The sequence below is a fragment of the Trichomycterus rosablanca genome, chromosome 13 (assembly GCF_030014385.1).
Source record: "Trichomycterus rosablanca isolate fTriRos1 chromosome 13, fTriRos1.hap1, whole genome shotgun sequence".
Taxonomy (NCBI): Eukaryota; Metazoa; Chordata; class Actinopteri; order Siluriformes; family Trichomycteridae; genus Trichomycterus; species Trichomycterus rosablanca.
The window spans coordinates 24,516,992-24,586,829 of record NC_086000.1 but is presented as its reverse complement, the minus strand read 5'-3'; the positions used below and the strand labels follow the sequence as shown (position 1 = coordinate 24,586,829).

The following is a 69,838-nucleotide window of genomic DNA, read 5'->3' as shown; positions in this document are numbered from 1 at the left end:
GCACAGACTTAGCTCTCTGTTTGGAAAGTAGGACATATCTGTATCTCTTTGCAATCAAACAGCAGCAATTAACACATAAAAAAATTATAAGAAGTACAAAACATTAAACACTGACGGATTTTGACAGATTGTCCAGCATTGCCCAAATGATATTAAATGACAAACTCCCCATCTAATAAAACTACATCGAAGTGATATACAGGCTAAAATTACAGCATAGCCGTTAATTATTATTACGTCCAAAGGCTATTCTAAAAAACAGTGTTTAGTGGTGAATAATTAGAATATTCTCTGACAGGTCTCAAAAAACAGACAGATGAGCACCTTGCTCTAGCGGTTCTTAATCACTGGGAGGACATTCCACGAGTGGGCTGCAAACTTGTTCCTGAACATGTAGAAACAAGACCTCTACTGAACCCTGATAAACCCGGCATTGAGCAGGTCAGTTGGCCAAAAATGTTTTTGCAGTTGAAGGTGTCTGATGGTCATGAGTTATGAGAATTATAAATTTCTTAATGATTTGCTTAATTGATTTTGTGTAGGGGAGAATTGAGATGTGGGTGGACATGTTTCCAAAAGATATGCCAGCACCAGGACCCGCCCTTGATATTTCACCACGGAAACCAAAGAAGTAGAATGCACACATTTGAATAATGTTTAAACAATATTTACATATAAATAATATATATTTACATATAATGAATCGCTTTTAAGTGCCATTTATTTTTTCGACAGATTTGAACTCAGGGTAATAGTCTGGAATACGGATGAAGTTGTTCTGGAGGACGATGATATATTCACAGGAGAAAAGTCCAGTGATATTTTTGTTAGAGGGTACAATACCTTTGCTATTAATCATGATAATTGTACAAACCCCATTTCCAGAAAAGTAATTGTACCTTCATACCTTCAATATGAGAAAATTCTACCTTGCATTTGTTTCAGATGGCTTAAAGGACAACAAGAAGACAAGCAGGACACAGATGTCCACTATCACTCACTAACAGGAGAGGGTAACTTCAACTGGCGATTTATTTACCCCTTCGATTACCTAATGGCTGAAGAGAAAATTGTCATCTCAAAGAAAGAGTCTATGTTTTCATGGGATGAGACAGAGTACAAGATCCCGGCTCGTCTTAATATTCAAGTCTGGGATGCAGATCATTTCTCTGCGGATGATTTCCTGGGTGAGATACTCCCTGTTCTCTTTTATATTGTGTCACTGATTGCACAGCATTTGCCACACAGACCACACTTTTTATTATAAATTATTTTTTTATGTGTTCCATATAGGTGCGATTGAACTAGACCTGAACAGATTTCCTCGTGGTGCAAAAACAGCGAAACAGTGCACACTCGACATGGTTCTCAATGAACAAGACATGCCAATGGTCAACATCTTCAAGCAGAAAAGAATTAAGGGCTGGTGGCCTTTTATAGCCAGGGATGAAAATGATGAGATGGAAATCACGGTATGTGAAGACTATATAAATTACAAACTACAAAAAAAGTTGAAAAAAACTGAAATTAATCTTTGGCTTATTAAAACTAGATTCTTTTCAAGCCTGGTTTAACACTTAGGTTTTGATTTTGTTTTAGGGGAAGGTAGAGGCAGAACTCCACCTCCTGACAGGTGAGGAAGCTGAAAAAAGTCCTGTTGGTGAAGGACGCAATGAGCCAGAGCCTCTGGAGAAACCCAAGTAAGAGTTTATAAAACATGTCAAAAACATTAAAAATGTTCCATTAAACATATCAGCTGAAACAGTAGACACCATTTCATAATTGTATTCAAAACATTTATGAGTTAATTATTTAAAAGATGATACACTTACAAACATAACATTGTACAACAGCTGTATTCTACAGACTTTTTTCAGGCATTTCAGACTAGAAGCTATGTAGGAAGGGTGAACCTAATTAAAACTTTATAAAGTAACACAGACTTTACATAAAACCACCTAAAAATATTAAATATGCATACAAACTGGTAAATGAAGATTCATTTCTCATAAAGTGAATTTATACAGCAGTTATTCTTAATGGGCCAGTCATTCTAACTAGGCTTAAAAGAATAAAAAAAATAATTGTGGGAAACATTAAAATGCTTCTCGAAGGACAATTTATTTCTGCATCCTGCATCTGGATTTTTTCATCATACTTTGTATGGTAAGTATTACTCTATATGTAATGGTTATATTGTAACTATATTAATAGCATAAACATTTGATATAAAATATTGTGATAATTTTACACTGATGTAATAAAATACTGCATTCAAAATAAAACATCTATATGTCTGATATATTTTGAACTAAACATTTCAAAACATTATAAGAAACAATAAGAAACTCTTATTAACTTTTTGTACAATATGCACTATAATTGTTGCTAAATGTGCAGATCCTTGCTGTAAAAATCAGCTATTAGAAAATGCACTTGGATTTGTTATTAAAAAATAATTACAGATTAACTGTTTGTTAAATAACAGCTACACTATATGGACAAAAGTATTAGGACACCCCCCAAAGTTAAATTCGTTTATGTGGACACAAAATTAAATGTATGTGTTTAAGTCACTAACAGGTGTAAAAATATGTCAAGGAAATTATATTATTCCAGCTTCACAGCAACAAGGGAAGACCCTTTTCTATTTCAGCATGACTGTGCCATTGTGCACATAGCAAAATCTATAAAGACATTAAGAAAAGCTGGGTGTTGGTAAAACACGCTAGCCCACCAGTGCTGAGATTTCAAAAACTCAAGCTCTCTCAGCTCTGCTATTAGTCAGCCTGGGATCTACACAGACACATGATGGCTGTGTGTCTGTAGGGGGAGGGACAATGGCTCTTGGCAACGGCCGTCCTCGGGGTGGAATGTCCAACAAGCTCATTGTCAGGTGTCCAAATACTTTTGGCCATAAAGTGTACATTAAAAGCTTATGCAGAGACAGCCATAACACTGAACAATGTCTATATAACAACTCAGCATTTTTATATTGCCACATTAAACTAAAATATACTAATTAATTAAACTAAATAATTAAAAACTGATCCATAATAACTGCATTCTAACTGACTTTTCTTTTTTTCTACAGCCGTCCTGATACAACATTCTTGTGGTTCATCAGTCCATTAAAAGCAATTCGATATCTCATCTGCAACAACTACAAGTGGCTGATCATCAAAATAGTGGTGGCTCTGCTGATTCTAGCAATGCTAGGCCTATTTATTTACAGCATGCCGGGGTACATGGTGAAAAAGCTACTCGGAGCTTAAATGGCACTTTAAACTGACTTTAACTTCTGTGATTTAGTAGAAGTAGTACAAATAGGATCTATCTCTGACATGGTAAAAATATGTTTTGCATATTGTTTGATACAAAACAGCTACTTGCCCCTTTTAAATAGTAACCAAATATTACAATGGGATTTTAGAGTTATACCTCTGATTTGTTTACTTACTTTCTACTTAAACATAGATGCTAATAGGTTTAGGAGGTAATGGTGGTTCTTATACAGCTAAATCTGAAAATTAGTGTTCATAGGTTTCTAATGCAATGTTTAGAATTTACTATTGTTCGACAGACTTTTCAAGGGTGTAACCCAATAAATAGACACATCTTGAAGAAAATGCTTAAAATAACACATAATTTGAAACAGCAGTGTCGACTCAACAATTAAGGTATTGAACTATAATCAATTGATGGTTTAAGCCCCACCAACACCAAGCTATATCTGTTGGGTCCTTGTGCAAGACCCTTAATTCATGCCTGGATTGTAACCTGTAGTCATTTGCACTTTGTGTTATTTCCCCGGCCATTTCTTAATAATTACTGTTATAGTAAGGCAGCGTTTCTCAAAGTGTGGCGCAGAGGCATGACAGGGGGGGCGCGCCCGACTGAAATTAAGTGCGGAACCAATGTTCTAACGTCGGAATATTTTTTACGGTGGACTATAAACAAACCGTGTTTTCAGGTGTGTCAGTCAGTATTCATTCCAACAGAGAGTCTAGATCAGGAGCGCTCGATCACACTCAGTACATGCTGGTACAGTACAGCGCTCCTCATACACACAGCTCAGCGGGACTGACATGAAATGTGGCCACTGTTTCTTTTATTTGCGGTTTGTTACCATGACTACGCCTCAGCCCACCTAAAGCACCGCTAATCTACAGGGTGGGTCATACGTTTCCATACATAAGAAAAAAATATATATATATATTTATAAAAAACATTTTTATTTATATAATATGCTCTACATGACTTTGAAAACACATTTTAATTCGTTGCTCTTTATTCAAACGCATTTTTTAGGGTATCTGAAATATAAAAAATAAAATGTTTAAAAAAAGCATATGTATGGAAACTTATGGCCCACCCTGTATTTCAGATACCCTAAAAATGAGTTTAAATAAAGAGCAACGAATTGAAATGTGTTTTCAAAACAATGGCAGTCATGTAGAGCATATTATATAAATGAAAATGGTTTTTTTTATATATAAAAAAAAATGTTTCTTTTTTCTGTGTATGGAAACTTATGGCCCACCCTGTTCAACGTTTTCTGATGGAGAAATTTTAACCTTTATTTATATGAAGTCAAGGGTCTCTGCTGGACAATTTGGAACTTCCACATATTTGACTGCCACATACAGGTCCTTCTCAAAAAATTAGCATATTGTGATAAAGTTCATTATTTTCCATAATGTAATGATAAAAATTAAACTTTCATATATTTTAGATTCATTGCACACCAACTGAAATATTTCAGGTCTTTTATTGTTTTAATACTGATGATTTTGGCATACAGCTCATGAAAACCCAAAATTCCTATCTCAAAAAATTAGCATATTTCATCCGACCAATAAAAGAAAAGTGTTTTTAATACAAAAAAAGTCAACCTTCAAATAATTATGTTCAGTTATGCACTCAATACTTGGTCGGGAATCCTTTTGCAGAAATGACTGCTTCAATGCGGCGTGGCATGGAGGCAATCAGCCTGTGGCACTGCTGAGGTGTTATGGAGGCCCAGGATGCTTCGATAGCGGCCTTAAGCTCATCCAGAGTGTTGGGTCTTGTGTCTCTCAACTTTCTCTTCACAATATCCCACAGATTCTCTATGGGGTTCAGGTCAGGAGAGTTGGCAGGCCAATTGAGCACAGTAATACCATGGTCAGTAAACCATTCACCAGTGGTTTTGGCACTGTGAGCAGGTGCCAGGTCGTGCTGAAAAATGAAATCTTCATCTCCATAAAGCTTTTCAGCAGATGGAAGCATGAAGTGCTCCAAAATCTCCTGATAGCTAGCTGCATTGACCCTGCCCTTGATAAAACACAGTGGACCAACACCAGCAGCTGACATGGCACCCCAGACCATCACTGACTGTGGGTACTTGACACTGGACTTCAGGCATTTTGGCATTTTCTTCTCCCCAGTCTTCCTCCAGACTCTGGCACCTTGATTTCCGAATGACATGCAAAATTTGCTTTCATCCGAAAACAGTACTTTGGACCACTGAGCAACAGTCCAGTGCTGCTGTTTCTGGTTCAAAAGTGGCTTGACCTGGGGAATGTGGCACCTGTAGCCCATTTCCTGCACACGCCTGTGCACGGTGGCTCTGGATGTTTCTACTCCAGACTCAGTCCACTGCTTCCGCAGGTCCCCCAAGGTCTGGAATCGGCCCTTCTCCACAATCTTCCTCAGGGTCCGGTCACCTCTTCTCGTCGTGCAGCGTTTTCTGCCACACTTTTTCCTTCCCACAGACTTCCCACTGAGGTGCCTTGATACAGCACTCTGGGAACAGCCTATTCGTTCAGAAATTTCTTTCTGTGTCTTACCCTCTTGCTTGAGGGTGTCAATGATGGCCTTCTGGACAGCAGTCAGGTCGGCAGTCTTACCCATGATTGCAGTTTTGAGTAATGAACCAGGCTGGGAGTTTTTAAAAGCCTCAGGAATCTTTTGCAGGTGTTTAGAGTTAATTCGTTGATTTAGATGATTAGGTTAATAGCTCGTTTAGAGAACCTTTTCATGATATGCTAATTTTTTGAGATAGGAATTTTGGGTTTTCATGAGCTGTATGCCAAAATCATCAGTATTAAAACAATAAAAGACCTGAAATATTTCAGTTGGTGTGCAATGAATCTAAAATATATGAAAGTTAAATTTTTATCATTACATTATGGAAAATAATGAACTTTATCACAATATGCTAATTTTTTGAGAAGGACCTGTATTTGACAGCTTTTTCGCATCAACCTACTTCCCACATGAAAATAATGAAGTCTAAATATGGGTCCATCCTTACTGATGATCACCTGAAAAACTGCTTGAGCATCAGCGGCTCCTGAGCAAATCCTCAGAATAAGGTCAGTGTGATTCAGTCACTTGCTCTGTAAAGCTGAATATCAATACAGGAACTGAACGCATTTAAAAAGCTTCAAAGCTTTTTTTTTTTTTGTGTGAAAAATAATGAGTCCGACCTTAAAAAGTAGATGGTGATGACCTGTAGACTGAAACAGTAGATCTCAAGCCATGAAAGTGTGTAAACCCCTGGTCTAGATTTACAGAACAGAGAGGTATTTCACAGGGATAAAAAGAAAAACAGCCACTAATACACTGATAAGACGTAAACTCTCACAAATTAGTTTTTTGGCACATATTCAACTTTATCTTTTTTTGTAAAGCGTTTGCAAATTTTATTTAATTTTTGAAATAGCAGACTGATTGAAGGAGCAGTTCAGTGATATGTCAAAAGTTATTTAAACACAGTTAAAATCGGCCTATTTTGTCAGGTTTTTTTTTTTTTTCGTTTTTTTTTGGGGGGGGGGGGGGGGGTGACAGATTTTCATCTTCCAAAGGGGGGCGTGACAGAAAAAGTTTGAGAACCACTGTAGTAAGGTATGTGACTATAAAATACCAACACCTAGTCAATCATGTAATCATCATTTACTGATAATAATGGATTAGCTTTAACTGGTTTCAGCTTACATGTGTTTTGTATTTATTCTGAGTTAGCACTGTATTTTGATTGTTTATAGTTGAATTAAATTTGTATTTCTTCACTAAAAGGTCATAAACTTGTGCTTTGTGTGATGAACAAGAAACAATAAAAACTGCCTATATACACTTGCTTCTGGATTATTTTTTACAGTCGTACTGTTAAAGCCACTTTACTTTCACATGCATTTGTCTTTCAGAAACAGGCACTTATCTGCAAATAATTTAAATTAATTACAAACAACATTAGTTTTACAAGATTAAAATGGCACAACAATAATTTATAATCCTACATTCTGGTTTTATACTGTTTGATAATTTCAAAATGTAAAAAAAATTTTTTTAGCTGAAACTACACTGAAACTACACTGAAACTACACTGTTTTGAAACATACCACAATAAGTAGGTAAACTGGTAACATATGAGGGTTTCATGATTGGAAAAAAGAAGGATCCACCAAAGGCTCAGGCTTTGCAAGCAAAGGTGGATCATGGCTCACTAATTTAGGTTTTTCATCCAGGAGCTACTGATGGGAGATAATGTTAAGGTTATGGACACTAACATGACATCATAGTGATATGGTAGTGTGTGTTCTGGTATGGGTGCTTCGGGTGCAGCAGTGTTATTGGGATTTTGAAATAACATTTAAACTTATGGCCTCTTTGTTAGGAATACATGCCCAGTTAGCACTACTTGTAAGTGTAAAGTTAGAGACTTGTGCTATTTTCATGCCATACACTTTCGAAAAGCATATTTCACTAAAATTAATACTGAAACAATTTTACATTATATAATTATATATTAATAAGGTGTGAGATGTTACAAGTAAGTATGCAGCTATGAAAGGGCTATGATTAAAAAGTGTTAAAATAAACCACTCACTATTTAAAAATTGTTGCAATTCACATTAAATTATAGTTTTTGTTAGCCTGTTAATAAAACTCTTCTCAACCAGTAGTACAATTGTAGCCTCTGCTGCCTGGTGCACTAGGACTGTATGATTTGGGGAGCTTAACGTGCTCTGTATTTGAAAACAAACATTTTAAGTAAAATGACTGAAACATTAACTAAATCCTGTGTAACTCTTTTGTCCCAACAGCCGTCCAGACACTACATTCCTGTGGTTCATCACCCCACTAAAAGCAATCCGCTATTTTATCTGCAACCAGTACAAGTGGTTGGTTATTAAAATTGTACTGGCTCTGCTCCTGCTTGCTATTGTAGCGCTGTTCCTCTACAGTATGCCTGGCTACATGGCCAAGAAACTTTTGGGAGTTTGAGGACAAACAGTTCACTTTTAACATCAGTATAGAATGAAATGCTTTATTTAAAATAAATGTTTGACTTATAGTAGTTTTGCTATCCATGTCAGCATGTGTTTTAATTTCCTTGTACTTTCAGTACTTTAATTCAGAATTTGCTCTGTGTAATGTATCGTTTTCTGAAGGTACTGTTATATCACTATTATATTTCAAACCTGAAATTCTCGACAACCTAGATTTTCCTGCAAGCTACATGTACTGTATTGTCGTGTCCTACATAAGTATTAAAAATGTTACAAAAAGAGTATTTCCTTTTAAATAAAGCTCTGATTCAATAAGCTCTTTGAAATGGCTTTTGATATGAAACAGTAATTGGCAAAGCCTTCCCCCATAATGACAGTGTTTGGGTCTTGCAGCTGCACCAATTGCTAACAGGTGTATAAAATCAGCTAGATCGAACAAGTTATATTGTGCACAAAGTGAGGTCTATAATTACATGGTTTAATGAATTTGATGTTTGTGTTTATGTCAGAGGAAAGGGGCAAATTAAAGCCCATAGTTTTGGAACTGGATGTCCCACAAACTGACAGTCAGGTATCTACATCCATACTTTCGCCATGTAGGGTACAAAGCCCTTTTATACCTAGGACAAGTGCAACTCTGGTTGTTTTACTATTATCTACAACATTAATGCTACTTGTATTTGGTGATTAGTAATGAAACTAAAACAAGGGGGACATACAGATGAACATAGGGGCAAAATTTACATTGAGGAACTTCGTGCACAATTTTATCAATAATAGTTCAGCAATGTAATAGATACAACTTAAACAACGTGTTATGAGCCTTATCAGCTTGGCGGTTTAGACCAGTGACCTTTTAATCACTAGTCCATTCCCTTAACTGCTGAGCCACCACTGTCACCTAAATAAAAAACAAACTGAAATCACTTTAAAGGGTGAATAATCCACCCTGATTCCAGACCCTGGTGCTGTGCGACAGCCATGCTAGTTTTCTCTAACACTAGTGAACGTGAGCAGCGCCCGAATCCCCTCGGCAACACTGCTCAGGTTCGAATTAATTTTGTAGTTCTTAAGTTTAGGACAAAAGGAATTATTTGGTTCACTTTTTTCCTTTTCCCACAAATACTTTTACATATAACACAGCAAACCGGCTCAGTCGATGAAACTCAAAGACAAAGCATTGCCTTGTTGTAAACTCACACTAATATAGGGTTCAATGCAGGTGTTTCAAATACTCATTGATGAGCGCGGTGATTCATGGGAAATGTAGTTGTTTTTACTACGGAAACGGAAAACAAGCAAACTTCAAGGAAAGGATCATGGCTGCCCACTGCGTCACTTTGTTAATAAATTGTTTTGTAGTGTGCTTTCAGTGTGAGTGTAGATTTGTAAATTAGGTAACTTGAAATGATTTTAAAAAGTAATTAGTGAACTCGGCGGCTCCTTGTGTTAAAAAGTGAAAAATGTTCTCCTTCGAGCCGGATTCGAACCAGCGACCTAAGGATTACTAGGGTGTATCCACTACAGTCCTCCGCTCTACCAACTGAGCTATCGAAGGGCATGGAAAATGGTTACTGCTGCTATAGTCATAAAGTTATTATGACTAACCAGCTACACGAAACCATTTTTATACTCTGTAGGGAAGCGAAAACACCAGACGTTCCACATTGGGTTTTATTTAAGACATTAAATACATTGTATTGAAAATTAGAGAAGTAGATTTAGAGTTACCTAATGTGACTAGTTTAATACAGTTATATAAATTACCTAGAGCTAAGAATCGCAACCTGAGGACTAAATAACCATTTTTTTGTGTATTTTCTATCCATTTGTTTTACAGCTATTGCAGTAGCAACAAAGAACCGACAGATGGTAGTATTTACTGACTAATAGAAGCAAAAGCTTCTTTTCAGCCCATTTGTTGTAGGACATGTAGGACACATGGGAAGCCTTTATTTGTTATACAGGTCCTTCTCAAAAAATTAGCATATTGTGATAAAGTTCATTATTTTCCATAATGTAATGATAAAAATTAAACTTTCATATATTTTAGATTCATTGCACACCAACTGAAATATTTCAGGTCTTTTATTGTTTTAATACTGATGATTTTGGCATACAGCTCATGAAAACCCAAAATTCCTATCTCAAAAAATTAGCATATTTCATCCGACCAATAAAAGAAAAGTGTTTTTAATACAAAAAAAGTCAACCTTCAAATAATTATGTTCAGTTATGCACTCAATACTTGGTCGGGAATCCTTTTGCAGAAATGACTGCTTCAATGCGGCGTGGCATGGAGGCAATCAGCCTGTGGCACTGCTGAGGTGTTATGGAGGCCCAGGATGCTTCGATAGCGGCCTTAAGCTCATCCAGAGTGTTGGGTCTTGTGTCTCTCAACTTTCTCTTCACAATATCCCACAGATTCTCTATAGGGTTCAGGTCAGGAGAGTTGGCAGGCCAATTGAGCACAGTAATACCATGGTCAGTAAACCATTCACCAGTGGTTTTGGCACTGTGAGCAGGTGCCAGGTCGTGCTGAAAAATGAAATCTTCATCTCCATAAAGCTTTTCAGCAGATGGAAGCATGAAGTGCTCCAAAATCTCCTGATAGCTAGCTGCATTGACCCTGCCCTTGATAAAACACAGTGGACCAACACCAGCAGCTGACATGGCACCCCAGACCATCACTGACTGTGGGTACTTGACACTGGACTTCAGGCATTTTGGCATTTCCTTCTCCCCAGTCTTCCTCCAGACTCTGGCACCTTGATTTCCGAAAACAGTACTTTGGACCACTGAGCAACAGTCCAGTGCTGCTTCTCTGTAGCCCAGGTCAGGCGCTTCTGCCGCTGTTTCTGGTTCAAAAGTGGCTTGACCTGGGGAATGCGGCACCTGTAGCCCATTTCCTGCACACGCCTGTGCACGGTGGCTCTGGATGTTTCTACTCCAGACTCAGTCCACTGCTTCCGCAGGTCCCCCAAGGTCTGGAATCGGCCCTTCTCCACAATCTTCCTCAGGGTCCGGTCACCTCTTCTCGTCGTGCAGCGTTTTCTGCCACACTTTTTCCTTCCCACAGACTTCCCACTGAGGTGCCTTGATACAGCACTCTGGGAACAGCCTATTCGTTCAGAAATTTCTTTCTGTGTCTTACCCTCTTGCTTGAGGGTGTCAATGATGGCCTTCTGGACAGCAGTCAGGTCGGCAGTCTTACCCATGATTGCAGTTTTGAGTAATGAACCAGGCTGGGAGTTTTTAAAAGCCTCAGGAATCTTTTGCAGGTGTTTAGAGTTAATTCGTTGATTCAGATGATTAGGTTAATAGCTCGTTTAGAGAACCTTTTCATGATATGCTAATTTTTTGAGATAGGAATTTTGGGTTTTCATGAGCTGTATGCCAAAATCATCAGTATTAAAACAATAAAAGACCTGAAATATTTCAGTTGGTGTGCAATGAATCTAAAATATATGAAAGTTTAATTTTTATCATTACATTATGGAAAATAATGAACTTTATCACAATATGCTAATTTTTTGAGAAGGACCTGTATATACAAGTATACAGTGGTGTATAAAGTACCGGAAGGCCATACTTGAGTAAAAGTACAAGTATCTTACCAGAAATTTACTTTGATAGAAGTAAAGTAAAAGTCACCTTTTAGAATATTACTTGAGTAAAAGTCTAAAAGTATCTGATGTTTAATGTACTTAAGTATCAAAAGTAATTTGATATTAAATGTACTTAAGTATTAAAAGTAAATGCTGTTAGTATAAATGGAAGCGGTCATTTTAAATATAAAGATTGTTCTTTTAAGCCTGTAAACCACCTTAACAATTAACCTGTTTTCTTCCTTCCATCTGAACATGATTTGTGCCAATTCATGATCACAATCAACTGTTGACATCACCTGTTTGAAATCATGACATTATTTAGTTGTTTTTTTAACTTATTACTAGCCCTAAATGTTCCTGTTCCAACATTTTTAGAATGTGAGTCGATGTAAATGTAAAAAACACTGCATCTATTTTATTTGCATTTTCTATACTGTCCCATTTTTTTATTTGGGTAGTATATTTCAATAACAAAAAAATAATTTTGGCATAATTAATTTAAAGCAAAACTCAAGAGAGTTTAACAAAACGTGTGGCACTTTTATCCCTTTAATGATCTGTTCAACCATTAATTTAAATAAAAATATTTGAGTAAAATAAGCTGTATTTAAATTATCTTTTTTGGGCTGTATCTACTCACTGATTGGCATGTGTTAAACTAAAAAAACATTGGTATTCTTACTTTAAGAAAACACCATTTCTAACTTGAAGCCAACAGCTGAAAAATCATTAATAATAAGTTGGATAAGTTGAGTTCTTGTTGAGATGATTAAAGGGTTAAAGACGTGCTGCATGTTCCTCAGTACCATGAATCTATGGAAGTAAATTTGTCTCATCAGATTTTGAAATTTAAAAGCCTTTGAATTTTGATTAATGAACTTTTTTACACTGAAATTTTCATTTTGAATTTTTTTGCCTCAGAATTCAATGCATGCATTTTACAATAACTCATTTTCACTTTCATTTTTCGCTGTTAACAAATTCAAAAGCAAAAATTCAAGTTTTAAAAATTCAAATAATAAATATTTAGGTTGCTCAGATTCGATAGGTTAAATTCAGATCACAAAATTCAAGTTAAAAAATTCAGATTAAACATCCGGGACACGCAGGATGAGCAATCGATTCTGTCTCAAATCGAACTGATACCCAGCCAATCACGTTACACTCCACTGATTAAGCGACAACGAAGCGGCTTTCGTTTACAGAAGGACAGTCAGCGATGGCGGCCAATTTCAGCAGTGGAACATCGGTAAGTGTATTAACTTTTTAACTGCTTTTTGTGTCGTGAAATTGTGTTATCCAAGCAGGTTTTATTATCGCTAACGTTATTTACAGTTCTGCGGCAGTAATTATAATCCTACGGTCAAAGAAAGCAATAAAAAAAGATCTGATCAGAAGTATGTTTAGCACCTGTGCGTTACTGTTCTAGTCTTTGATGTTATTAAAGCACTTTGCTCTTGAAAGGCTCTAATTTTTTCTTAGCGTGTAACATTGGTCAAGTTAATTTACAGTGACGAGCTTACAGTTTGAGTGTCATTTTGTAGGGTTGTTAACAGGAGTTATTGTGCAACGATGCTAATAAAAATGCGACTGGTTTTGAACTGTTGGCAGTTCAGTGTTTTTGCAGTTATATAATCTGTACTTAATATCTGATGAAACTATTATATCCGATTAAAGTAATTCCAAACAGTTTGTCTTACAGTTATGAGTTTAATAGTGTAGTTTACAATATATAACGTTCTTCTCTTTTAGGAACTTGTGCTTAATCATATTATAGGAAGACTTCGCACTCGTTTGGAAAATATTCTGGGACGCATGCCTCTGGATCTGGACTTTTTAGAGTTCACTTGTACACAAGAACTTGTGTTTTTAAATGCTGTTTCCAGTCAAGTAGCTGTTTGCCCTACTATTTTAATTGCACTGAGACAGCTACACAGTCTTATTAGTCTGGAGATAGAGAAAAGGAAGCAACACATTGCTGTCGTTCAGTTTGAGCAAGGACCAGCTGGGCGACAGCGAATGATTATATCTCCAGACTACCTTTGCAACCTTCTGGAACTTAATTTAACTGTGCCATGTATAGCTAAACTCTTGGGGGTGTCCAGAAGCACAGTTTACCGTCGTTTGGCAGAGTCAGAGCTCTCAGTAAGGGAACTATACAGCACCATGACTGATGATGAGCTAGACCAGTGTGTAAGAGAGATCAAATCCCGGCAGCCTCACTCTGGATATCGAATGGTTAAGGCACTCCTTCAAGCAAGAGGACTAAGGGTGCAGTATAACCGTGTCAGAGCTTCCATGCACCGTGTTGACACCACTGGTGTCATATCCCGTATGGTCCAGTTAGGATGTATTGCTCGCCGTACCTACTCAGTTCCAGGCCCCCAGGCTTTGATGCACATAGACACAAACCATAAACTAATCCGGTAAGTTTATTTTGAGTCTTTTTTAGTACATGCCATGTCAAGTCATGTATGTTATATACTTTGATTAATTGATAAACTCTGCTTTTTTCATTTCAGCTACAACATTGTTATCTTTGGCGGCATTGACGGTTTTTCCCGCAAGGTAAGCAAAATTGTTATTATTTTTATAAATACTTGAATGACTTATATTGGTGTCCTTGTATTGTGCTGCAGATAATGTATCTTGGTGCGGCCTCCAACAACCAGGCATCAACCACCTTGGCCTTCTTCCAACAATCTGTTGAGAAATTTGGTTTTCCTCTTAGGTAAATGTATACTTTGTTAAACTACATAATTTTACAGGACAACACAGTGCCCAACACTAATACCTCACACATCTAAGATTAAAGGCACATGCTGCAAATTACACAGATGTTTCAACCAGAACCAACCTATGTATACATACATATCAGATGAATCTGCCGTCAAAAGTAGGCAGTGATCATAATGTGATTAACTGTGTGTATACGTGTGTCTATTTTAGGGTACGTGGTGATCAGGGGGTGGAAAACGTGGATGTTGCACGCCTTATGTTTACAGTCCGTGGCACTGGAAGGAGCAGCTTCATATCTGGGAAGAGTGTTCACAACCAACGGTTTGTGCAACAGAACAAATGCTATTTGAAAGTTGCCCCCTCACTGATTCATTCCATGTAGTGGTAGCATGACTTTTATTTGCAGTATTTATGGTGGTATGCAACTTTTTATAGGATTGTAATGACATGTATGTATTACAGTTTAATGTAAGAAATGGTTTGTTATGCAAGTACATCTAAAGGTATAATTTAACCATTATATTATTTGGACTATAAAAATGAGCCTATTTTGGTGCACTTGTGTAGGAGGTAAGTGGAAGTATAATTTCTGATTAAGTTTTTGTCTATGTTATCATTTTCCAGGATTGAACGGCTGTGGAGAGACTTGTGGGTAGCTGTAACAAGCATCTACCATGATGTTCTTCACTACCTTGAAGAAGAGGGCTTTCTCAGCATTGCCAGTGTTGTACACCTCTTCTGTTGCAAATACGTGTTTCTGCCACGCCTGCAGGATGACCTAGATACATTTTGCAATGGTTGGGACAATCATCCTATAAGAACAGAGAGCCAGATGACCCCTAACCAGCTGTGGGTTCTGGGTCGTACACATCACCCAGTTCCTAGACCAGATATCACAGAGGTATATGCAAGTACAATGTTAATGAAAAGTGTGAATTATATATTTAAGCACTACATTTTAGAAGTAAAAGGCATATGTATTTGAAAGTGTGTCTTGTGTTTATCTATACAAATAAATAATAGTGCACACTTTTGTCTATTTGTAGGCAATAAACATTCCAAATATTGACTGGGAAAACAGTGGACTTCCTTGTGATGACCACTCGAGCATCATTGTCCCAGACACAGAATGCTCACTGACAGATGGACAAATGACAGCTTTAAGAGATGCAGTTAACCAAAGAGCTGAATCTCAGTCTTTTGGCTGTGATATTTACATTGCTGCTGTTCAGTTTTGTGAGAATTTTGTATCTCTTTAAAAAAATGATGAGAGTTTAAGGTAGTCAGAGTAAGACAACTGCTAACGAGTTTGTTTGTTTATTAGGATTGTAACGTCATGTTTTACACTTTGGTTACATTCATGACAGGAATGATAGTTACTCATCACACAAGATTCATCAGTTCACACAAAGTTATATCGAACACAGTATTTGACAATTTAATATCTCCAAATAACCTAATTTGAATGTCTTTGGACTATGGGAGGAAACCGGAGTAAACCCACGCAGACATGGGGAGAACATGCCAACTCCACACAGAGAGGACCCGGTCCGTCCCACCTGGGGATCGAACCCAGGACCTTCTTGCTGTGAGGCAACAGTGCTACCCACTTAATCACCTTGCCACCCCCACATATTATTCGAACTGCAAAATTAGATCAGAATATTTCTATTGCATTAAAAAACAGGGCGGCATGGTGGCTAAGTGGGTAGCACTGTCACCTCACAGCAAGAAGGTCCTGGGTTCAAACCCCGGGTGGGTCCGGGTTCTTTCTGTGTGGAGTTTGCATGTTCTCTCCATGTCTGCGTGGGTTTACTCCGGGTGTTCCGGTTTCCTCCCACAGTCCAAAGACATGCAAGTGAGGTGAATTGAAGATACTAATTTGTCCATGACTGTGTTCGATATAAACTTGTGTAATGAGTAACTTCCGTTCCTGTCATGAATGTAACCAAAGTGTAAAACATCACGGTAAAATACTAATAAACAAACATTACAAAACCAACTGTATGTACGTAAGTGTTTTGTAAAACTGAACCAAAAAAATAAACCAGTACACTGCAATGGATGTTAAAGTTCTGCTTAAATTGTTTATTCGAGATTACAGATTTTTAACCAGGACCTTTTTGAAAACTTAGGAAATCTCCCAGTGAATTTTTTGGAGAAGCTATGTATTCCCCATCAAGTGATCATTCTGTTAATTTTAAGAAATATGACAATTCAGCATAAAGGTTTTTAAGCTTAACATATTGAACTGAACGGTTAACAGCTTAAACTTGTGTTACAAAATTAAACCTTGTCTCACAAGTAAAAATTACAGGCCAACATGTCACAAGTGTTTACACAAGTCCAAATCCCGTCTGGCAAGTGGAAATACAGGCCAGCATGTCACTTTGAAAAGACGTGTAATCCCTGTAAATCCCCGGGATGCGCAAGGTCTCGAAGCAGGTGGAAGCTGTAGGGTATCTGCTCTTGACTACCTCTACAGTGAGACTGGTTGGTAAAATCTCCCATCCTGTCCAGAATTTGACCAGATTAGTCAATTCAATTGATGTTGCTATGGAGTAGGATAAAATTGATTATATTTATAACTACAACAAATCAGATCAACAAAAACAATTACTTTTTTAATTAGGACAAATGATCAACTATGACACTAATGGCTTAAACTATATTAATTAGTCTAATTTTGCTTTAAAAAAGGGTTGTAGAGCAGAACATGACCAGTTAAACTACTGAGCTAAAAACAGCAAATGTAATTTTACAAATACACCCACATATAAAATGTATGTTGCATATTTAAACAGTAAAGAAATTGAGTTACCCAAATAATATTTTAATTGCAGTTTAGTGTACTCTGTAAACATACCATTGGCAATGAATTCTCGAAGATAGCCTGACATGCGGCTTTTGGTGTCACCTGAATAATCATCGTCGTCATCATCATCTTCATCACGAGGCCATGTGATACGCTGAAGAAGTTCCTGAAATGAAAACGTAGCATAAAGTGCTTCAGGTCTTTCTTATCTTGAACAAACTAATACCGCACATCACTTATGCTCTTTCTTGTGGCTCTTTGATCAAACATCACTAGTTGGTATTTTTTTGGTGAGCCTGTTGGATTTTGTGTTGGTATGTGACAGTACAAAGAAAGACAGAAGTGACATATGATATAAACTCTAATATTTAAATTAAAAAAGTAATTAAGATTTACCTCAGGGCTGAAACTGTCTGCTCCTGGTTTTGGAAAAAGCAAGGCCACCGTGTCAGGTCGTTGGGTTAGGACTGTCCACATCTGGGTTTCTTTGAGACCTCGTCTTAGCTGCTTAATTTGTCTTGTCACACGTCCGATAACCTGTTAACAATAAAAAGAAGGCAAAGAGAGCAATAATCAGACTTCCCTTGTGAATGGAATAATAAGGACAGTCATCATGCTCACTAACAAAACTCTTTCCACATGCAGCACAAAGACCAATGACCATTTTTAGGTTTCCAGAAAAATAATTTGCACATAGAAAGTGATACATTTTGCATCCTTAACTGTGACTTTTTCCCCTTTTGAAAATAAATAAACTAGTGTAACAATTAAATGTCTGAAGACAGATTTATTATACATTTACCAATGTACATTTATAACATGGATGGACTCATGATGGACCCAAACTTTTACTTACAGCATGGATCAGAAGCTTCTCAAAAAGCCATCTTCTGTTGTTCTCAGTTAGGCAAGGGAGGTCCCATGCATAGGCCAAGTCCTGGACAGTTTTTTTATCTTTATCTGAGAGTTTGGATACCCCTTCAAGCTTCAAGAAAGATAAAGGTAAATTGGAAGATAAAATTGGTATTGATGGTACACCATTTACAGAGCTACAACACTTAATTAATAATTCTTCATTTGACAAGGTTGAGTTGCCATACATTACAGTCACTTAATAACCCATATACAACCCCAATTTCAATGAAGTTGGGGACGTAGTACCTGCACTCTTTCACTACGAAGCCACGCTGTTGTAACACGTGCAGAAGGTGGCTTGGCATCGTCTTGCTGAAATAAGCAGGGACGTCCCTAAAAAAGACGTTGCTTGGATATGTTGCTCCAAAACCTGTATGTACCTTTCAGCATTAATGGTTTGTTGCCCCTGTCCCAACTTCTTTGGAATGTGTTGCAGGCATCAAATTCAAAACGAGTGAATATTTGCAAAAAAACAATAAAGTTTATTAGTTTAAACGTTAAATATCTTGTCTTTGTAGTATATTCAATTGAATATGGGTTGAAGAGGATTTGCAAATCATCGTTTTCTGTTTTTATTTATGTTTTACATAACGTCCCAACTTCATTAGAATTGGGGTTGTAGGTTTATTGGATACATAGTAAAATGGTGTCCCATTGTGCATAAAATGTAACATAAAAGAAACATACAAGCCTGATTGTTTCTCTGATTTCCAGGTCTGGACAGTCCTCTAAAGTAACAGTTGCAGTTTCAGGACTCCCACCAAGCAAGACATGAACAACAGCAGGGCTGAGTCCTGACAGGCATGGCCCTCCATGAAGAAAAGAGTGGCCCAACATTCTCCCTGCAACAATGAACAAATCGCTGTCCACAAGAAAATGAGAGGCTGAAGGGACTAAATGTCCAGGCTCTCCCTCAAATAGCATTGTAACATTGGAGTTTCCTGTTGAAGAAATTTAAAACATTAAACAAGAAGAAGTCATGTGCTTCCTTCCACAGTACAAAGACATGCAGGTTAATACTGGTTACCTCTTCACTGATGGTGATTATTAGTGGAATGAGTGTGAATGGTTGACAGACTATATGTGTTTGCACTGTGATGAACAGGAGGTCACAGTTCTCATTAAAATGGCATAATTCATCTAGTAATGCCCTTTAAACCTTCAGGGAACCCAAACCAACTAAGATACAAGAAAGCATTCGAATATACAAAATACATACCAAAATTTATGCAAAACCCAGACTTGAGCTTTTCCATGCATCTTGAGAAATAAAAACGGGTTACACCCTGTCCAACAGCAGTATCTCCTGTAACACAATGTAGGGTTTAACACAATAAAAATAAAGGAATACTTAAATTATTTTTTTACAACTCTAACTTGTAATTTGCACTACCTTCAAGCCTGCAATTCAGGGGTCTTGCCCATTCCACGTTAGGCCTCTTGTAAAAAGAGATAAGGGCCATGTCCTGTTCAGTAGGGCTTTTTCTGATGTCCATACTAAGGAACAGGGGACTCTTCATTTCATGAATACGGAGAAAATTATCCGCACACTGAGATATAGCTCTGGCAGGGTCACTGATAGTTAACCAGCCTAATAATAATAGAAAAAAAACACACAACATGTAAATATAGTTTTTCAGCACTTAATTATAACCAAATCCTTGTTTCTACACTCATTATCCATTTTAGGCAAGTAGATGGACTACAGTCTGTTACTCTGTAAAGTGCTCCTATATGGTAGGTACACCATATAGGAGCACTTTACAGAGTAACAGACTGTAGTCCATCTCTTTCTCTGTATACTTTATTACCCTCTTCTTTAATGGTCAGGGCCGTCTTAAGACCCCAGGGCATGGTGTGGGTGGTGGATGATTCTCAGCACTGCAGTGACACTGACATGGTGGTGGTGGGTTAGTGTGTGTTGTGCTGGTATGAGTGGATTAGACACAGCAGCACTGCTGGAGTTTTTAAACACCTCACTGTCACTGCTGGACTAAGAATAACCCACCAACCAAAAATATCCAGCCAACAGCGCCCTGTGGGCAGCGTCCTGTGACCACCGATGAAGGCCTAGAAGATGAGCGATCGTCTCTGACTTTACATCTACAAGGTGGACCAACTAGGTAGGAGTGTCTAATAGAGTGGACAGTAAATGGACATGGTATTTAAAAACTCCAGCAGCACTGCTGTGTCTGATCCACTCATATAAGCACAAATACACACTAACATACCACCACCATGTCAGTGTCACTGCAGTGCTGAGAATCATCCACCACCCACACCATGCTCTGGGTCTTAAGACGGCCATGACCATTAAAGAAGAGGGTAATAAAGTATACAGAGAAACAGATATACTACAGTCAGTAATTGTAGAACTACAAAGTGCTTCTATATGGTAAGTGGAGCTGATAAAATGCACAGTGAGTGTAGAAACAAGGAGGTGGTTTTAATGTTATGGCTTATTAACACAGGTTTGAATACCATGTTGAGAAAAGTATTATACTTGTAATTGTTGTAACATGAAATGACTGCTATGCTACCAGAAGAAGCTTGTTTAAGGTAAACAACAGGCCATGCATTGCGACATGCCCATTTTTAACACACAATAACTGTTTACCCTCTTTCAATTTCTAACACCACTGCTACCACTAAGCAGCACCTACCATCTGTAACTGTTGCAGAAGCTCTGGACGGTCCAGGCACTGCAGCCTCCACTTCCTCACTGACTGTACTGTCATGCATCTCAGTGACAATAATATCATGCCTCACCACATTTCCTGCACTACCCACATAACATTTTTGTGTTACACTTGCACTGCATATGTAAAACAGATATTAAGACAACTACCGATAAAAAAATATATATACAGTGTATCACAAAAGTGAGTACACCCCTCACATTTCTGCAGATATTTAAGTATATCTTTTCATGGGACAACACTGACAAAATGACACTTTGACACAATGAAAAGTAGTCTTTGTGCAGCTTATATAACAGTGTAAATTTATTCTTCCCTCAAAATAACTCAATATACAGCCATTAATGTCTAAACCACTGGCAACAAAAGTGAGTACACCCCTTAGTGAAAGTTCCTGAAGTGTCAATATTTTGTGTGGCTACCATTATTTCCCAGAACTGCCTTAACTCTCCTGGGCATGGAGTTTACCAGAGCTTCACAGGTTGCCACTGGAATGCTTTTTCACTCCTCCATGACGACATCACGGAGCTGGCGGATATTCGAGACTTTGCGCTCCTCCACCTTCCGCTTGAGGATGCCCCAAAGATGTTCTATTGGGTTTAGGTCTGGAGACATGCTTGGCCAGTCCATCACCTTTACCCTCAGCCTCTTCAATAAAGCAGTGGTCGTCTTAGAGGTGTGTTTGGGGTCATTATCATGCTGGAACACTGCCCTGCGACCCAGTTTCCGGAGGGAGGGGATCATGCTCTGCTTCAGTATTTCACAGTACATATTGGAGTTGGTGTCCCTCAATGAAATGTAACTCCCCAACACCTGCTGCACTCATGCAGCCCCAGACCATGGCATTCCCACCACCATGCTTGACTGTAGGCATGACACACTTATCTTTGTACTCCTCACCTGATTGCCGCCACACATGCTTGAGACCATCTGAACCAAACAAATTAATCTTGGTCTCATCAGACCATAGGACATGGTTCCAGTAATCCATGTCCTTTGTTGACATGTCTTCAGCAAACTGTTTGCGGGCTTTCTTGTGTAGAGACTTCAGAAGAGGCTTCCTTCTGGGGTGACAGCCATGCAGACCGATTTGATATAGTGTGCGGCGTATGGTCTGAGCACTGACAGGCTGACCACCCACCTTTTCAATCTCTGCAGCAATGCTGACAGCACTCCTGCGCCTAGCTTTCAAAGACAGCAGTTGGATGTGACGCTGAGCACGTGCACTCAGCTTCTTTGGACGACCAACGCAAGGTCTGTTCTGAGTGGAACCTGCTCTTTTAAAACGCTGGATGATCTTGGCCACTGTGCTGCAGCTCAGTTTCAGGGTGTTGGCAATCTTCTTGTAGCCTTGGCCATCTTCATGTAGCGCAACAATTCGTCTTTTAAGATCCTCAGAGAGTTCTTTGCCATGAGGTGCCATGTTGGAACTTTCAGTGACCAGTATGAGAGAGTGTGAGAGCTGTACTACTAAATTGAACACAACTGCTCCCTATGCACACCTGAGACCTAGTAACACTAACAAATCACATGACATTTTGGAGGGAAAATGACAAGCAGTGCTCAATTTGGACATTTAGGGGTGCAGTCTCTTAGGGGTGTACTCACTTTTGTTGCTGGTGGTTTAGACATTAATGGCTGTATATTGAGTTATTTTGAGGGAAGAATAAATTTACACTGTTATATAAGCTGCACACAGACTACTTTTCATTGTGTCAGTGTCATTTTGTCAGTGTTGTCCCATGAAAAGATATACTTAAATATCTGCAGAAATGTGAGGGGTGTACTCATTTTTGTGATACACTGTATATCGCAACAATAAAAAGTGATTGGATACCTTTCACCACATGAAGAAGCATGTACCTCGATAAAGTCACAAGGAAACATTTTTGTGCAGACAGGACATTGCTGCATAGCTGCTGTTGAGAAAACAAACATTAAGTTTATTTTGTTTAGTACTAAATAACATGCTAACAAATGTTTAAACAAACAATTCTTACATTTTCTTTCTTCAGTCTCACTGCTATCCATGTTTTCAGTAGGCAGGTTATCATCACTGCTAATATCAATGGTGCCACAGGACTTGATGTGTTCAGTCAGAAGCTGCAAGGGAACTTCAACTCCACACTTCTGACAGGTGGCTTTTGACATGCTACTGAATGCTTCATCAGTTAGTTGTAGGGGATTTGTGCTGAGTTCTTCTTGAACTGGGGCTATGAATAGATTCTTACCCCCACGACTTGCAGCCTTCAAGATCCTGCCTGTATAGCCAATATCATCAGGAGCCACAAGAGAGAGTTTTCGTCTACCCCAGCCGCCTGTAGAAAACGATGTAGAGCAAAATAAGATTACAAACTGTACATCTTTACGATTTTCGTTTTTTTATTGACTTTTACAAATACAAATGTTAAAATTAAACTATTAGTTTGCACTTGCTGATTTGCAGTTTAACAGTTTTATTTAAGTACCATCTATCACAGGGTGGCATGGTGGCCAAGTGGGTCTCACAATAAGAAGGTCCTGGGTTCGATCCCCAGGTGGGGCGGTCTGGGGTTTTTTCTGTGTGGAGTTTGCATGTTCTCCATGTGTCTGCGTGGGTTTCCTCCAGGTGTTCCGGTTTCCTCCCACAGTCCAAAGACACACAAGTGAGGTAAATTGGAGATAATAAATTGTCCAGGACTGTGTTGGATATAACCTTGTGTGAACAAATGAACTTTGTAATGAGTAACTACTGTTCCTGTTATGAATGTAACCAAAGTGTTAAACATCACGTTAAAATCCTAATAAACAAACCATCTATTACAATAAAGAAACTGTACATTGCATAATGTGCAATTATCGGCTGCATAAGTACTTTTTATTAATGAGCAACACTAACATGCAAACTTGTGTTGGCCTACCTGACGATTTGTAAAGGAGCCACCCACCAGTAACCATCCTCAGTTTCGGAAACAAAACTTTTAGGGCCTCACATAACTGTATGAAAAAAAAAAATGAATAAGCCCATACTTATCATCAAAATGTTTGTGAGGTACTGCACCAAACCTATTTAAGATTTGTACATGTACCCATAATTAATGTATTTAATTGATTTTCATTAACTTTTACAATCATGAAGAGTGTTATTACCTCTTCATGTGTTGTGCCCTCATCCAAATGAGCAGTCCTACGACCCAACCCTGACTGCAAGTGGTCTATTTGCTCCTGCTCATTTGGCGTTCTTTCACATTGTTTCGGCAGCAAATAAAAAGCCACTTCAAGTGGTTTAATCTTTTTGGCAGGAACAAGATTTGCTGCAGGAAAGCGCCTCTTTCCTCTGCCCTTGGTAAAAATACCTGGAAATGACCTGAAAAAATAACAACATGAACTATTACTACTATAACATTATCTGTTTTTTTTCCTGGTTGTCATTTTAACCAAAAAAACACAAAGCGATAATGTTATGACATGGTATGTATTGAATTTTGTCTTGCATGATATACATGGACATACTGGCACTGTACCTGGTACCCCCAGCAGGTTCCATTAAAATCCAAGTTTAATAATACTATTATGGGATCTTTGTATGTCTTACTGAATGGTCACAAAACATCAAGCAATTTTTTTCCAGGGTTTACTGACTTAACGTTTATTATCTACAATACCGGTAAGATGTAAAACATGCAACACAATACTATGGCTATCTTCACTTACTGTAAATAAGCGGTAAATTTTGCCAGTACAAATTAATAGCATCCCAAAATATGTACACATAAGTCTTGCATTTAAAATAGCAAACTTGTCCTGTAGGCCTTTACCTGGTCATTTCCATCTGAAGCGATGGTTTTTCTGGCTGAGGGGCTGGACTGTGACCTCCCTGCCTCTGATCTCTGCAGAATTGTATACAATAATATTTTCAATTATCAATAAGTCTAGAACTGATGAGTAAAAACAAGCCATGGGTACATGAATTGAAGTTCAAAACTAAACCTCATATCTGTATTTGCGACATCACGAGCTGCGTCTCTTGATGTTAATAGGGACAATAAATGCCTGGCTGACTGAACAATCTCAGACTGACTATCCTGTCATTACAAACAAAACACACAACACAATAAGAAAGATATTACAAATCAGTAGAGCAAAAATAAAGTTTTAAACGGCTAAACGTTACCTCAGTAACCATGATATAAACTAACTGGCTATGATTACATTATTAACTGTAACCACATATTAGTCAAACATAATTGTGGTCAATTGTCTGTTTTTCTTTGCCAGTGGAGTTACTGCCTCACGTTAGTTATGCTAATTATGCTAGCAACCGACACGTCATTAAAAGTTCCGCATAGATATTGTCTATTAAAATATGTTGGTGTGTAACGTGTCAGATATTACATGTTACTTAATCGAAAAATTCAAAAAGCAGTTAAAAAGTTAATACACTTACCGATGTTCCACTGCTGAAATTGGCCGCCATCGCTGACTGTCCTTCTGTAAACGAAAGCCGCTTCGTTGTCGCTTAATCAGTGGAGTGTAACGTGATTGGCTGGGTATCAGTTCGATTTGAGACAGAATCGATTGCTCATCCTGCGTGTCCCGGATGTTTAATCTGAATTTTTTAACTTGAATTTTGTGATCTGAATTTAACCTATCGAATCTGAGCAACCTAAATATTTATTATTTGAATTTTTAAAACTTGAATTTTTGCTTTTGAATTTGTTAACAGCGAAAAATGAAAGTGAAAATGAGTTATTGTAAAATGCATGCATTGAATTCTGAGGCAAAAAAATTCAAAATGAAAATTTCAGTGTAAAAAAGTTCATTAATCAAAATTCAAAGGCTTTTAAATTTCAAAATCTGATGAGACAAATTTACTTCCATATGAATCTCTCCTCTGCCGGTCTAATACAGAAGTTATCTGAGGAAATATCTGTCTGTAGGTGAGTTTTTAAAAATAATGGACGTGTCTTCATGAGTTTTGCAGTCAATGAATTCCAAACAAATTTAGTGAAACGTTTTATTTGTGGTTCGAATGTAATTGGTAAAAATGGTAGGTAGATATCTGAACAATGTTAATGCTAATAATATTTAAAAACCGCTGATGCTGCAGCTTTATTTTATTAATCATTGTTAACTTACATCAGTGTGTTGGCCGGGGAGCTTCTGAAATCTCCATATCTGCGTGTCTTTTACGACGCACATCTAGAAAACTCCGATAGCTTTTAGAGAACGTTTGCACATGCGCATTAATGTGTTTAACCACCGTCTAACTCACAAGCGCAGATTCACCAAACCAGCGTGCAGTCCGTCACACATCTCACATCATTTACCTTCATTCCAGTGGCGGAGCCAGACAATTTCCATAGGGGTGGCCAGACTGAGACCATTGCTCACACAGGGGTGGCACAGAAACTGATACCTTTTTTTATGTGGTCACTCACTCATTTACCTATACAGGCAGTAAGTGCCATGTAGAATTACATCACGAAGAATAATAAGCTTTTTTTCTCTCTTCATTTTCCCTGACAAGTGAAAAACCAGAATATAGCCTATAACCTTAACATTATGAGGAAGAATTTCAAAGCTATTCCTTTGCAATACATTATCATTTGGCTGCCAACTTGTGTGTAATGATGAGACTCATTTGAACCCCAGAACATGCTAGTGTGAATGCATGGAAAACAAATTTAAATTTTCTTTCAACAATATGATACAGACTGACCAACACTATTAAGCCAAATCAGCATTGAAAATAGTCTTTACTTTTAACAGCCTTCTACAATGCTGGAGCTTCTTAAAACGGAATATATTCTTTTAAATAGAAGTGTTATTTAACTGCTATTAAATTGTTTTCAAACAAAATCCTCCCAATTAGGCGGATAACCGCCCAATCTGGCAACACTGGAACGCGCAGAGCCCGGTTGCGCCTTTATTCGTAGCTCGCCACAAATACTACTAAATAGTAATAGTAGTACTAGTAGCACTATGTAGTACTGCTTCTGTAATTGTGTTGGTGGTTGACCTTTATGTCGTGTATTACTGCACGGTTTTGAGGGAGAACTACTTCTTTGAGGTGCGCTGTTGAATTGCGTCCCTGTGTGCAGAAATGCTTCCGCAAAAAAAGTTGCCGGCAAAGCGGTGATGGGGGGGCCGGAGGGGTGGCCGAAGATTCATTTATGGTGGCCATGGCCACCACTGGTCACCCCCTGGCTCCGCCCCTGCTTCATTCTGTAGTAACGAGTAACGAATTTACATATAGCGAATGTAACGGAGTAAAAGTACACAATTTCTTTAGAAAATGTAGTGGAGTAAAAGTGAAAGTTGCCGAAAATTTTTATACTCCAGTAAAGTACAAATACTTCAAAAAACTACTTAAGTACTGTAACGAAGTATTATTACTTCGTTACTATACACCACTGCAAGTATACAATACCAATTCTTTCCCGCCTAGGTCTTAGCACAGGGTCAGCCATTCTAAGACAACAACCTTACCAATTCTCTACCCAATGGACTCCCACTGTCACTGGCCATTGAGGTTTGTATATGGCATAGGTGTAGCCAATAAAACAGTAACACAGATGCAAAAATATTGTAATGCACCCCTGTTCATGTGGCAGTATTTTCCTGATAAGCAGTTAAAATTGGCATTCAACCACACTAAGAAATATAATAATGTATAACTCCAAACTTTTCCTATCAAAGAGTGTGCACACTTGTGTTCATATGATATTTTACATTTTGATTTTTAATAAATTAGCACAAATGTCTAAAAACCTGCTTTCACTTTGTCATTGTGGGCTATTTTGTGTAGAATTTTGTGACAACAATGAACTCAATCTGTTATAGAATAAGTCTGTAATATAATAAAACGTGGAGAAGGTGAAAGGGGGTTGCTGAATTGACTGTATATTTATAGCAATTTGTCTTTATTTAACTTCAGAGTTAGCAACTTATTTACATCTAACTTTCAGATAACTGCAAATGCAAGTCTCTGCACTGTGAACCAAAGACGATAAAACACAAAACGTAAACCAATAATTTAAAGCTTTTAGCTTGAATGTTCAGGTTTTTAATTTTAGTGACAAGAGAGCAGATTGATGAAAAAAAAAAAGACAATAAATGCATGGGTGGCACGGTGGCTAAGTGGGCAGCACTGTTGCCTCACAGCAAGAAGTTCCTGTGTTCGATCCCCAGGTGGGGCGGTCTGGGTCCTTTCTGTGTGGAGTTTGCTTGTTCTCCCTGTGTCTGTGTGGGTTTACTCCGGCTGCTCCGGTTTCCTCCCTCAGTTCAAAGAAATGCAAGTGAGGTGAATTGGAGATACAAAATTTTCCAAGACTGTGTTCGATATAACCTTGTGAACTGATGAACCTTGTGTAAAGAGTAACTACCGTTTCTGTCATGAATGTAACCAAAGTAAAATGTAAAACATGATGTTAAAATCCTAATAAACAGACAATAAATGCAAGCATGTTCAGCCAGTATAGTCACCCTACAACAGCAATAAATTAAAAAAACTTCATGCTTGTGTAAACATACCAGTAAACAGTGCATTAGGTTTGTGCGAAATACATATACACACGTCTTTGTGGTTTGTTTGACATTAATGCAGGATGCTGCACGAGCAGAAAACATCCTTGATAGTTTTTCTACATCCATGGAGCTGTGACAGAAGTTTCTCTCTGTACCTGCAATGTGTTTCACAATATGAGAAAGTTCTTTAACATATTTTATATTATTTCAGTTATAATTTCATGATACCTAATACACATCAAGATGCACACAGAACAACTTACTTTGTTTAACTCAGGGAAAAGCTCCAGAATGACTATATCGAGCAGGATATATGTCAACTGCAAGAAATGTAACACAGATGTTAAATATACAGACTTGTATTGTTAGTATGTGCAGTGATGCCAAGAATATAACATTGGTAACCTGCTTATTGAGAATTGGCTGCTGAAGTCCATCAAAAAGAAGCTTTATTCCCTCATACTTTGCTTCCTCTCCAATACATTTACCAAGAATATCTACCAGACAAAAGCATCAATCTCATTTTAATTTAAAACAAAACAATTTCATATTGATTTAAAACACTATATTTGTCATTATGTCTGAGACAGTCAAATGTTAGCAGGGCTAAATGTCATGCTTAAATAGGTTTATTCTTATCAGCACTGTGGTGGGTCCAGTGCCACCTGGAAAACCGGCGCGTAAGGCAGGGATACGCCAATACTCACACCTCTCCAACTTAAGTCTACAGATAAACCACTTTATCTGGGGAACATAACCTTTTCCAGAGTACAACCTATTCAACCAAGGCTGAATTATTTCACCACCCAACCACAGTTTAGATGCCAGTGACATATTTAGAGTGCTGTGCATAAGTAAAATCCACCATTATTTCAGTAAATGAAAGCAGAATAGATAAAGAATAAGAAAGACCTACACTACAGGTTACATACAAGGTAGTAAGTTTTAAACTAGCATCACTACCACCTTGCTTCTGTAAAATATAGTGAGGCTTCTGCCCCATACTGACAACCACTGTCTTAATTTTTCAGTTGTTGGAGAATACAATCTCAAAATTAACCGCTATCGAACCTGGAATGTAGTTTTTCATTTCCTCAAATGTCTTCTTGGCCCTTTTTTGCTTGTCTTCATTAGGGCGAGGTTCACTGTTCTCACAAAAAACAGCATCTAGAGAAAAGTACATACTGCTAAGAGCAATATTATTAAAACACAATTTTAACTCATTTCATTAAGGGCAATCCAAAATCAATACATTTAAGAAGGTGAGACTATAAATATCTCTTCTTTGTGGTGGTTAATATATGTAAACGAATTTCAGTTTATATTTGCATTGTGCTTACTGTTTTAACTTTATTAGAATTGAGGTTGTAATATGATTACATAATACCAGTAGCATTGTTTTACGACTGTAATAAAACATTTGATCTGATATACATTGGAGTTGTTCCAGTATCAGAAAATAAAGACACCAGCCAGTTAGAGCAATAAAGTTTTGTTTTTAAGATCAGCATACAGTAATACTATTATCTGTTACCTCTGAGCAGAGTGATGAGTGAAACCACGCGGTGCTCCTGAAACAGCTGGTCTAGTTTGTTTTGCAGGTAGCAGTCAGTATAGGCTTCCAGAGTATTTTTAAATAGAATTCGTCCACCCATTAAAAGGTGATGTAACCAGTCAGGTATATGAAACACCACACGTCCTGCCAACATTTTGTAACATGATGAATACATTAACAGCAATAAACAACACACCTTTCTAAATTCACTTGTTTTTGTTAATCAATGCTATAATTCTAAAGCAATGGTTCTCAAACTTGCTGACAGAAGTGTAAGGAGCATTAAGCCTGTTTAGTATTATGCTTTTCTTCAACCCATTATAAGTAAATCTCCAAGTTAAAAATTACTAAATTGTTTTACAATTATTTGGCTGTTTTTAACACTTGCTAACCCTAGCAGTGTTGTCTGTGCTGAACTTAAAATCAGTTGTGTGGGTGGCTGATGTGTAATCCTCCTCCATGGCAAAATGCTTTTATCTGGTACCACAAGTCAGTATAGTTTGAAAATCACTGTACTTGAGTATAAGAAACATCCTGAATAGTGGAATAAACAGAATAATTTATATATATCATTAGAACAGGATAAACAGAACAGTTTATATATGAGTACTTGGCTGTATTAATTAGGACTTACCTAGAAACATTAAATAATCATAAATTCCTTCCACAGTGATCATCTCCATAAAGTAGTTTTGGTTGTGCCTCTTCTCTGTAGCCTCAGATCGATTTGCATTGTTTCTGTACAGGTCATTAAAGAGCTAAAAAAAATAACATATTTAAAGTAACAATTCAGTAACACAGACAGAACTGAAAATAAACATTTAAAATAATGAGCTTAAAGGTGCACAGACTACAATTTTGGCTTTAGAAGTTCTGTTTTAGCAAAACAAAATCAGTAGATCTCATTTTCCCTCTGTAAATATTGTACACCATACAGCCAAAAGTATGTGGACACTCGTACTAATTATTAAGTCCAGGTGTTGTAGCCACACCCATTGCTAATAGGTGTATAAAATACATTGTAGAAAATCAATTATACTGTATGTCTCCAACATTGTGGGAAAGACTATTTACTGTTTCTGTGTGCTTGCACACAAAGTAAGCTTCATAAGGACATTGTTTGAGAAGAACAATGGCCTGCATAGAGCCCTAACTTTGAGAAACCTTTTAAGAAATTGGAAGATTAATTGTGAGCCAGACCTTTTCGTTCAACATTAGAGTCTGACCTTACAATTGCTCCTTTGACCAAATGGGCATACATTTTTATAAAAAGCTTTAAGAGGAGTGGAGGCTTATACAGCATTAAACTCCATATCAGTGTCCACGGTTTGTTTAACATCAGTTGTCTGCATACTATGCACTAGTCATTCAGGAACAGCCATCGTGTTTGCAAATGTACGTTGTAAAGATTACAAATGCAAAGGTGTACAAAAAGGTGAATGATGGGCTTCTGGGGATGTGTCTATAACTGGGAAAAAATGGTAACAAACCAGACCATACCTATGTTTTTAAGTAATATTTTTGTTTGTTTATTGCACCAGTGTTTTCCAGATATTATTATTCCTAATTAATTAATTACAACAATACAATACTGACCAGTGCACATTTAATAAACTAATTGTATGAAAAAAAAACTTTAAAAACCTGCCTTTTTGTCATTCTCAGATGTAGGACTGAGTATCGTGAGTTCAGGTCGGCTGGGCTTGGGCTTCGGAGACTCACAGGAATTAAAGAATGCCTGAATGAACGGCTCTAGGTGCTGTCCTCTCTTAATGCAAGAAAGTAGATGCAAATAAATATGATAAATAAGTCTCTGAAATTACATCACAGGTCACCAAATTATTACATTAATTATATCATGGACAAAATCAACAAACCTCTTTGATTAGTTTGCTAGGCACAGATTTGATAATCTTCCCTGTATGCAAAAAATTATAGAGAAGAAATTTATTTGCTCTAATAGAAGAAAATAAATGTTGCGATTGGGTTGCAATGTTTTCAATCAGTAAATAGTATTAGATGCATGAAGGTTTAGTACCAAGATTGACATCAGGTAACATCTTGTCGAGAAACTGAGACCCCACACTGTGAGGGGAGAGGAAGTCCGCCAGCAGCTGGCTGTTACTCAGCTCAGGATGTTGCAGAAGTTTCTGATACAAACACACACATTATGCACAAGCAACGATTAAATTATGCACCCACTGCTTAAACAGTATGTATTTTGTACCCTTTGAGCCACAAGTCTGGCTCCTCTAGATGCACCCCTCAGAACTCAATAAAGACAGGTACTAAGGCTCTTTTCTGTACTACCAGTCAGATGGTGGAATGCACTTTCCCTGTATGTTCATACAGTTACTTCTTTTGACATTTTAAAAAGACAACTAAAGACCCACGTCATCAAGTGCATAATTAAAAACTAACATTGCACTTAAGAATGTCTCCTAATTTAAAAATAAAAAACCCTACTTTTCTTCTAACAAAGCAGCATATTTCATGTTTTAGCATATTTGTATACTTATACTGTTGTCTACTTGTACTGGAGACAAAAAAAAAAGAAATAAGAGCATCTTCTAAATGCTGTAAATGTATATGTACATCTGTTTTTATTACCTGCAGGTATTCCTGAAATTCCTCACGCTTTGATGTTAAAAACTCATAGTTTTTAGGTCCAATTATCCTCTTGGAAGGAAGCTGTGCATCAGGAAATGAGCCTGATTTTAAATAACAGAAATAATATACATTATTAATTATATAATAGAAAAGATGCCACTTCACAACTGATTATCTTGAAATAAAGTTAACCCATCTAATGCTCATCTTATACATACCATGAAACTCTGTGAGTTTAGACTCTAGAACATAAAATTCTAGGTATCTTCTGTACACAGACCAATGTTCTGGCTCATGACCCACTAAAAGAAAGCCAACAAAAATGGTTTTGAATCATTGTATAGTGTATATTAACATAATAAATGTCATTTATTTTATCATATAATAAAATCTTTTAATACTAAGATATCAAATGCTTTACCTGCTCTCCTGTCATTCCTCTCCACATCTATGCAGTACACTGGAATCCTCTCCTTCTTGACCTCATCATCAAACAAGTCCACATAGGGAATAGTGATGCTCCAGGCAGTCAGGTCACGAGGCGTATTCGGTGTACTAATGGCCTCTAACGGCAAGTCATCCTCCATAACCATGATCGCCTCCTCCACCTGAGTGTAAAAGGTTGATTAAGGTGAATTATTATTTGATAAAAAATTACATATTTAATTGGGTTTGTGTTTAATAGTTTAAACGAATTACAGCACACATTAGCCAGTGTTTACAATGGCTTTTTTAGCACGTTGATTAGAAGTACAATTCACAATAAGAAATAGGTGAATAGTATAGAAGTTTTTAATCAATTAAGTAACTAACTTTTTATTGTCATATAACTAACTATAATAAGCTTTTTGTTATTTGCGTTGACTAAATTACACGTGAATTCATAGTTATAAATAGTCCACATTTAGAAAGCCTTAACAATAATACAGGTTTTCTCATATCAATTCTGAGCTTTTTTTATAAGAACCAAATTAAAGTTAAAAGTAATTTAAAAGTAAAAATTCTAAAAGTTGTACTGCTAGAAAAGACTTAAAAAAGAAGATGTTAGTAGGATTTCTTATTCTAACAACAGCCTTTTCTTAAAAAACAAAACAAACAAAAAACCCTTTACCAAATATGCAGATTTTACTAACCATGTCATCCTCTCCCTCTGCCAGTCCATAGGAAGGCAACATGGCCCCTTCCATGGTGGTACTCTTGAAAACCCCCTTAATCTTATTGCCGATGCGACTAATACCAAAGGATTCTCCTCGCTTTGATGTGTTCCTGAAGAGAACGTAAAACATTTAATATATTAAGTGAAACCCACAGATTGGCATTTTGTGGTTGTTTTAGAGATAGTAAACTTATTTAATATGAATGCTACATTAACCTTTTGGTCACATGGTGGTCTGATATACAAATGTGGTGGCACACGAATGTTACAAAGTTCTTTGCAAACAAATATAAGTTAATGATTTATTATTATTATTAGGAGTAGTAGTAGTATGATTATTATTAGTAGTAGTACAAGTAATTGTATTGTTATTAGTAGTAGTAGTAGTAGTAGTAGAAGTTATTGTAGTATTATTATTATTATTATTATTAGAAGTAGTATTAGTAGCAGTAGTAATAGTAGTTATTATATTTTTATTATTATCTGTAGTAGTATCAGTATCAGTAGTAGTTGTTGTAGTTGTAGTAATTGTAGTATCAGTAATATTGTTATTATTAACATTTTTGATAATGGTAGATATCCACTTTTTATCTAGCTGTATGGTGTTTAATTAGGTTTATTCAGGTTTGGTTATGGCAGATTAAAAATATTTCCTTTTTTAAAGCCCACACTAACTGGCTAAACATAACGCAGCTGCCACACTAATTAACATAAGAGCACAGTTAAATGTGTAACTATCTACTGTAAACAATGTGTTCTAGTTTTACAGACACTGTAGTTATTTTAGGAGCTACAATGAATTGCTGACTACATTTCCCAAACTTCCCTGTACTGTTTTGTTTATTCTTTACAAGATGGTGACCCCCTATAGACAAAAATATTTACATTCTTGACAGTTTGAGTTTATTTAAATGAAAATGGTGTGAATTTATCTTGATGGATTTTCATAATCTTAGGTTTTTACTTGGAAATAATAAATGACTCGATAATTTTTAACATTTTCTCAAAAGCTCTGGAAGTAATGGTACTGTGAGTTATATTCACACTTACAGACACATTAAAAGAAGTTATAAGCCTCAGCATGGTTATTATGCTGAGATCTGCACACACAAACACACAGACACTGCAGGTAGCACCCATGCACACAGGGCAGCAGGACTTGCGATAAACCCAGACTTAATTTTGTTCAGCAGTGCACCAGGCATTAGAGTCAAATGGAAAGGTAAAAGTGGATAAATGGATGGATGGATACTCTAGGCTCATGATATAGTCCGACTCATAGCTACACTCAGAGCTAATGCCGTAGGGTGAACAAGGCATCAAAGGAAGGACAAAAGAAGCACAGTCCATGGTATGAGAGAGAGACAGACAGGATTAGTTATATAGTTAAGGATGAGGAGTTTTGTGTAAGATGTTGCACCGAGTCAGAAATTGTTCTTGGTCACAGATTCTTTGCCTTAGACATTTACATTTGTGGCAATTAGCAGACACAAATTCGACTTACAATTATGATTTAATACATTTGAGCAGTAAGGGTTTATAGTCTAATGGCTTAATAGCAACCTTCTGATTACTAGTCCATCTTGCTGAGTTATCACTGCCCTACAAGCATAAGCCTGACAAAAGATTAGGTTCCAGAGGGCAATGGCAAAAATGTCTTTGTAAATTTTATCTACACAACTCGGATCTGAAGTTCAGTAAAAAATAATCATAAATGAGGATGAGGCATTAATGGAGACAACTGCAGGTAGCAATGTTATTTTCCATTGTGTTCCATGTACCTTATGGGTAGCATTACATGGAGAATGGAAAGCTACTGGTTCGCATGAGGCTAGCATACTTACCGGATGTCATCCAAACTGACGCTATTTCTGAAATAATGGGCACAACAAATTAAAACTGGCCTCAGCAAACACTATACCCCAAAAATATGAGCCCCAAAACAAACTACACACAGACATGGGAAAAAGCTCTTTTGAATTACTTGGATTTCTGCTGATTGATTAAATGTGGTCTAATATTTACCAACATCAACTGAAAACAATCGGTAACAAAATTTAAATATTACCAGAACATGTAGGCTAACACCCTCTTCAACAGTCAAGTATTAGAATAATAATATCAACAATTATTATAAGGACTAACCAAGTTAACATCACACTATCTCAAGCAAACTGCAACTGCATAATTCAGTACAATTAGACATGATGTGGCATTGACCCAAAGTATGACATTCCGGAATGGTGAAACATTTCAACTTGTTCTACAAGTCCGATCAGCATCAAGGAACTATTACTGCTATAAAAGAAGGTTTTAACCTGGTTTTACCAGGTTATTAGTGCAACAGGTTGCATACCTTTTTCAGTCTGGACGTGAATGCGTCCTTAATTGACATGTTTAACTTTTTAAGATATGAAAAGTCGAAAAATAGTTGGTGTAGTATTAGTTCCAAGCAGAAAAGTATGTTTGTTTGTTTGTTTATTAGGATTTTAACGTCATGTTTTACACTTTGGTTACATTCATGACAGGAACAGTAGTTACTCATTACACAAGGTTCATCAGTTCACAAGGTTATATCAAACACAGTCTTGGACAATTTAGTGTCTCCAATTCACCTCACTTGCATGTCTTTGGACTGTGGAAGGAAACCGGAGCACCCGGAGGAAACCCACACGGACAAGGGGAGAACATGCAAACTCCACACAGAAAGGACCCGGACTGCCCCACCTGGGGATCGAACCCAGGACCTTTCTGCTGTGAGGCGACAGTGCTACCCACTAAGCCACCGTGCCACCCCCAGAATAGTATGATGAATTTATACAGTATGATGACCTAGATGAACATTAAACTACATTGTATATTGATATTTCATTTTGTACTTATTCTTGCAACTGCAATTTTACAGAGGAAAAAGTCAATAGTGCAATTAACAGATGTCAAGATAGTAGAATAACAGAATATTAATTCAAAACACATTCAATGAATGAATGTTATTTAAGAGACTGGAAGAAGTATTTTGAGCTCTGACTTTATCTACCAAAAGGTTTTGAGAACTACATTACATTCATATGAATAGTAATTCCAATCTCAAACTAAGTGTGGCAAGCAATCTAACAGACAAAGTAATCCTGACCAAAAATATTTAGTTGTACAAACCTGCCAAGTCTAGAATTCCTGGTTGGGGACTCAGCTCCTCTCAGAAGCTGTCTAAAATACTAAGAAATAAGAAGAGATGAGAGGAGAAAACAGTAGAAAACCAAGCAAAACAAAACAGACCTGACTATAGACTTCAAGTTTACTATAAAGATGCAAGAAAAGTTTGTGAACTCTTTGGAATTAACCCAATTTCTACATTAATTAATTCATCAATTTTATGATCTAATCTGTTAATAAAGCATTGTCCTAAAAGTTTTATGCAGCACTCAGGTAACCTTTTGCTAACAGCAGCAATGTTTTGTAGTGTTCGTCTATTAACACTTTTAGTTAATGGTCTCTCATCAACCCAGCAAGTTCTAGAGATTTCTGCATGTCCTTTTATATTCTTTAGGACTGCACAGTGTGCTGTTGATGTGACCGTTCCAAGGTGCTGAGTCAAAGAAAGTTTTATTTTTAAACATGCAGGTCTTTAAAATTACGTTTGCAGCTTTTTCAGCTTCTCTTATTTATTAGTAAAATCTTGTAAAATTCGTGTTGATATGAAAATAGTTCACATGATCTTACTTTTTATTTATGCATTTTCTCCCCATTTTCCTCCCGATTTAGCACATCAATTTTGTCTTCCACTGCTACCAGAGATACCAGATTGCATCCGAGGAGAGCACGTCGCTGTACACGCCTCTTCCGACACGTGCACAGCCCTCCTCTTCTCACCCATGCTTACTGCACAGGCGTCTCTTCCGCCAATCAGGGTCCTTACACAGCGTATGAAGACCCACCCACCCACACATAGTCCGGCCCCCAGCCTGCAGATACGGTGGCCAATTAGTATCTGCTGCAGGCACTGCCAATTATGCCCGCTAGAAGGCGCCCAGCCGACCGGACGCAACACTGAGTTCCGAACCGAGGAGTTTAGAAACTCGGTGCTGGTGTGCAAGCGGAATATCCCGCTGCGCCACCTGGGCGCCATGATCTTACTTTCTAAACTCTGAGTACGTCTTTTATCAGACAGGGCAAATCTACAGCAACGTTATTGGTATTTGTAACATCTGACTTTAGAAAAAGTACTCAAGCCATCCTTAACCCTGCTGGAAAACTGCTGGCACTTTCCAGTCACTACTAAAGTCACTTTGTATAAAAGCTTCTGCTAACTACTGTAAACAGAATTGTTACCTCATCACTGTGGCAAAACATGGGGGTAAAGACATTCTCCAGCAGTGAGAGAACATGCTCATAGGCCTCAAATAGACACCGCATAGTCTGCAGTTTCACAACGTCAGCATACGAACCCTCTGCAACTGATGTGCGAAGAGAAACAATCACACATGTAATCACATACAATTACAAATCACTATTTTGTGATGTATGCCACATATGGTTCAATTTTACATTTTAAAGACATGACTGGAGTTCAACAATTTACATTATTTAACACCTTTTCATCATTCTTAATTAGTAACTTACTGTTTTTGATCTCCTCAACAATAAAGGGGTCAAAGCGAATTTTGTCCACGCTTTCATCGAGGCAGTATGTGTCATATATCTTTATAACCTCTTCATGTAGCATTAGCTTTTCAGCATCTGAAAGTTCTGGACGAAGAATCTTATCGTTGAACTCTTCTAAAAATATAGAAAATAATAATATTTAAAACAAAAAAAAGAAAATGTATATACACACAATAAATATTGTATGTCTGTATTTGGGAAACCTTACCCACAGTCAGGCAGAATTGGAGGACATGAACAGCTCCCTCTTGCTTAAGAAAGTTCATGAAGCGAAAAAGTAGGTCCTGCTGCTCTCGTATTTCCTTAAGTTCTAGCTTTAACACCTGACATTAAGAGAAGAGATATACACCTTTACTAATAAAATCAAACATCAAGAATTCAAAGAAAACTATCTCATTTCTTTTCTTAATATAAGCACTATGTAAATCTTTTTAAAGACAATAAACACAAATGTTGGCAGATCTAGAAAGTGAAAAGCTAATGCATGAGCATAAATGTATAATTATCTTTTTTATACATTTTACCCCATTTTTCTCCCAATTTAGCGTATCGAATCTGCAATGGCATCTATCCAATGTCATTCAAGGAGGGTGTATATTCGCCTGACACACACACACTCCAACGTGCACGCAGTCCACCACTCCCTTTCTTATTCACTTATACTTTGGTGGATTTGTGGGTGAGGTTGGCTTTGTGTACTTTGTGTACACACCCCGAATTCTGTGCTCCTCCACTTTCTGTATAGGTGCCCTGGGCAATCAAGGTCCTTACACACTGTTGATAACCCCACCTCTTAGTCCGGTCTTTCCCACCCAGCAGACTGAAAGCCAATTTTGTCAGAGCCAAGACTCAAACCAGGAGCTCAGAATCTCGGCACTGGTGTGCTAGCAGATTATCCCGCTGCGCCACCTGGGCGCCCGTAAGTGTATGCTTTTAACCCAAATTTTCAAACCCTATTTATTTATGTCATTCCCATAAATGTTAAAGCAGGTGGCACTTGAGTCAGGTTGAGCAGTGAGCTAAACAGTCTGTGTCTGAAGCTTTCAAAATCAATGCATTATGCAGTACACCAGTCTGGAAGCATCTGCACTCATCGTGTTTCCTATTTATTTAGACATAAATCTGGCAATGTCTGATATATTTTGGTCTACATAAAATCTGACATTTTGATATGACAGCAAAAGTTATTCTATGTCCTTGAAAAAGATTTATCTGCCTAAAATCCAAATGAACTTCCCCTCTGCATTTTGATAGGTCCTACTGCATGTGTGGAAAAGCATTTAATCTCTGAAAGGTTCCTGTATCCTTGAAACGTTAATGTTCTCAGGCTGTGCTGAAACACTTAGATGCATTAAATGAGAGATCAGACTTACTGAGGACTTATTGTTGCGTACATCTGCATACTTCTGCAGGAACGGGACAAATGCAGATGCAGGTTCTGTAGCAGCTTCTGGCTAAAATAAGATATTCTATATTACATTAATATACATACACAGAGATACATTTTAGTGGATTTAAGCTTATCAACAGTGTCAGAAATCCCATACGCTACTGACATCACATTTGTCACACTTGTCTAAGATTCCTCCTGTTGATAGATTGTGTAGTGTGTGACCACCTATCGCTGACCAGTCGTGTAGTGTGAAAACCACAACAACTTAAAAGACTCCCGATTTCAAGAGATCAAGTTGTGTAGTGTGAACTGTACAGCGATCTGAACAACTTGAAAGTCATGTAGTGTGAACTTGGCATTAATTTCCCTGCCAACCTGAAGTCTAGAGGTCAGTTTTTCTTTGTGTTCTAAGGACTACAAGTTTCTGCTTCTGTCATTCAAGGACTATAAGTTACAGGTCTTTATTCCCTTATTATAGGCTATGACCATCTCGTTTTAAAAATATGGATGACATATGTGAGAAATATATTTATATTCCAAATAACAATTCCTAAACTATCTGTTATGATTTATTATGCCAGCCAGAGGAGAATCCACCTTCTCTTTTAAAGCTTGGTTCCTCTAAGGGAATTAACTATTAACTTAATCTTATTAACTTAATCTTATATAAAAAATAAATGTTTATGAACCACAAATGGAACAGCTGTAAGATACTGATTTTACCATGTTTAACTTTTGTCTTGAAGCATTGGCAGAAGAAGTATATTTGGAAAGAAAAGTCAAAATATGACTAGGTATTAAAAAGCTCTGTAGGTTAGGATTTGACTGATTTAATTACCGTTGTACTAAGATGTAAAGTTTTACACTGTGGTATGACCTGAGCTTTAGAGTTAGTGGCTAACACAGAATCTAGCAACCGCATATTAACCTTGATTAAATTTAAATTTAGTCAGTGCTGTGAATTTTAACAAACGTATGGTCTGTTTACACCATTGTATATTTCATATCAGTTTTTGCTCTGAATCAGTTTTATTCTTAACCCCCTTATGTACATTAGTAATTGTTTTTAGCCTAAATTTTCTGTTCCATTTTTACTACATTTGAAAGCGAGAAACTTCCTTTAGTTAAATGATCAATGACCACGCCAATGGCAGGTTTTTATAATAAAAAAAAAAAGAATAAAGTCACTAGAAGGAACAATTAAATCTTTTATTGTTCTTTAGTACCTGTTTTATCCTGATTAGGGTGGCTGCGATACATCCTAATAAGGGACAATCACCCATTTACTCACTTACACCTTGGAGTGTGAGTGAGTGCAGTCAGACCACCCTCTGGCATATTTTTGGAAGGTAAGGAGAAATGAATGTACCCAAAGCAAACTTATATATGCATAGACCCTGATGCTGTGAGGCACCTGTGCTACCCTCCTACACCAGCAATGAATCATTAATCCCAATTACTTCTGTGACAATTATTTGTCAACAAAATTAAGATAATTGTGACAGGAATAATTACTATTACTGACTTAGTAACTGAACAGAAAAAATAATTCTTACTGGTGAGTTGTCGATGAAAATAAGCAGCAGGTGATTCACGGTATCCTAAAAAATCAACAGAAAAGCACCATTAAATTATAGTTGCACAAATGCCATCACAGAAACAGCTGTCTTTTCAGTTGAAACTCACAGGATCAGCCAAGTAATCCATGGAGGGAAGGAAAACAGAGCCAGCAAGAACCTCTCTTATCAGAAGAGTGAGAGATCTGGAAGAAACAAAGGCATGCAAAAACAGGAGAGGAAAGTGGAAGAATGTTGCTTACACCTATAGTGAAAAAGACTTATTACCTGCAGTCAGTAGCTTTTGGAGGCAAAATATAAGGGAAGAGCATCTCAGTGAGCTTGCGCAGGTAAAGCAGCTCATCCCTCCTGCTGCGTAAAGCCATATGCAGATCAGGACCAAACTCATCTAATGCCGCCTGCTGCAAATGCTCTGAACTTTTCACTACAACAGCACACATACACACACAACAGTAAAAATTTTGAATATTCACTTATTTGTATGGTTTAATGTAGTTTAAAAAAAAAATGTTTACATTTAAATATTGTATGTAGGCCAGTGGTAGCCAAGTGGTTAAGGTTTAGTATTAGTAATCAGAAGGTCATTTTGGTTTTAATTGATTGAAAGTTGCTTTGGATAACACAAGCTTCCACTAAATGGCATAAATGCAAATGCTGTTGTTTCAAATGAAACATGTAAATGTAAGGTGTGTAACAGACTTTATACGTATGTTATTATCTGCAAACATAGGCAAAACATTTTGCGAAATAACTAATACATATTCTTTGTTTATGTTCCTTGTAATGATTTAACATCATGTTTGTGTTTAGCCTGTTCATAAATTTGATTTCCATGCATAAACGATCAATTGTTGATTGAGTTGCAAGCTACATTCCCAAATTTTTCTATGATGCTCTAAAGTGTCAACCAGTGGTCTGTAAGTACATTGTATAAATTTAAATACACTTGTGTGATGAAATACCTTTTTGTCTTGCTTTAGCAATAATTTCAATGTGTTTCATGGCAACTTTAAGCAGTTTGAGTGTGATTAAAGATGGAATATTAACCTGTAAAGCAAACAGCATTGTTTACTGTTAGCAGTGTAAATACAGGATGCACAATTTACATAACGGTTTACCCCAATTGTATTTTATGTCTTTATTAAACACATTAATAAGCCTAGTTTAGTGTTGAGAAACACCTAGACCTGCACAGAGCCCTGACCTTAACCTTAATACCTTTGAAATCAATCGGTACTGTAATTTGACAAACTGTTTACAAATGAAAAAAGTACTGCTGCTATCAGAAACTACACTAAACTAACCACATAGGCAGCGGTAGCTCAGTGGTTATAGGGCACTGTACTGTTTATTAGAAAGTTGTTGGTTTAAGACCCACCACTGCAAAGTTGGACCCTTTAAGCAAGGTCCTTAGCCTTTAATTACTTGCTTACTTACTTAATCTTTAGTCACAACTGTAAGTCGTCTTCGATTAAAGCAACTGCTAAATGCTGTAAATGTTAATTGGCTTTTATAAAAAACACTGATCTTTAAAAAATCAGTGCTCTACACTAAATGAATAGTTTGTAATTCTAAGGATAAAATGTACTGGAGGCCTAGATTATAACCTTGTCACAACTGTAAAGCATGGTGAAAGGAGCATGATGGTTTGGGATTGCTTGGCTGCCTCAAAGCCTGGACAATCATTAGGGGAACAGTACTGTACATTCTATGAAAAAATTTTACATAAAATTTTAGACCCCCAGGAAATCACCTGAGAATTAGTAAAAGTCTGATAGTGAATAGTACATATAAAATAGGATTTGTCTACTTTTGAAACCCAATAGAGATATTATGACATGACCTGAAAAGAGCTGTTTATGCAAAAAATCCAACAATGCAAGATTTCACTACTTTTTACATTTTACATACAAATGTTTACATACTTTGCTACAGACAAAAAATAAGTATATACTAAAATAGTGCATTACTCTCTGTGCACGGCGGACCAACACAGCTACTGCATAGCGCAAAGTCACTCTGAGTTCATCCACAAATGCTTCGTCATCTGTTAAATCCCTAAAAAGCAAAAATCCTTTTATTAGAAAACAATCACTTTTTAATTTAATAAATTAACAAGTAAAGAATAAAACAATGTTATTAACACACCTGTACCAGGGATATATGAAGTTTTCCAAAACGAGCTCAAGAATCTGTGTAAAGATCAGTAAGTAACAAAGTAACACAAAAAGCAGATTATTTCGAACATTTCAAACTGAGACATTTACAAGTTGCCAAACCTCTGAAAGAGACGTGTCCACTTTGGAGTGCACATTTAGATCTATCCATGGTTGATAATTTTCAAGAAGCAGTGTTGGCCTAACAATATGAAATACAAATCATTCAGTAGCTCGTTGAGGGTTAAAATCTAAAATCCAGGATGAAACATGCAGTTTGCTGTATTACCTGTGTCTTTTGCATTTAACTTTCCCACAGACAGCACAGCTCTGAGCTAAAGGAAACAATTCCTGATGGTCTGGCTGTATATACAGATAAACAATAATACATTAAATACAAGAATAAATGAAATACCACCTTATTGAAATAACATTATAGCTTAGGCAGCTGGTAATAATTGGCTTACCTTTTTCTTTGGTTTTATTGTTATAAGTATATTGGGAAGTAGAGTCTCTGGCCCTAAAGAGCAGTAGAAGGTAACCACTCCCGCTAGGAATGACCAGAAAACTATGATAATGTGAAGATACCTAAAACACATATTAGTAAAATGGTTACTTAAGGTAGAAGGTAAAATTCTGTATACTTTTAAATGCATTAAATCATTCCATTTGTTCCTATTTTTTCAGCTTGGTAAGAAGAGCTAATTTAATGCACTAAAATACTATAGTAATTGTGGTGTCTGCCACATTTGTAAAGTCTAAATACCTAATGACCTTGTTATATATTAACTGATTTATTAAGATATATTATAATTTATTATAGGAATGACAAAGGTTGTAATATTTCCAGGGAGTGAAATTTCCAGATTTTTCTGTTTTTTTTTTTTAAACCTTGTGCTAACACTCAACAACAATGGACTTCCCCAAGCAGGTGACTACTATTCAAAAAAGTTAAAGTACTTCCATTTCTCAATGTTCAAATGTCATTAAGAAACTGATAAGAATACACTAATATGTGTTAGTAGACAAAAAGAAGAATCTGAAGAATCTGTCATTAGTTCACTCTCTTGCATCTTTATTTAACTGAAAAAAACTACAAAGAGAAGATTTCCCTGATCAAATTCATTGTATTTAAATACAATGTAATATGTTATATAATATGTAATATAAAACACATTTACAATTTCATGCTGCAATACATGTCAAAAGATTTGGGACGAGGGAAGATAAGAGTGACAGGAGTATTCAAGTCCAAGCCTTCCACAATAAGCAGATGAATTGGTAACAGGTGAGGGAATCATGATTTGGGGATTGGCCAAAGGCTCAGTTGTTACAAGAAAAAAAGAGAAATAATTGTATTCATGGGTGGCTCAGTGGGTAGAACTGTCACCTCACAGCAAGAAGGTCCTGGGTTAGATTCCCAGTTGGAGTTCTTTCTGTGTCTGTGTGGATTTCCTCCCACAGCCCAAAGACATGCATTCAGGTTCGTTGCAGATGCTAAAATCACCCTAGGTGTGAATGTGTGTTTGCTCTGTCTTGGAGCTGGACCCATGATAAAGTGGTGGTAAAATAAAGCAATATTAATATAATATTCTCAAAGCCAACAGTATTTCACTACGGCCGAGTGCCGTAGTGCCTTTTATACAACAGTTTTTACAAAATAAAGAAAGAAAATAAATCAAAGAAGCCCTGAATTTCATATTAAATATGCTTTAATATTGACAATACCTTCCGCCAAAAAGTAGTTCCACAACGAATATAAAGTTTAACACTACAAAGCAGACATCCCAAGTTGCAAAAACTCATTTCAGGGAGGTAAGAACAAGAAGAAGAAGAAAGCAAGAACCTCTGAAGGGAAAAAAAGAAATAAAAAAAACCTCTCGCACACACCAAAGGCTATGGATGAAAACAGAACTACTAGGAGCTGCTAACTGGCTTAACTGTTCGCGTTACAAACACATTAATGTTCCCTAAATAGTGCACTAGATTGTGTATCAGATCATGGATATACAGGGGTTGGACAAAATAACTGAAACACCTGGTTTTAGACCACAATAATTTATTAGTATGGTGTAGGGCCTCCTTTTGCGGCCAATACAGCGTCAATTCGTCTTGGAAATGACATATACAAGTTCTGCACAGTGGTCAGAGGGATTTTAAGCCATTCTTCTTGCAGGATAGTGGCCAGGTCACTACGTGATGCTGGTGGAGGAAAACGTTTCCTGACTCGCTTCTCCAAAACACCCCAAAGTGGCTCAATAATATTTAGATCTGGTGACTGTGCAGGCCATGGGAGATGTTCAACTTCACTTTCATGTTCATCAAACCAATCTTTCACCAGTCTTGCTGTCTGTATTGGTGCATTGTCATCCTGATACACGGCACCGCCATTGGATGCACATGGTCCTCCAGAATGGTTCGGTAGTCCTCGGAAGTGACGCACCCATCTAGCACAAGTATTGGGCCAAGGGAATGCCATGATATGGCAGCCCAAACCATCACTGATCCACCCCCATGCTTCACTCTGGGCATGCAACAGTCTGGGTGGTACGCTTCTTTGGGGCTTCTCCACACCGTAACTCTCCCGGATGTGGGGAAAACAGTAAAGGTGGACTCATCAGAGAACAATACATGTTTCACATTGTCCACAGCCCAAGATTTGCGCTCCTTGCACCATTGAAACCGACGTTTGGCATTGGCACGAGTGACCAAAGGTTTGGCTATAGCAGCCCGGCCGTGTATATTGACCCTGTGGAGCTCCCGACGGACAGTTCTGGTGGAAACAGGAGAGTTGAGGTGCACATTTAATTCTGCCGTGATTTGGGCAGCCGTGGTTTTATGTTTTTTGGATACAATCCGGGTTAGCACCCGAACATCCCTTTCAGACAGCTTCCTCTTGCGTCCACAGTTAATCCTGTTGGATGTGGTTTGTCCTTCTTGGTGGTATGCTGACATTACCCTGGATAAAGTGGCTCTTGATACATCACAAAGACTTGCTGTCTTGGTCACAGATGCGCCAGCAAGACGTGCACCAACAATTTGTCCTCTTTTGAACTCTGGTATGTCACCCATAATGTTGTGTGCATTGCAATATTTTGAGCAAAACTGTGCTCTTACCCTGCTAATTGAACCTTCACACTCTGCTCTTACTGGTGCAATGTGCAATTAATGAAGATTGGCCACCAGACTGGTCCAATTTAGCCATGAAACCTCCCACACTAAAATGACAGGTGTTTCAGTTATTTTGTCCAACCCCTGTATGTTCCCTACATAGTGCACTAGATAGTGAATTAGACAATTGGTTATGTTCCCTACACAGTGCGCTAGATTGTATATCAGATAACGGATTTAAAACGCGACCGGGAAAAAAGGCTGTGTTGCCTGCGTGTGCGTTTGTGTGCATGAAGCTTGTCGTTAATGGCAACGCGTCAGCGGAGTAATACCATTGTGGTGTGAAAAGACCGTGCTGTTATCACGAATATCAGCACGTTTGGAACGCTTCTCAACCAATCAGAGTGTAAGGTCGGAACTACCTGTTGTATAAAAATAAATAAATAACAGAGACTTAGAAGTAAATAGAATTTTGTATAAAGCTCTTTTGAGCCTGTTGGGACAGTGAGACTTGAGAGTCAGTTCACAAACATTCCATCAATACATTTCTTATTACAAGTCTACAGTAGGACGTGTTTCTGGCTTGTGGCACTGCTTTCACCACGTCTCTAACCAGGATAAAGTGATTTTATTTTAATCTGTTTTTGGACCATCTGCCATCATAGGTGATTTAATTTATAATAAGCTATATTACTGAATAGTATGAAATACCGTATATCTTAATAATTTAACAAAACTGATATTAAACGGGTTCAGCCATGATCTGAAAGTATAGAATAAAGCTGAATGTAGCCGGTACCTGTTCAGCAGGACAGTGGACAGAAGCAATAGGACCAGCAGGAAGCAGAAGACAGGATACTGGCGACCCACCTCTCTGCATAACACCAGTTTCTGCCTCGTTCTCCGCAAATAAACAGCCAGAACTGACATGTTTGCAACTACCAGAACCAAAATTAAAGTCAGTGAGCTGCCCTGCCTTCATTTACACAACTGTGTTCAAGTATCCGGATGTACTTGTACAATCCCTACTGTACTTACCCAACGAGAAGCAGGGCTGTCAATTACTTATTTTGACAAATGTATGATATAATTTCTTTAATTATATTAAAATTATAATAATAAAGTGCATTTAGTGTTTATACTACACAAATTGCATTAATAATGACATTGCATTATTATTTTATAAACTGGTCGCCATGCACTCGATGCTGATGCCTCATAACGGTACAGTGCGCATTCAGGGTTTGACAACAAACTACGTCAGATCCGGTCGACAGCGTTACTACGGGTGTGTTCGAAAACCTAGGGAGCTGCCTTGCTGTCTTACTGGCAGCTGACTTAGTAGAGAGGATTCTAATAAGTTAGTGACTTATAAGTCAGGTTATTCGAACGCACTACTTAGATAGCGATAACATCGGGTTTAGCATTTCGCGTTTAGCATTTCGCATCTCGCCATTAAAACCAATAAACTGAGGTAGCACAGCACGCTAACGTCAATAACATCTCCCTTCATGTACCGATAACGGTTAAATTTCCTGACAAGCCCGAACTTGCAAATAAAAACACTCGGTACAAGTTTATACAAGTTAAAAATCAGTAATATTTTATTTACGTTTAAAAATAACTCCATTCGTTTCAACGACCCGTCAGCCATGTTTATTTTTCTGTGAGAGCCGACCCGCAATGAACGCTGTTGCCTTGATCACTAAGGCAGCGTCGGAGCTCACTCGTTCTTGAGCCAAAATAACATTGAAATATGAAGATGCCTCAGAAGTGTGGATTTTAAGTCATCTAGGATTTCGAACAGCCTCCTTCTCGGGAGCGCGCACAGGATGACGTAAAATTCTGCCTATGTAGACAGCACAGTAGCTTTTCGAACACACCCTACGGCTCCCAGTTTCAGGAGTCGATTCCTCAAAACAAACATCACGATTCCGTAAGAAAATAAACTGAACAAAAAACATGTTTTATTAAAAATACGGTTATAATTTAAGTGCGTATTACAAAACAACGTATAAAAGGCAGCGAAATATGTAGCCAATGCAAAGGTTTGATAGGCCTATAACCAAAATCCCCGGTGTCACATCTTATTGTTTATTCCTATATTGTTTATTGTTTAATCCGTATTATCCCTATCCACATTTAAAAGTGCATTATTTTCTTTAAAAGCTGCAGCATGTAACTTGCAGAAATGCTCTGTAGAATTATAACGTAGTAGTGTGGTTTGGATTACTATTACTACTTACCCAGTTTAATCTAATCAGAATTTGGTGCAATTTTTCAAACCTGTCATACGTCAACATATGCTGGAGCCACAATTTCAGGTACTTGAATGCGATGATTTGTTAAAAAATTGCTTTAAAAATAGATGCAGTACAACAAATACACATTGCTACCAAATATGTCTGGTTCTCTTAGGTACTACACTTTTTATTTTATTCTTACTGTTAAAACTGAGGGGATTACTGCACTTTCCATACTGTTACAACTGCACCAAGTTAGCTTTTGGATAGAAAAAAAAAATCATCAACACCTTTTTTCTTCTACCAAAAGCCACAAACAAAAATTTGGTTTTCATTCAATTTCACAATTTGTTTTAGGTCTTAAATGCGACCATCAATAAAATGGTATGTTTAATGTCTTTTGTGGGCATGCTTAAACCAAATCTGTCTTACCATGTGGTTTTATCAGCTGTCCTCCTTGAAGCCCTAATGAATTTGAACTTATAAACCTTTGAGTTAGTACAGTTTGTGAAATTACTTAAACAGATTGTGTCCAAGTGTAGTCCAACTAATTTAACACAAGCTTAACACTACCCTTCTCTGTTTCAACTTGTATCTTAGTTTTTCCCCACTGACGACTACTACAGTAATCAGTTTTAAGGACACAGATAGAAATCAAAAACTTTATTACAAAAATAAGTTACACTCACCTCATTTTACAGTATAAAACAATTTATTTGCAGGAATGCAAAAACGTTGTTGGCCACCAACGATAGTTTAAAACTGCTAACATTTTGTCAAAAGGTTGATACAGCTTCATCAAGAGGGAGTTAACTGTACAAAACCGGTTGAATGGTTCAGTCAACTGTTTGCAATATAATGGAATAGAAACCAAAGCTGCAGCATCCCTTTTCCCACTAAATGATTCCCATCACATCCAACTGAGTACAGCCACAGGCACATGTACCAAGTGCACAGCAGCACACTGGTTTTCTTCTGTCTTCATAACTAGCTGAGTGGCAATTTGATCATTAAAATCACTCATGATTTAAATTAAAAGGCAATATGGTACATGATCTGTGATCCTAGAACTGTAAAAGTTACCCAAAACTGCTAATCCATTTATTAGGAAAAGGGACACTGCAGGGCTTACCAAAAGCAGTTGACGCCTTTGTGATGTTCAAGCCTTTACAAAAGTAACATTTTATTCCAAAACTATCATACAATCATACAACCAGTAACTACATAATCTGAAGAAGCAAGACAGCTAATTCAGTTCAAAATACAATAAAAGCAGGGCTTGTTCAGGCTCATCATATGAGATTATTTTGCATGCCCAGTTTGACTGTTCGCAGTGTCAGAGCAGCAGCAAAATGATTATATTACATAAGTACATCTTGAGCAGCTGCTCTAATGCATATTTCATAAAAAAACAAGCCCTGCTTTCATTAATATAAGTTTCCCTATTTACAGTACAGGCAGGGTAGTTCAATCCTCTGTACTGAGGTAGTTAACCAACCCTTAAAGACAAGTTCTTAAAAGAACCACTTTCCTGGAATGCCTGACTTATCCATGCAAGGTGGTTACACCAAAAACCTGCAGATGTCACGTCCTCTTCATCCAAATCATTAATTTAGACAAACATGGATATTCTGACAATAAAATTGCAATTAGCACAAAAATATACATTATCATCAAGCTCCACCGAGCCACTTCAAACTCAGAGACTTAAAGAAAGTGCAAAATAAAAAGAAAAACGATGTTTAGTATCCTTTAGGAATTTCTATTTTCACTGGTGTATTTTGTAATATTTGGGGCAAGTTACAATGAGGTGTGACTTATTTTAATTGCAAGACTTAATACAGCAAGTTCAAAGGTACTGAGTGTAATTTTCACTGGGTTTCAGGAGTGGCAGTGGGGGTATCTGCTTCTGTAAAGCTGGAACATCATCGGAGAATTGCCTTGACCTTACCATCTTTTACACTGGCAGTTTCTGGTGTAACCCCATGTAGCAAGTCAGTGTTCACCGTCACTGATCAGGACCAGCCTCAACTCCCTTGCCCTGCTGAGAGAAAAAAGGTCCAACTTAACTAAAAATGTCAAAAAGGATCACTAAACACAAAAATCAATACCTTTTAGACTGATGTGCCAAACACATTTCCCCATTTATTCATGCTCGAGTTATTCTTTTCCTATGCAAACTTAAACATTTGGAAATATTTGTTTATCATGCAAATTAATGAGTCTGATGTTTATATAGTTTTATGATGTTATGCATATATATATATATATATATATATACACACACACACACACACACACATACATACATACATACATATATATGTATTCAAAGCCACTCTTGAATGGCCTCTTAACGATACTCAGAAAAACTAAAGTAAAAGAAGCTGGCAAACCTTTGGTCCATTCCTTCCGCAAGGTGCCTTTTGTGTGTTAGCAATTTCAAAGAAGGAAATAGCAAAGAAATACTTTGATCAATATCACTTAAGAAATATCTCACTGGAAAATGTGACCTGTAGAAAAATAAGGTCTCAATAAGGTGTGGTGACTGAAGCTTCATACTTCTTGCTCTCTCAGATAACGTACCACACGGCCTCTCTGCTGAATTGCACCTCTGGAGCCACGTGCCCCTCGATTGGATTCTGGACCGCCACGCTGAGAGAAGTTTCCTCTTCCTCTAGCAACAACTGCACCACGCCCCCTGGAAAGAGCAGCTCCACGGGCTCCTCGACCCCCTCGTCCTCTTGCCTGGAAGTCTTCATAGCCATAGTATGGGTCTTCATATCCTCCTCTGTAGTTGTGATAGTCATAGCCGTAGTAATCGTAATAGTCGTCATAGCCGTAGTAGTCATGGGGATAAACAAAACCTCCCCTGCCGCCTCTTCCTCTTGCTCTAGTGGGAGGGGGCATATATGGTGGGCCATAATAGTAATATTCGTCATACCTGAAAGAAACCACAAAAAGCATTGCAATATGTAACAGTATTTAAAATAGGTTGTTGTGATACTTTATTTTTAGTTTCGCACAAGTTACATCAGTCCATGAACTCACATTTGGCTTTTAGCAGCTTGTCTCTGAGCTTTCCGCTCCTTCCTTTTCTGATCTGGCGGTTTGGCAAAAACAATTTCGATTTGTTCGCCTTCCAAATCTTTTCCATTTATTTCAGCTAAGGCCTAGTAAAAAAGAAATTAATCAGTGAATATTTACAATATCAACAAAGTTGACCCAAACAATGAGCGAAACTGAAATATTACCTTAACTGCACCATCTCTCTCCTCAAAGTGAATAAAGGCATAATCCTTTAGCTTCTTGACCCTCTCAAGCTTGCCAAACTGGCTGAATGTATTTTCTAGGAGTTCTTCTGATACAGTGCTTGCAAGGTTTCTTACAAAAAGTACTTTAACCTAAAAGACAAGACAGGAATGTTAATATTTCAGGAGCTACACAAAAGACAGCTACCCAGCACGAGGCAAACATTATTGCCACAAAAGTCTTGTTGATCACCTTTGCCATGACCTCTGGGTCCGGATCCTCAATGGGGTCTGCCCATTCCACAGTCACCACATTTCCCCACACCTTCACCTTTCCACTCATCAACTTGCGCCGTGCTTGTGCTGCTGTTTTGTGATCCTCATATTCCAAAAAGCAAAAGCCTCTATTTTTCTTTTTGTCATCAGGCTGATGATATAAAATTACATCACTCAGCCCCTCTGAAAAAAGCAAAGACAGGACAAAGTAGACTTAGAACTTTTTTTTTTAAAGAAGCATACTATTAATTAAATAGCAAAACTAAACAGATTTGCAACAATTTATTTACCGGTAACTTTGGCAAATTCCTCCACTATCTGTTCCTTGGTTTTGCTCTTGGGGATGGATCCCACAAACAGTCTATTATTAGCGACAGAGATGCACACACCAATATGTTTACCTGGGCGTATCTCGCTGTTGTTACACTATAGGAAAGGCAAATAAAAAAAAGTATTAGTTTATTATAACTCTTATCATAACATTTTTAATCTGGAAGGTCTGACACGTTATCACTTACCAGTTTGACAGCATCCTGAGCAGCCTCTTTAGTGCAAAAAGTAACAAAGGCATAACCCCTGTTTAGGCCACTGAGGGGATCCATCATCAAGCGCAGGTCCCAAATAGGTCCTGCATTTTCAAACAGCGGTACCAGCTCATCCTCAAAGAGATCTCTAGGGATTTTCCCCACAAAAATCTGAGGAACAGAAGCCAGTTTTAATCACTAATTTAGAAAGTACAATAAGGTTAGTGTGCCTGAGGCTAACAAATGCTACAAGTAATAAAAACTTCCCATGTATTGCTAAAAGATGTCATGCTAATCTTTATAGTGAATACATCTGGTGACTACACTAAATCCTCTTTGCAAAGACTGAAAATCCATACATGACTTATTTAATGTTATAAAATAAACATATATTATGGATAACATTAGTTGGAAAAAAACAGCTGTGTGAAGAATCATAGGCAAACTCTAAAGATTCATTGGAGTGCCAGATCTTACCTCTGTGCCAACTGTGGGCTGTGCACCTGAGTGAGTTGACTCTGGAGGAGGGCCACCATATTTCCTCTGACCTGTTGTCACATCAAGGGTATATCCAGTTCTTTCGAGCAAAGCCTGACAAATTAGAAAGCTAAACATAAATCACTGCTACACAACAAAATCACTTCAATTAAATAAAAATCCAACGATTTTGAACAACGACATACAATGTTAAAGAGCAGAAACTTACTTTGATTTTTGCCTCATCTGGTCCTTTATTAGAATCTGAAACTTTGGTCCCCTGCTTTTCCCTTTGCCTGTATGTCTTCATAACTCCACAGAGAAAGGCACTTTTGTTCTGTTGAGAAAGTTAAACGCTAATCAGCTGTGGCATGTGCACTTTTTATGCTTTCATGGCAGTTGCAGAAAATATGACAATGAGTGGTTTATTCTAATTAATTCATATAGTCATCAACAGTTATTCATCTGCTAAACTATTCTTGTGGCTGAAATTTCACAAAACATCTGCAGAGCTTTAAATCGATAAATAATTTTTTTAAAGCAGATTGCATACTGTGTATCTATACTGTACTTCACATAAGCTGGTTTTCCAGACATTAAACACACATACCTGAACATGTGAGAGGTCACTATCTTTAAATTGTAGGAGGACTTGCAGAGCACCTTCTTCGTTAAATTCCTTTAGAGCTTCAATTGCACGATCATCAAGGTCACTGTGCGAAACCAGACCTAAGCAAAAGATGCAGACAAAAAATTATGAAATGGAGATGAATGTTAAGATCTTCTTTTTTCTATCTGCACTCTTTCTGTTTGGATATCACTGATGCTGGGAGGTGTCCAAGCAGAAATTTACAAAACTAATCACAACAGATGTCATGGCGTTATTTGATACAGTCGTCTAAAAACCCTTTGCATATCAAGCTTGCCTACAGTGATTTATGAGGACCCATCACCTGTCTTAACCACTGCCAGCTGCTCCATTGTTTCAGTACATGTCCATCTGGCAACACACTTGCCCTGACACTGTATGAGGAGACCGCCTTTGGACTGCTTATACTCAGCTTAAAGGGACTACACATGAAATTTTCTGAAACTGCCACCCAGGATACCCTGTTTCCTCCAAATAGCTACAGGAGGCACAGAGAAACATACAATATTCAGACTAGTTTTTGCAAGCACTTTATGACTGCAGTACCCATTTTGAAAGGAAACCACAAAAAGTTGCTTTGCTGTTCCAATTCCCAAAATCGCATTTTAAAAAGCACATGCAATTGGACTGAAATCTGAAATGGGTGCAAATATGCTGAAAGTTTAAGGGGCCTTACCTGCTAGGTAAATTTCATCTAGTTTGACAGCAACTTTTCTAGGTAACCCAGCGTCTAATAATGTCTGGAAGTGTTCTGAATGGGTAACTGCAGCCGAAGTCTCCATTGGTTCTTCAGTACCGTTTCCATTTATATGCTCTGTGGCCATGTCTCCGTTATCTGCGCAGATGCAATGAGCCAAATTAATCCAAACTGGGCAAAGGTCAAGGAACCTGTTGCCTGACCCTGTGTTTATGCTTTTTTATCTGCTACAAAAAGTGCACTGCACTTATTTGGGGTCACTTAATGGTAATGGGCTCTCATTTTACTGCTTAAACAAAACTGCATGATTATTAACTTTAAACACTCAATTAAACAGGGACAGGCCACCACAGTCACATTTAAAACAATGCTGCATGCTGCAGATTGTAACATCAGTACACTTAATGCATTGCCTGGGTATTGCCAATACCTACTTTAGTGTTATGCAATGGTGTCATCATTTGTGCACCAACTGGAACTTGTGTATTTAGTGTAACAGTAAGGATGGGTAATGAAATAAGGATGAAATTATTCCAGAGATTTTCATGGCACACGTTTATACTGTACATATTCATATATATATGTAGTGTGTGTATACATTTAGTGTGACTAGCTATGACAATGTCAAATTTCACTGTACAGTAACAATAGAACTATTTGGATTATACATAAGAATATTTGATTAAGCTACAATTGTGCTACCATATTCACAAAACAGTGCAGCCATATTATGGGACATGTTTAAAATGTGCATTTCACAATGGAAAACGGGAAAAACATTTACAAAAAAAATTGCTTGCAACAGTTTGTTTAGTGGAGTCAGTGGGCTGTCGTATTGTGAAAACGTCTACAAGTATTGGGACTTCATATTATTTCTGCCATATCACATATTCCTCCAAAGAATAAGCCTGAGCTCCCAACTCAGCCTACTTCTCCACGTGTTCTTTTGAAGGGCTGATCATAACGCTAGCTAAACCTAACAAAACGGACACAATTTTATAAAATCCTTCTCTCGCACAAAAACTACTGCCATAGAGCATTCGTTCGCACATAAACTCACCAAAAACCTAACATTGGCGCCCAGTGATAGCGCACACAGTCGATCCGCTAACGATGCCCTAACAATGGATCAACCGGTGACAGACAGGTTTACATTTCATAAAAGGTCTGTTGGGTGATCTAGACGTAAGACTGCGACATCTTCAGCTCTAAATAAACATTGCTTTATGATATTCTACCGATCAGTCTGTGCAGCTGTTAAAAATGCTATTAAACAAACCCTTTTTACTACAGTGCATTGTGGCTACCATGTTTAGGCCGCCAGGGCACGAGCAACGTGGACACCTGGTTTACAATCCTTGATTTTTTTTTGACAGCTACTGAGATCCAGACGCTTAGCCGAGTCAAATCTTAACCACGATTGCACATTAGCGTGTTTACAAACCCCACACCGAGTACTTTGTTGGATATAAAAACCCCGCATGCTTTCTATAAGGCACAGGGCGGTTAGCTAGCTAACGCTAGCTGAATAACTTGATCAGGAATTCCGTTTCTTTATCCTTGTCAGGTCAACAAGCACGCTATATTATAAAACGTCTTTTGAAGACCAACCCACTGGAACCTAACAACACGTAAGCAAACTGCAAACACAAATAATCCTAGAAGAGGCCTAACTAAGCTAAGCTAACTAAATTAGCCAAGAGCAAGTGAACGTGCCGCCACATGGGAGTCCATTTTCATTTTCAAAAAGCCGGTGTAACGCGTCCCGGCCACTCACATACTTCTGATTCAAAACAAAACCATTCCATCACATTTCTACATCACACACTTTCAGTCAAGCCTAGGACATTTCTCGTACCTGTCTTTTAACTCTGATCTGGTAAGTATAGACGAGTCCGAAAAGATAAAGAAGTAGAAAATGAAAAGTGAGGGAAACCCGTGCCGCTGCTCCGGCGCCGCTCTCACACTTTAGCCAGCTCAATGCAAAATGGCGGTCAGCATCACACAGCCAGAGCGTTTTCACAACACGGGGTTTCTGATGCGCTCATTCAGGGGATCAAACGTTTATGGCGGGTGTTTAACGTCCAACAGGGTAAATGTAAACTCAATACTGTATACATATACACCAGGCTCACATTGTGTACCTCCAAATGCACCTTAAATAGCACTCATTTTACAGGAAAAGACACTTATTACGAGCTAAATCTACATTTTCTTCCATCCAAATCGCGGGAAAAGCGACCACTTCACAAAAACCCTGAATGACTTAATTATATATTTATGTATTAAAGGTACACCCCAGCTAACAAAATTACGTTCTGATAACGTTCCCCAAACGTTCCATTTTGGTTGCGGGAACGTTGCATTGGAATGTTCCCTCGACGTTATTTTGTTCTCAGAACGTTTTTTTAAAGTTATGAAAACGTTCGTAGAACGTTACCTAAACCTAATTTGCAACCATAATTGAACGTTCTGGGAACGCTGTCTTGGAATGTTCTTAGAACGTTCAAAATAATGTCTTCTGAACGTTCCCTTATGGTTGTATGAATGTTTTATTAGAACATTGCTTTAACGTTATTTTGTCCAGTTTTCTTGATGTTCTCAGAACGTTCTTTTAAAGTTATAAAAACGTTCATAAAACGTTACCTAAACCTCATTTGCAACAATAATTTAATGTACTGGACAGTATTTAATGTTGTAAAAAATTGTTGTTAGAAATGTAAACACGATAAAACCATCACCTAAGACAACAGATAGATTTCTTGTTCTTGTTGTTCTTTCAGTCTTATTAAAGACCCTTCTTCTCACAATCACAGCAGACTCTCATGTTAAATTCGGGCTAGGTAATCTGCATGTTTTGGGAGGTGGGACACCCTGATTATTTACTTTATTTATTTATTAGGATTTTAACGTCTTGTTTTACACTTTGGCTACATTCGTGACAGAAACGGTAGTGACTCATTACACAAGATTCATCAGTTCACAAGTTTAACGTCAAACACAGTCTTGGACAGTTTTGTATCTCCAATTCACCTCACTTGCATGTCTTTGGACTGTGGGAGGAAACCGGAGCTCCCGAAAGAAAACCCACGCAGACATGGGGAGAACATGCAAACTCCACAAAGAAAGGACCCAGACCGCCCCACCTGGAGATCAAACCCAGGACCTTCTTGCTGTAAGGTGACCCACTGAGCCATCGTGCCGCCCGACACCCTGATTAAAATACCAAAATGCTGCTTTTTTCATTGCTTGGTAACTTATAATACAATTCAATATGCATCCAAAATTTTAACATTCCAGACCATACCTAATGTTCTATTGTCTGTAATATGTGCGAGTGCAAATGCATCATCAATCACTGAGTGCATTCATACTGGATCCAAACCAGATCAGTAATACTAACATCTTGGCAATGTAAAATTCAACCATCTTTGCAACTCCCATTTTTAGGCTACCGAAGCTTAATTAATTAAAGACATGAACAAAACTGGTAGGTTAGTATTGTCTTTATAATGTCATTCATTTAATGTCTAACCTTGGCTAGGAATGGAAAATTTTGATTATATTAAAAAAACCTTTGTTATTAATTTATATGTCACTTAAATGTGTTAATGGGGGAGGGGGGGGGCAGTGGCGAGGGGGTAACGCTGTTGCCTTACAGCAGAAATAACCTGGTTACAATTTCCCGGAAAGGCAGCCAGGGTCCCTTCTGTGTGTAGTTTGCATGTTTTTTTCTGTGTCTACATGGGTTTCCTTTGGGTGCTCCGGTTTCCTCCAGCAAGTCCAAAGACATGCAGTCAGGCCAATTGGATATAATACAAACTGGCTTAAGTGTGAGTCTGTGTGTGCCCTGTGATAGAATGGTAACCTGTCCGGGGGGTTTTTCTGCATTTTTTATTTTTCTAATTAGGTTATGGGACTTGGGTGGTGCAGCAGCGGTGCTACCAACCTGCCAGGTATCTGCACAGACATGACTGTCTGTGTCTGTGGAAAGGAAGGGTTTGGCCAAAGCCCTGCAGGTCAAGGCCCTGCAATGGATTGGTGCCTTGTCCAGGTTATTCCTGTTTTGTGCCCATTGTTTATTTGTGGAAATGGAACTACCCTGACCATAATCTAGTGTTAGTGTGCAATGTGCAAAATACATGATGTGTGTAAATTTGAAGTGAATACATGGACTGGAAGTTAACTAAATAACAAATAGTAAAAATTTTAATAAATCATTGACACAACACTATCAACAACTACTACTGTCTGTTTCTACGCTTTCTGTTGTTGACACTGAGGTGGTTCTAATGGAAACCTGTTTACCCACCTGAGGTTAAAGACTGCAAGTCAAAACTGTGGTGCCAACAATGCAGCTCCTTCTAGATGTGAAGGGCACCTGGCTTGAAGCACCTAAAAATGTCCAGAACTCACTACAGACTTTATTACAGACTAAATACATCTGCAACTGCAGCAGCGTTCATAAACTGCCTACCAGAATTACCAAATATATCAGCATCAGAACCTAAAGAACTAGATCAGGCAACTCAACACCTAGTGATGATAATAGTAACAAGTTAATCCAACTAAATTCCTTTAATCCAATCTCCCAAAATGAACTAACTGCGTTGATTAAATCATCAAAATCATCATCGTATATACTCGATCCTGTTCCAACTCGTTTACTTAAAGATTTACTCCCAGCTATTGTAGAGCCCCTGCTTACATTAATCAATGCATCCCTTAGCCTTGGGTACGTACCTAAATTGTTTAAAAGCGTTGTTATTAAACCCCTGATTAAAAAACCTAATCTTGATCCACATGTTCTAGCTAATTATAGGCCAATTTCAAATCTTCCTTTTGTCTCTAAGATATTAGAAAAAGTAGTTTCCAAACAGTTATGCTCTTATTTGAATGAAAATTGTATTCACGAAAAATTTCAATCTGGATTTAGACCCAACCATAGTACCGAAACCGCATTAATTAGAGTAGTTAACGAGTTGTTAATGGATGTGTCTCATTTCTTGTTCTATTAGATCTTAGTGCAGCGTTTGATACGGTCGATCATAACATTTTACTGGAGAGGCTAGAAAATACAGTAGGTGTTAAAGGACTCGCACTCTCTTGGTTCAAATCATATTTGACTGACCGCTCGCAATTTGTTTATGTAAATAATAAATGCTCAGAAACAACAAAAGTAAAGTGTGGTGTTCCACAGGGGTCCGTACTGGGACTGCTATTATTTACACTATATGCTTCCACTAGGAGAAATTATTCATAAACATGGCATAAATTTTCACTGCTATGCAGATGACACACAGCTGTATATATCAGCCAAACCAAATGATACTGACACAATCAGTAAGACAGAAGATTGTGTAAACGACATAAAAAACTGGATGTCAGGTCATTTTCTTTTACTTAATTCAGATAAAACAGAGGTTTTACTTGTTGGCTCTAAAGCTGCAAGAGACAAGTTGTCTAACCTGGTGCTAAACCTAAACACTTTCTCTGTTACTCCTAGCTCTGATGTAAAAAACTTAGGTGTCACGATAGATTCAGATCTCTCCTTTGATACACACGTTAATAATATTACTAGAGTTGCTTTCTATCATTTGCGTAATATTTCTAAAATAAGAAATATACTACAGTATCTGTTAATGACACCAAAAAACTGATCCATGCGTTTATAACTTCTCGGTTAGATTATTGTAATGCTCTTCTAACTGGCTGCTCTGGTAGATCCATACACAAACTCCAGTTAGTTCAAAATGCAGCAGCTCGAGTGCTAATTAGAACTAAAAAATTTGACCATATTACTCCTGTTCTATCATCTCTACACTGGCTGCCAGTTACATTCCGCATTGATTACAAAATACTTTTACTAACCTATAAAGCACTACATGGTCTGGCTCCACAGTATCTGAGTGAACTTATTAATCACTACAACCCAGCGCGTCCACTTCGCTCACAAGATGCAGGGTTACTTATAGTTCCTAGAATTAAAAAGATTACAGCTGGTGGAAGAGCATTTTCTTACAAAGCTCCACAACTTTGGAATAATCTTCCTGCCTCTGTTCGGGATTCGGACACAGTCTCAATGTTTAAGTCTAGACTGAAAACATATTTATTTTCTCAGGCTTTTGATTAATATAGACAAAGGCGCAGAGCTGGGGGGTTCTTGGTCATAGAAACTTGTGGTGATCAGGGATGTTGGGTTGCTGTCGTTCTGCCTCTCCTGTCCGATCACTCAGGTTTGGGTAGGGGAGGTGGGCGCTGATGTCCTGTGAAAGCCTTCATGGATGTGACGGGTTGGGAGTAACTGCACCAAGAATGACAAGAACTAACTACAGACTTTATTAAAGACTAGACCGAATAATAACTCTATTATTATTTATTTCTTTATTTATTGCCAGTTATAACTTTTAGTTCATTTAATTCTGTGTTTGTATGATTTGTGTAAATCCTATTTATTTAAAGTATCCTCCAGACCACCCAAGAAGGATGGGCCCTGCTGAGTCTGGTTCCTCTCAAGGTTTCTTCCTGTAATTTTCAGGGAGTTTTCCCTTGCCACAGTCGCCCTCGGCTTGCTCAACAGGGGTTTTTGTATCTGTTGGTCCTGGATTTTTTAAAGTTGCTTTAAGACAATGTCTATTGTAAAAAGCGCTATATAAATAAAGTTGACTTGACTTGACTTAAATAATAAGAACTCTGATTGCTTGTTTATTCTTTTTGCTAATTATAACTTTAAGTTTCAATTAATTGTATGCATATATGATTTGTGTAAGTCCCATTCATTCAACTTATTCTCCAAGCCACCTAAGGAGGATGGGTTCCTGCTGAGCCTTCTGTTCCTTCTGTAATTTAAAGGGAGTTTTTCTTTGCCACTGTCACCCTGGGCTTGCTTAACAGGGGTTTTGGTCTGTCGATCTTGGATTCTGTAAATTTGCTTTGAATGAATGTTTTTTGTAAAAAGCGGTATACAAATAAATTTGACTTGACTTGACTACTTTTGATTTGAACCGCAGGCTGTTTGCACATGGAACAACAAGCAAAAATCATGTGCAGATTTGGTAAAATAGGTAGAACAGTAAGTAAAGTGCCTCTTTGGTTAACACGATTAATCTCACACCAAATATTCAAGAGATGTCATACCTTTAATTAAGCATAGTATATGTAGTTTATGTAGTCTGTGTATGTAATATGTAATCTACCAGATGTGCTACAATGTTGTCCAATGTAAAGTTCAGATGTAAGAACCACACCCAGTATGAACAGGTGTATAAAATTACATATACCAAAATTATTATATGGCTTCAAATCTGTTTTTTTTTTGGTGTAGAACGATTGGCCTGCTTCAAGTATTTGGAGTGAATTTTACTGTCTACTGCAAGCCACACCTTCTCATCCAACATTAGTGCCTGACCTCACAAATCCTCTTCTCCCTGAATGTGTACAAATTCCCACAAACACACTCAAATATATTGTGAAAAGCTGTTTAGTCAGCTACAACTCCATCCGTGGTTTTAAAATGTTCAGTAGGATTATGGTCATGTCCACATACTATTTACCATTTAGTTATTAAAAAATAATTACTGTGAGTTTTAAAAATTAAAAAAACAACAGGAACAGGAACATAATAATTGTATTAAATCTTGGTTGGCTGAATTAGTGTTTTAATCTTGGATATAGTGTTCCAAATGTCACATGATGTATTGAATTACATTTGTCTGAGGCCAGACTCTGGTCTCCAACACAACCAAGGATAAGTGGATTAATGTCAATGGTAAGATTTAGAGATAGTAGCCTAAGTAAATAATCATCCTTGATATATAATACTGTATGTAAAAAGGTAGAATTAAATATTTGCAGCATTAACTGCAAAAATTACAAAAAAAACTTTGATAAATACAAACAACATTTTAAGAAAAGTTGTAAATTGTCATAAAAATAAGAATCTGTGGTTTGTTTATTTTCTTAAACCTTTATTCAACTAACACTATAAAAAGATTTCCAATGTTTTTAATTACCATTTTTTGTAAGTTTTAAATATAAAAAATGAATTTCTCTGTAGTCACCATTGTCTAATTGTTTTCTTTATGATGTTCAAAGGTCACTCTCATTTAACAGTGGATTCTAGCCTTGCCCTACATGGACTGAGATTTCTTTTTTTTAACAATTCTCTCATCAAGGTTGGCACAAAGTGATGAGCCACAACCCCTTTCGGGTTGTACAGACCAAGCCTTTGAGGATCCTCCCATTATACTCAATCATGATAGCATAGTGTGTTTGAAATTGAACATTAACTGATGTATCTGTGAAACCTAATTGTTTGTCCTGTCATGAATGTAACCAAAGTGATAAATAAATAAGATAATAAGGATGATCTAGGCCATATGGATTGCATTTATTTGTGATTTGTGCCTTTATTTGTGACATATAAGACTTAAGTGGTAACCCACAGCTCTACCCATAGGCTACCACTGTCACTAATGATACATACCTGTTACTAATTCACCTTTCCAAATGGTGTAACTTCTAATGGTTCTACTGGTGTAAATTTTATATAATTTTCACTCTTTCCCTGTCCCAACTTTTTAAAATTTTTTGCAGGCATCAAATTCAAAATCTTTTTATATTTACTTAATACAAAAGAAGTTGGTAAGCAAATATCCCAACTTTTCTGGAAATGGTATTTGCAAGTATTCAGTATGTTAATGACATATACTTAACTGTTCATGCATCCTCCACTTCTAATACAATAGCAACATTTCAAAAGAAGAATTTTTTAATGTAAATAGCAGTTTTAAATGATCACTACTTGAATGCCTGATTTTCTGGGTGTTTCCATCTGATAAATCAGGTACAGTCCAGCAGTATGGGCACTGTGGACCTGGGTATGGACACTGTGGACCTGGGTACGATCACTGTCCCAACTCCCTGTGTGAGTAAATTAGCAAGTAGGATGCCCTGCTGTTAGATTGATGCCCCACCCAGGGTGTTTTTTTGCTGCATTTTTGGGTGGCATCAGGCCTTGTGCTACCTTAACAAGGAGGAGATAGTTAAAATTATATATATATATATATATATATATATATATATATAAGTGTAAGCTATATAATTATTATCTATGACAAAGATTAATAAAAAAGTAAGTAAGAAGGAACCATATAATATATATATATACAGTGTATCACAAAAGTGAGTACACCCCTCACATTTCTGCAGATATTTAAGTATATCTTTTCATGGGACAACACTGACAAAATGACACTTTGACACAATGAAAAGTAGTCTGTGTGCAGCTTATATAACAGTGTACATTTATTCTTCCCTCAAAATAACTCAATATACAGCCATTAATGTCTAAACCACCGGCAACAAAAGTGAGTACACCCCTTAGTGAAAGTTCCTGAAGTGTCAATATTTTGTGTGGCCACCATTATTTCCCAGAACTGCCTTAACTCTCCTGGGCATGGAGTTTACCAGAGCTTCACAGGTTGCCACTGGAATGCTTTTCCACTGCTCCATGACGACATCACGGAGCTGGCGGATATTCGGGCCTTTGCGCTCCTCCACCTTCCACTTGAGGATGCCCCAAAGATGTTCTATTGGGTTTAGGTCTGGAGACATGCTTGGCCAGTCCATCACCTTTACCCTCAGCCTCTTCAATAAAGCAGTGGTCGTCTTAGAGGTGTGTTTGGGGTCATTATCATGCTGGAACACTGCCCTGCGACCCAGTTTCCGGAGGGAGGGGATCATGCTCTGCTTCAGTATTTCACAGTACATATTGCAGTTTATGTGTCCCTCAATGAAATGTAACTCCCCAACATCTGCTGCACTCATGCAGCCCCAGACCATGGCATTCCCACCACCATGCTTGACTGTAGGCATGAAACACTTATCTTTGTACTCCTCACCTGATTGCCGCCACACATGCTTGAGACCATCTGAACCAAACAAATTAATCTTGGTCTCATCAGACCATAGGACATGGTTCCAGTAATCCATGTCCTTTGTTGACATGTCTTCAGCAAACTGTTTGCGGGCTTTTGTTGTGTAGAGACTTCAGAAGAGGCTTCCTTCTGGGGTGACAGCCATGCAGACCAATTTGATGTAGTGTGCGGCGTATGGTCTGAGCACTGACAGGCTGACCCCCCACCTTTTCAATCTCTGCAGCAATGCTGACAGCACTCCTGCGCCTATCTTTCAAAGACAGCAGTTGGATGTGACGCTGAGCACGTGCACTCAGCTTCTTTGGACGACCAACGCGAGGTCTGTTCTGAGTGGACCCTGCTCTTTTAAAACACTGGATGATCTTGGCCACTGTGCTGCAGCTCAGTTTCAGGGTGTTGGCAATCTTCTTGTAGCCTTGGCCATCTTCATGTAGCGCAACAATTCATCTTTTAAGATCCTCAGAGAGTTCTTTGCCATGAGGTGCCATGTTGGAACTTTCAGTGACCAGTATGAGAGAGTGTGAGAGCTGTACTACTAAATTGAACACACCTGCTCCCTATGCACACCTGAGACCTAGTAACACTAACGAGTCACATGACATTTTGGAGGGAAAATGACAAGCAGTGCTCAATTTGGACATTTAGGGGTGTAGTCTCTTAGGGGTGTACTCACTTTTGTTGCCGGTGGTTTAGACATTAATGGCTATATATTGAGTTATTTTGAGGGAAGAATAAATTTACACTGTTATATAAGCTGCACACAGACTACTTTTCATTGTGTCAAAGTGTCATTTTGTCAGTGTTGTCCCATGAAAAGATATACTTAAATATCTGCAGAAATATGAGGGGTGTACTCACTTTTGTGATACTCTGTATATATACTGTATATATATACAGTGTATCACAAAAGTGAGTACACCCCTCACATTTCTGCAAATATTTCATTATATCTTTTCATGGGACAACACTATAGAAATAAAACTTGGATATAACTTAGAGTAGTCAGTGTACAACTTGTATAGCAGTGTAGATTTACTGTCTTCTGAAAATAACTCAACACACAGCCATTAATGTCTAAATAGCTGGCAACATAAGTGAGTACACCCCATAGTGAACATGTCCAAATTGTGCCCAAATGTGTCATTGTCCCTCCCTGGTGTCATGTGTCAAGGTCCCATGTGTAAATGGGGAGCAGGGCTGTTAAATTTGGTGTTTTGGGTACAATTCTCTCATACTGGCCACTGGATATTCAACATGGCACCTCATGGCAAAGAACTCTCTGAGGATGTGAGAAACAGAATTGTTGCTCTCCACAAAGATGGCCTGGGCTATAAGAAGATTGCTAACACCCTGAAACTGAGCTACAGCATGGTGGCCAAGGTCATACAGCGGTTTTCCAGGACAGGTTCCACTCGGAACAGGCTTCGCCAGGGTCGACCAAAGAAGTTGAGTCCACGTGTTCGGCGTCATATCCAGAGGTTGGCTTTAAAAAATAGACACATGAGTGCTGCCAGCATTGCTGCAGAGGTTGACGACGTGGGAGGTCAGCCTGTCAGTGCTCAGACCATACGCCGCACACTGCATCAACTCGGTCTGCATGGTCGTCATCCCAGAAGGAAGCTGACGCACAAGAAAGCCCGCAAACAGTTTGCTGAAGACAAGCAGTCCAAGAACATGGATTACTGGAATGCCCTGTGGTCTGACAAGACCAAGATAAACTTGTTTGGCTCAGATGGTGTCCAGCATGTGTGGCGGCGCCCTGGTGAGAAGTACCAAGACAACTGTATCTTGCCTACAGTCAAGCATGGTGGTGGTAGCATCATGGTCTTGGGCTGCATGAGTGTTGCTGGCACTGGGGAGCTGCAGTTCATTGAGGGAAACATGAATTCCAACATGTACTGTGACATTCTGAAACAGAGCATGATCTCCTCCCTTCGAAAACTGGGCCTCATGGCAGTTTTCCAACAGGATAACGACCCCAAACACAACCTCCAAGATGACAACTGCCTTGCTGAGGAAGCTGAAGGTAAAGGTGATGGACTAAACCCAATTGAGCACCTGTGGCGCATCCTCAAGTGGAAGGTGGAGGAGTTCAAGGTGTCTAACATCCACCAGCTCCGTGATGTCATCATGGAGGAGTGGAAGAGGATTCCAGTAGCAACCTGTGCAGCTCTGGTGAATTCCATGCCCAGGAGGGTTAAGGCAGTGCTGGATAATAATGGTGGTCACACAAAATATTGACACTTTGGGCACAATTTGGACATGTTCACTGTGGGGTGTACTCACTTATGTTGCCAGCCATTTAGACATTAATGGCTGTGTGTTGAGTTATTTTCAGAAGACAGTAAATCTACACTGCTATACAAGCTGTACACTGACTACTCTAAGTTATATCCAAGTTTCATGTCTATAGTGTTGTCCCATGAAAAGATGTAATAAAATATTTGCAGAAATGTGAGGGGTGTACTCACTTTTGTGATACACTGTATATATATATACAGTGTATCACAAAAGTGAGTACACCCCTCACATTTCTGCAGATATTTAAGTATATCTTTTCATGGGACAACACTGACAAAATGACACTTTGACACAATGAAAAGTAGTCTGTGTGCAGCTTATATAACAGTGTAAATTTATTCTTCCCTCAAAATAACTCAATATACAGCCATTAATGTCTAAACCACCAGCAACAAAAGTGAGTACACTCCTTAGTGAAAGTTCCTGAAGTGTCAATATTTTGTGTGGCCACCATTATCTCTTAGAACTGCCTTAACTCTCCTGGGCATGGAGTTTACCAGAGCTTTACAGGTTGCCACTGGAATGCTTTTCCACTCCTCCATGACGACATCACGGAGCTGGCGGATATTCGAGACTTTGCGCTCCTCCACCTTCCGCTTGAGGATGCCCCAAAGATGTTCTATTGGGTTTAGGTCTGGAGACATGCTTGGCCAGTCCATCACCTTTACTCTCAGCCTCTTCAATAAAGCAGTGGTCGTCTTAGAGGTGTGTTTGGGGTCATTATCATGCTGGAACACTGCCCTGCGACCCAGTTTCCGGAGGGAGGGGATCATTCTCTGCTTCAGTATTTCACAGTACATATTGGAGTTCATGTGTCCCTCAATGAAATGTAACTCCCCAACACCTGCTGCACTCATGCAGCCCCAGACCATGGCATTCCCACCACCATGCTTGACTGTAGGCATGACACACTTATCTTTGTACTCCTCACCTGATTGCCGCCACAAATTAATCTTGGTCTCATCAGACCATAGGACATGGTTCCAGTAATCCATGTCCTTTGTTGACATGTCTTCAGCAAACTGTTTGTGGGCTTTCTTGTGTAGAGACTTCAGAAGAGGCTTCCTTCTGGGGTGACAGCCATGCAGACCAATTTGATGTAGTGTGCGGCGTATGGTCTGAGCACTGACAGGCTGACCCCCCACCTTTTCAATCTCTGCAGCAATGCTGACAGCACTCCTGCGCCTATCTTTCAAAGACAGCAGTTGGATGTGACGCTGAGCACGTGCACTCAGCTTCTTTGGACGACCAACGCGAGGTCTGTTCTGAGTGGACCCTGCTCTTTTAAAACGCTGGATGATCTTGGCCACTGTGCTGCAGCTCAGTTTCAGGGTGTTGGCATCTTCTTGTAGCCTTGGCCATCTTCATGTAGCGCAACAATTCGTCTTTTAAGATCCTCAGAGAGTTCTTTGCCATGAGGTGCCATGTTGGAACTTTCAGTGACCAGTATGAGAGAGTGTGAGAGCTGTACTACTAAATTGAACACACCTGCTCCCTATGCACACCTGATACTTAAATATCTGCAGAAATGTGAGGGGTGTACTCACTTTTGTGATACACTGTATATATATATATATATACCTTGTGCTACCCTAACAAGGAGGAGATAGTTAAAAAAAAAATATAATATATATACAAACCCATATAATGTCTAATTTAACTAAGTTTTGTCCAACTTCTAACACCTGCATTATCAAACCATTATACTGCTTACCATAGTGCATATTCAATATTTCCTTTCATTCACATAATGCAAGGTCAGACAAAGACGTCATACCAAAAAGTAATTGCGTGAGTACTTCTGTGGTTAAGCTGTACGTGGGGAGGGTGCTATAAAAACCCTGAGGTAAATTAATAAAGATTTAAAAGACAGACATTTCTGCTGTGAAGAAGAACAAAGGTAACACTCTTTTTTATTTTCTAACACTCAGGTGCTGCTGTACATTGGATTTTTATAATGGTAAATGAATAACATTGACCAACAATATGTCACAAAATAGCAAAGTAAAATGTTTGGAACACTGTTTTTACTGTGTCTAATATGTTTGCTGTTTTTTTTCTACAGTTAGGATGCTTCTAATTATCAAGTACACTGGGGCAACCATTCTTTTGATGTCAGTTCTGGTTGAAATTGGACAGCTTTATCCAAACTATGACTGTAAGTCTGTATTTTAATTTTGCAGCCCATTTAAGTGTATAAAAAGACAACAGATTTATGAAAGATTTAATAAATCTAAACTGTGGACCATTATTTTTAAAACTTACTATGAATTGATATTTAACCAAAGTTGAGCAGTGACTAAATGCTAGAATACATATTCAGAATATTTGTCAAGTATTTATATTTTGTCCAATTGTTTAGAGGAATGCTTTTAAAATACTTTATTTTAAAAATTTTTTACCTCAAGTTTAATAGCACATAACACTTTTTATTGCAAAGAAATATGCGAAGAAAGAATTTCATTGTACTGTACACATGTATGTGTATATACGACTAATAAAGGCATTCTTTCTCTTCTCCTTCCAAACAGTTGGCTGTGAGGAGTGCAAACTCAGAGAGAACAGCATCTTTTCAAAGCCTGGTGCCCCTGTGTATCAGTGCATGGGATGCTGTTTTTCCAGAGCTTACCCAACTCCTCTAAGATCCAAGAAAACTATGCTGGTCCCCAAGAATATCACATCTGAGGCTACATGCTGT

The 69,838-nt window shown here is 37.9% G+C and overlaps 6 protein-coding genes, 1 long non-coding RNA gene and 1 other non-coding gene across 20 annotated transcripts in view; 4 read left to right on the top strand and 4 right to left on the bottom strand.

Annotated features, from left to right (window-relative positions):
• LOC134325821 (otoferlin) overlaps positions 1-3,275 on the top strand; it is a 17,948-nt gene extending 14,673 nt beyond the window's left edge. For both annotated transcript variants that reach the window (XM_063008061.1, XM_063008060.1), the window contains exons 35-41: positions 299-441; positions 543-631; positions 736-834; positions 946-1,187; positions 1,294-1,472; positions 1,600-1,700; positions 3,095-3,275. In XM_063008061.1, the coding sequence (XP_062864131.1) occupies positions 299-441; positions 543-631; positions 736-834; positions 946-1,187; positions 1,294-1,472; positions 1,600-1,700; positions 3,095-3,275 (1,034 nt within the window). The remainder of the gene's footprint in view (positions 1-298; positions 442-542; positions 632-735; positions 835-945; positions 1,188-1,293; positions 1,473-1,599; positions 1,701-3,094) is intronic.
• A 6,470-nt stretch (positions 3,276-9,745) lies between these two features.
• trnay-gua (transfer RNA tyrosine (anticodon GUA)) lies at positions 9,746-9,834 on the bottom strand. The gene is given in 2 exon segments: positions 9,746-9,781; positions 9,798-9,834. It is a non-coding gene; the product is annotated as a tRNA-Tyr (tRNA).
• Positions 9,835-12,917: 3,083 nt separating this feature from the next.
• LOC134325053 (uncharacterized) lies at positions 12,918-16,691 on the top strand. The gene is made up of 7 exons (XM_063007068.1): positions 12,918-13,136; positions 13,640-14,313; positions 14,410-14,455; positions 14,527-14,618; positions 14,837-14,947; positions 15,251-15,527; positions 15,673-16,691. Exons 1-7 carry the CDS (start codon positions 13,107-13,109, stop codon positions 15,883-15,885), a joined length of 1,443 nt encoding a protein of 480 aa, XP_062863138.1. The 5' UTR covers positions 12,918-13,106; the 3' UTR covers positions 15,886-16,691.
• On the bottom strand, positions 16,688-25,714 carry LOC134325054 (G2/M phase-specific E3 ubiquitin-protein ligase-like). 5 transcript variants are annotated; one of them, XM_063007069.1, is made up of 9 exons: positions 23,056-23,198; positions 22,893-22,974; positions 19,750-19,947; positions 19,576-19,662; positions 19,044-19,297; positions 18,298-18,426; positions 17,838-17,978; positions 17,493-17,607; positions 16,688-17,180 (listed from the first exon to the last, which is right to left on the bottom strand). In XM_063007069.1, exons 1-9 carry the CDS (start codon positions 23,107-23,109, stop codon positions 16,963-16,965), a joined length of 1,278 nt encoding a protein of 425 aa, XP_062863139.1. In that variant the 5' UTR covers positions 23,110-23,198; the 3' UTR covers positions 16,688-16,962. The 5 variants fall into 5 exon arrangements, with proteins under 5 accessions (XP_062863139.1, XP_062863140.1, XP_062863141.1 ...); XM_063007070.1 differs by having other exon boundaries at positions 22,893-22,971; XM_063007071.1 differs by lacking the exons at positions 22,893-22,974; positions 23,056-23,198 and adding an exon at positions 21,020-21,134.
• On the top strand, positions 18,357-19,715 carry LOC134325055 (uncharacterized). The gene is made up of 2 exons (XR_010014251.1): positions 18,357-18,443; positions 19,071-19,715. It is a non-coding gene; the product is annotated as an uncharacterized LOC134325055 (long non-coding RNA).
• Positions 25,715-28,072: 2,358 nt separating the features above from the next.
• Positions 28,073-47,994, bottom strand: LOC134324907 (sorting nexin-14-like). Of its 4 annotated transcripts, XM_063006817.1 has the most exons (30): positions 47,823-47,994; positions 47,584-47,722; positions 44,141-44,261; positions 43,963-44,036; positions 43,797-43,875; positions 43,666-43,709; positions 43,488-43,575; positions 42,480-42,564; positions 41,785-41,941; positions 41,627-41,702; positions 41,497-41,541; positions 39,921-40,001; positions 38,756-38,870; positions 38,506-38,661; positions 38,215-38,339; positions 37,042-37,100; positions 35,730-35,756; positions 33,863-33,995; positions 33,151-33,337; positions 32,948-33,031; positions 32,730-32,830; positions 32,158-32,269; positions 31,997-32,037; positions 31,768-31,887; positions 30,754-30,877; positions 30,099-30,263; positions 29,636-29,731; positions 28,970-29,061; positions 28,828-28,884; positions 28,073-28,719 (listed from the first exon to the last, which is right to left on the bottom strand). In XM_063006817.1, the coding sequence occupies exons 2-30, from the start codon at positions 47,712-47,714 to the stop codon at positions 28,681-28,683; spliced, it is 2,814 nt and encodes a 937-aa protein (XP_062862887.1). In that variant the 5' UTR covers positions 47,715-47,722; positions 47,823-47,994; the 3' UTR covers positions 28,073-28,680. The 4 variants fall into 4 exon arrangements, with proteins under 4 accessions (XP_062862887.1, XP_062862888.1, XP_062862890.1 ...); XM_063006818.1 differs by lacking the exon at positions 35,730-35,756; XM_063006820.1 differs by lacking the exons at positions 42,480-42,564; positions 43,666-43,709; positions 43,797-43,875; ... (2 more) ...; positions 47,584-47,722; positions 47,823-47,994 and having other exon boundaries at positions 43,488-43,576.
• A 1,726-nt stretch (positions 47,995-49,720) lies between these two features.
• On the bottom strand, positions 49,721-56,865 carry syncripl (synaptotagmin binding, cytoplasmic RNA interacting protein, like). 4 transcript variants are annotated; one of them, XM_063006938.1, is made up of 12 exons: positions 56,760-56,865; positions 54,881-55,039; positions 54,166-54,284; positions 53,785-53,892; positions 53,556-53,669; positions 53,073-53,249; positions 52,845-52,980; positions 52,532-52,737; positions 52,282-52,431; positions 52,079-52,200; positions 51,614-51,971; positions 49,721-51,071 (listed from the first exon to the last, which is right to left on the bottom strand). In XM_063006938.1, exons 2-12 carry the CDS (start codon positions 55,026-55,028, stop codon positions 51,036-51,038), a joined length of 1,674 nt encoding a protein of 557 aa, XP_062863008.1. In that variant the 5' UTR covers positions 55,029-55,039; positions 56,760-56,865; the 3' UTR covers positions 49,721-51,035. The 4 variants fall into 4 exon arrangements, with proteins under 4 accessions (XP_062863008.1, XP_062863009.1, XP_062863010.1 ...); XM_063006939.1 differs by having other exon boundaries at positions 49,721-51,068; XM_063006940.1 differs by lacking the exon at positions 56,760-56,865 and adding an exon at positions 54,509-54,682 and having other exon boundaries at positions 54,881-54,955.
• Positions 56,866-69,017: 12,152 nt separating this feature from the next.
• The window catches only part of cga (glycoprotein hormones, alpha polypeptide), a 1,057-nt gene continuing 236 nt past the window's right edge, over positions 69,018-69,838 (top strand). Inside the window, exons 1-3 of one of the 2 annotated variants that reach the window (XM_063006845.1) lie at positions 69,018-69,040; positions 69,206-69,298; positions 69,672-69,838. The exon at positions 69,672-69,838 is cut by the window's right edge and continues 21 nt beyond it. In XM_063006845.1, coding sequence (XP_062862915.1) covers positions 69,211-69,298; positions 69,672-69,838 — 255 coding nt within the window. In that variant the 5' untranslated portion in view covers positions 69,018-69,040; positions 69,206-69,210. The other variant, XM_063006846.1, reaches the window with a different exon arrangement.

Bases quoted from the DNA above. Each gene is read 5' to 3' on its own strand.
- LOC134325053 (XM_063007068.1), top strand. From the start codon at position 13,107: ATGGCGGCCAATTTCAGCAGTGGAACATCG. The intron at 14,619-14,836 runs GTAAATGTATAC...TGTCTATTTTAG, and splicing joins AAATTTGGTTTTCCTCTTAG to GGTACGTGGTGATCAGGGGG. The intron at 14,948-15,250 runs GTTTGTGCAACA...ATCATTTTCCAG, and splicing joins AAGAGTGTTCACAACCAACG to GATTGAACGGCTGTGGAGAG.
- LOC134325054 (XM_063007069.1), bottom strand. From the start codon at position 23,109: ATGATAACCTGCCTACTGAAAACATGGATAGCAGTGAGACTGAAGAAA. The intron at 18,427-19,043 runs GTATGTTTCTTT...TCTTTCTTGAAG, and splicing joins TCAGAGAAACAATCAGGCTT to CTTGAAGGGGTATCCAAACT. The intron at 17,979-18,297 runs GTAAGTAAAAGT...TATTGTTAACAG, and splicing joins AGAAGCTTCTGATCCATGCT to GTTATCGGACGTGTGACAAG.
- LOC134324907 (XM_063006817.1), bottom strand. From the start codon at position 47,714: ATGTCAGTTCTGGCTGTTTATTTGCGGAGAACGAGGCAGAAACTGGTG. The intron at 38,871-39,920 runs GTAAGTCTGATC...TCTTAATGTCAG, and splicing joins TACGCAACAATAAGTCCTCA to GTGTTAAAGCTAGAACTTAA. The intron at 33,338-33,862 runs GTTAGTAAAATC...TTTTACACTCAG, and splicing joins CAGAGGGAGAGGATGACATG to GTGGAGGAGGCGATCATGGT.
- syncripl (XM_063006938.1), bottom strand. From the start codon at position 55,028: ATGGCCACAGAGCATATAAATGGAAACGGTACTGAAGAACCAATGGAG. The intron at 53,670-53,784 runs GTAAGTTTCTGC...CTAATTTGTCAG, and splicing joins CAGATGAGGCAAAAATCAAA to GCTTTGCTCGAAAGAACTGG. The intron at 52,738-52,844 runs GTAAATAAATTG...TGCTTTTTTCAG, and splicing joins GGAATTTGCCAAAGTTACCG to AGGGGCTGAGTGATGTAATT.